This window comes from Castor canadensis, chromosome 2 (assembly GCF_047511655.1).
Source record: "Castor canadensis chromosome 2, mCasCan1.hap1v2, whole genome shotgun sequence".
In the NCBI taxonomy this organism is placed as follows: domain Eukaryota; kingdom Metazoa; phylum Chordata; class Mammalia; order Rodentia; family Castoridae; genus Castor; species Castor canadensis.
This window is the reverse complement of record NC_133387.1, coordinates 48,431,036-48,503,124: the sequence shown is the minus strand read 5'-3', so window position 1 is coordinate 48,503,124 and position 72,089 is coordinate 48,431,036. Positions and strand designations below refer to the sequence as shown.

The following is a 72,089-nucleotide window of genomic DNA, read 5'->3' as shown; positions in this document are numbered from 1 at the left end:
AGCAGCTTCAAACTATAGATTCAACTTGTAAAATGAAAAGGAAATAAGCTTCTCATTTCTGATTTCCTTTGACTTCATGAAGAGAAAAAAAAACCCAAGAACTATACTTTCTACTGAAGTGAGAAGAAAGATATGTCATGAGGAAAGAATTCTGTTCAACAATAGCAGCAGTGCCACATAGCTGACCAGCCTGGCTAAGGCTCCACAACCCTCCCTGCCAGAAAGAAGCCAGCGTGGCTCGACAGAGGCACCTCCCAAAGAGCTTGTCCTCAGCCTTCGTCCCAGAAGACATCCCTTGTACCTTGTGTACATTTATACAACTTTTATTCTCTCTCTCTCTCCTTTCTCTCCACTCTCTCTCTCCCCAACTCCTATTCCTATCCTTTAACACAGTTTTATGACTTGCACATGTGCAAGCCACCCAGGTTATCCTTGGACTTAAATGAAAAAAATGAGTCGCTTTTATTTCCTCGGGGACTTAATGTTTCTCAAATGATGAGGGTAACACACTGATACTTTGTCTTTGTGAGCGACTTGAGGAGGAAGGAGCATTCTGAGACCACCATTTCAACTTCTTCCTGATTTCTATTTAAAGCACTTACTCTCGCTCAGAGCAAATGTAATATATAGTTCCTTAATGTGTTTAGTTAAGGACCTCATGAATCATGTGGCTTTCTCCACAACCTAAGTGATTATTATGCTGACCCAAGGGTGTGCCCTTTGGTGGACACTTCGTCTTTGTGTCCCTGTTTATTTGTAGCAAGCAGGCTCAGTTCTGTAAGACACTGATTAGAGGGACAATGGAAGTTGTTATCTACTGTAAGTTGCATACAGCAAAAAGCTGCCAGGTGTTGTTCACATAATTGAAGATGCCGAGCTCTCAGACTTGATTGTGATTTTGGGTTTGGGGCTTCCAATTCTAGCCAAGCTTCTCAAGAAGGCTACGACTATCATCCTGAATTATTCCTTTTTGGAAATAACACTCTAACCATGAATCTTGCTGACTGCAAATAAGTTGTTGCATTCAAAGTCTTCTTTTTTAACTACAACAATCTTGTGCTTGAGTCTCCCAAAACTAAACCAAAGTTGCTTCCTTTGCTTACACTGATCTTCAACTTTGCAAAGATTTTACGAAGTGGAGAGAGGCAGTGGGGGATGGTACTGGTGGTGAGTTATTCAGTACAGCTCAGAGCTGAGAGTGAGGGAGAGGCTGGCTTTCTTTCCAGCTGTTATACATCAAGAAGACAGGGGATCCTGTAACCCTTTCCTGGCATGCGAGTTCGAATAAAAGCCAGGACACTCAGTTTTGATGAAGATTTTTTTGTGAAAACATACAGACGGCGTAATGCTGTGAATTAATTCATATTCAAACATGGTTAATAAAATGTGGTAATGTTTGTGTCTGTGACTTGGGTTATCACAAGAAAGTGTGAAAGCACAAAGGCATTAAACATTGATGTTACACTGACATCGAAATGGCACTGCTATTTGCTTCTCTGCAAGGAAAGCCACTCTACCACTGAGGTATAAGGCAAGAAAACACGAAGGTGAAAAATATAAAGAAAAGTCATAGGGTTGGACCTGCTTTTGATCAAAGCCCAGACCATATGTGAAAACTTTACCCTTAAGGGTTAAGTGCAGAGCGCCTCCCAGGAAATGCCAAATGGTCCCATAGCCAAAGTTCTGCCCACTCCCCTGCCCCCATCTCCAGACTTCCAGACATCGAAGAGTTAGAAACAGTGTTTGGTTTGAAATAATTCCTGAGGTTTTGCTAGCCTCACAAAACACATTCTTTTTACCTTCCTCCCCCAACCCAGTACAAATTTTAAAAAAGAAAGAAACTAGCTTGGAGTTCTAATGATAGATTTTCAAAAAAGTGTCCACGTTGCTTGCTGAGGTTAAAGAAAGAAAGAGAGAGAGAAATAAATTAAGAAAGAAAGAAAATATTTAAAGTTATGACTTCTGTAACTACTAAAATGCTGGGCTTCAATGAGAGATATTTGCCTTGCATTTTTGCTTCTTTCCATCTTGCATTTTTGCTGTAGTTTTCATTTTGCACTTCTCTAACAACTTGAGTCCTAACCCAATGAAGACAGCAGCTCCTCTGTGAAGCCCAAGAGCTTTGGATGTCCCAAGAATGTTAAGTCAGCCTATAAGCATTTTTAACCTGCATATGTTTGGGGGCTGGCCTTAAAATTCTCATCCCATAAAGAGCAAAATTGGTTCCTCTATTGGTGTTAATGCAGATCCGGGCTTGGAAAATACATACACAATAATATGGTGGGGAGGAAGTAGGGGTCACACCTCTCAGCTATTGAGGCTCAATGCTAATGTACCGGATCTGGCTAATTCCTATTGCTGGCCTTCACAACATCCAAAGAAATATCCATCCCTGCCAAGTCTTCTACCCAGACAGCTTCAATCCAGACTCCACCTTCCTAGTCCTATTGCCAGACTTAAATACTATTTATTTTAAAGGTGGGGAAGATTTTTTTTGAAGACTAGAGCATTCAGAGAAATATTTAGCTGTTCAATATGAAACTTGAACAATCCTTGAAAGAACAAGCATGATTTAGGTAAGCCCAGGAAGGTTGAAATGGAATCTGGTAGGAAAATCACAATGGGTAAAGATCCAGATGCAGGAATAAGCATGGCACATGCAAATACAATGAGAAATCATTTGTGGTAATTACCATCCAAAGGTTGCTACCTAATGAAGGTAATCATACCCTAATCACACTATCTTCTTGAACCTTTTAGTTGACATTGTACCTCATTTTTTATCATAAAATATGATGGAGGTAACACTTTATAACTTTCAAAGCTAAGACTGATGAAGCCTTGCAATTTCCTCTTTGTTTTCTTAGAACACTCTCTCTGGGAGCTAAGTAAGAAATATGATTGCTATGGTAAAGATGCCAGTTGTAGGCATTTCAGTCACAGTCCAGCTGAGCTCAGACTTCTAGTCATCTTTGTTAAACATCAGACATGTGAAGAAACCACCTTGAACTCTTCACACCAGACTAGATGCCAGATGAATACTACCTGACTGCAGTCTATACAAGGTAGAATATAATAATTGCCCAACTAAGCACTACTTGAATTCCAGATTAATAAATCAAGAGATATAATAAAATTGTTGTTCCAATTCACTTCATTTTGGGGTAGTTTGCTAGGCAGCAATAGATAACGAAAACACAAAAGCACATTTTGTTGTCTAGTAGAATATAAGATTAAATATGTGTAGTAGTTCCAAATTATGGACAATCTTGAAAATGTCAAGCACAGGGGCTGTTCCCACTGACACAGGACAGCAAGGAGCCAATGAAAGTTGTTGAGCAGCAGAATGATAACTGTAGCATTGTTAGTTCCATAGAAATAACACAAAAATTCATAGATAAATGGTCAGGATTGGCGATTTAAAAGATCTAGTATCTAAAACTGGCTGTTTGTTATTGACAAGGCTGTTAACTTGAGCATATATCTTAAAAAAGAGTTGTCATGAGTAAGTGGGTAATATATATGACAGTGCTTTGGAAACTCATTCTAAATATTGTGTAAAATAAATTCTTGTTGAGTAAATGAAGGAGAGACTAGCTGCATCAAAAGCAGCTAGAGTATTGGGACCCAAATGGGTGAGGTGTGGTGCATTCCTTGATTAGGAAATTGATTTTGTCCCTCTGTAGCCTTATTTTCTGAAACTTTCTACTACACAAATTATACTCTAGCCATACTAACTATGGATGACGAGTTCAACATGCCATACCTTTCCTCAGCTTCCTCTTGCTCATGTCATGCTGTCTACCTCTACCTCTTTCTTTTTTTGTATCATGCTACTCCCATTCATCTTTTGAGACTCAGCTAGAGTTTTACTCCTCTAGGTGAGCTAAAGTTTTGCTCCTCTTGTAAACTTTTCCTTGATTTTCATAATTTGAATTAATTGCTCTCTCATTGGTACATCAACTGTACATTGTACTCTACAATGATGCTGTATAATATTAAGTGACATTTGTTGTTTTATTTATTTGTCAATTTATTAGCATGATATTATGATTGCTTTTTATTACCTAGTACCTAGTAGGGTCTTAATAAATGCTTTTCTCCTCTTTATTAACAATAGAGATAGAAAGTAAGAAGGATTAAAATATGAGACATCTAAAAAAAGAAAGAATAGGACTTTATGACTGACCAAATTTGAAGAATGAAGACAATGGAAGAATTAGAGATAACTCTGAAGTTTCACAGAAGGACATTAGTGCCCTATGAGACTCAGCAAAAATGACAGGGACTCTGGGCAATTGAAAGAATTTTAGAAAGCTGAGAAGTGAATATGTGCAATTAATAAAATGACAAAACATCCAAATAGAATTATCCAGAGGTAATTCTGTATATAAGGCTAACATTGAGTTCATAGAACAGAAATCACCTTTCAGTTGATAGTGTTTATGTTAAAAATGACCCCTTCAAACATCCACTTAGAAATTAATAATGAAAGACAGGACTATAAAATCGTTATGGTGGGGAGTACGTGTGGGAGGGTGAGGGTGAACGAAACAAATTAAGGTGGGGGAATATAGTTGATGGACTTCATATCCTTATACAAAATAGAACAATGAAACTTCATGCAATTGCTTTAAGTGGGATGGGGAGGGGGTCCAGGAGGAGAGATGGTGAGAGCAATCTAACCAATGTAAATATAAGCTTATTTGGAATTGTCACAATTAATATTCCCTGTACAATGAATATATCCTAATAAAGATTTAATGATGGAGTTGGTTCTGCTGAAAAAAAAATGATTATTCAATATTTCTGAGGGATAGTGCACAGAGAGAAGAGAAGAGATCTTTAGGGATCAATCAGAAGAGAAGTTATACAGAGAAGATGAAATAGGTCAACATTAAGAAGATGCCTAGGATGACCCCACAAACTATCAGCATTGCCTACTAGTCAGAAGCAGACATACGTCCTGGAAAACCAAAACAGTTTTCAAATTTAAGTTCAAATTCAGAAGTCTGCCTTTGCCCATCTTTGTTGATGACACCATCATCCACTTAACATTCTAAAGGAAATTTAGGAATCATTCTGAATTTTTCCCTACTACTTTTCTGATTCTTTCTCATGTTCCAGCCATGGGAAATCATAAGCAGGCATTTCATTACTGACTGTGATTTAAACTCAGGGTCTCCTGCTTGCTAGGCAGGCACTCTACCACTTAAGCCAATTTCAAACACAACATGCCTAAAAAAGTACTCATCATTTTTTTCAAGCATTCGTATCTTTCCTTCTGCCAATATTCTCCATCTCAGAAATCCTACCACAAGGCAGAAACCTGGAAATTCCTTCTTTGTCTTGATTTTCACATCCCAAACCCACCTAAGTCTCTTCATTCCAAATGTTACCACTCAGATCCTACCACAGTTCATCTCTCCTCTAGAAGAATCTCTTAAATTCCACTTTCCTACCTCCCACCCATTCTGTAGAGCACAGAAATCTGATCAGGGCTAGAGTGAGAGTGAGGGTTAATATTTGGGTTAGGATTTAACACACCTCAGTGGATTCTCAATGCTAACAGGATAAATTCCCTAACACACTTCCAAGGCCCTCCCTGATTATCCTCAGGAGAGGTTAAAACATGCATCTGTGAACTCAGTCCCTTCTTCATCTTTCTCTCTTCCCTTATCTAGTTTGTACCCATGCATTATGAAACAAATATTTGTGTTTCCCCAAAATTCAAGTTTAAGCCCAGAGCCCCAATGTGATAATATTTGGAGGTGGGGCCTTTCAGAGGTAATTTGGTCTAGATGAGGTCATGAAGATGGGGTCCCCACAATGGTATTAGTACCCTTATCAGAAGAGGAGGAGGCAGGCATGGTGGCACACACTATAATCTCAGGATGCAGAGATAGGAGGCTACTCAAGAGGCAAAAATAGGAAGATTGCAGACTGAAGCTGGTCTTGACAAAAGCTCAAGATACTATCTGAAAAACAAACTAAAAGCAAAAGAACTGGGACATGGCTCAAGTGGTAAAGTACTCCCCTAGAAAGCTGGAGGCTCTGAGTTCAATCCCCAATATTGGAGGAGAAGGAGAAGGAAGAAAAAAAGGAGACACTAAATCAATCTCTCTCTCTCCCTCTTTCTCTCTCTCTCTCTCTCTCTCTCGCTCTCCCCCCACACACCTCCCCTATCTCCCCCTATCTCTCTGTCTCCCCCATGTGAAGACACAGCAATGAGGTGCCAGTCTTCCAGACAGGAAGTTGGACCAAACTGAAAACCAATGAAGACCTCCTACCCTCTGTGACTGTGAGAAGTAAATACATGTTGCTTAAGTTACCCACTGTATTGTATGTTGTTCTAGCAGCCCAATCTGACTAAAACACCTCTATAGTTCTGAGTTTGTCATTTCCTTAGAGTTCTTCCTTATCCAATGGCTAGGTGAGGACCCCTGCCATGTGCTCCTATAGCACCCTACAAACTTCCTGAAAGACAGTTCATCAGTGTTTATTATAATGCCTGTCTTTTCTGCTAGAGTATGAGATCATGAGGGCAGGAATCTTCTTGCCTTAGATTCCAAAGCTCACAAATGAGTGAATAACTTGATTGCCCTATGCCGCCATGTTCTTGTATTTTCTTGTTTATTTCCTGGAGTGCCAGCCCATCAAATCCTCACCCACCAAGACTTATCGTTCCCCACTTAGAGAACCACCTTAATATTCTCAGACAAATTTAGATACCTTATTTCTATTTTCCCGTAGAAAGACCTCTATTCCTAATGCTTTTGCGTTGTTTATCTCTCACACATCCCCACTAAATGTGAGCAACTTAAAGCCAATTATCATTGTAAACAACCTTCTATCTTCACTGTGTACGATTTAATAAATGTTTGCTAAAGGAATGAATAAATGATTCACTCAATGAGAATTAGGTAGGTTAAGTAAAATTTCTCCCATTTTTGAAGGATGGGCTATTCTACTTAAAATTTCTAGCTTTTCATTACCATATTTGAAAGGAAATATAAACACACAAGAAACATCATGTTATTTTTAAAAAGAGATATAGAAAATTAGCGTGTAAATATAATCCTTTTACATTAGGAATATACCCTCATGTAATTGTGAAACTATTCTGCCAGTTCTTTATTTTTCCCTACCATACATTTATATCCCATTCTTTACTTTTATATTTTTTCTTGGTAGTACTGGGGCTTGAACTCAGGACCTTACACTTGCTAGGCTGGTACTCTGCCACTTGGGACATGCCTCTAGCACTCTATTCTTTATTTTTAAAAACATTTTTAAAGCATTAAAAACTTTTTAAAGCATTAAAGACTATCTTAAGTTGTGTCCTGAGTTTGCTATTCCTTTTTAAACAATTTTTTTCAATTTGTATTTTTTCTAATTATCACTGCCACTTTCTGGCTATAATTTTTGCCAATAACTTGGAGATGAAAGTTATAGAAAGAAAAGATTCAAGTTCCAAGAGCTGGTGAACTCTTCTATTTCAGACCTCTGCCATTGACTGGTCACAAAGCATTGATGGAACCACTTATGTCTCAGGAGTAACTCCATTATGCTTCACATGAAGTGTGGCAATCAGAACAGTAAAAAATAGAGCAAATGGTTTCTTAAGTCCCTTCTCGCTCCCTTTTCCTGCCATGAGTCTTCTTTGTTGCCCAGGCTTTATCCAGACAATTTCTTCAGCTTGAAGAACATTGTGTATTAGTAGAGACAATTATAGATTGCTCACATTGATTTGCTACATTTTTACTAGTCTTTCTCACAAGACTGTGTGCTTTATATATATATATATAGAGAGAGAGAGAGAGAGAGAGAGAGAGAGAGAGAAATTTTCAGGTGAAATTTGTATCACAAAGCCCAAAAAATGGTTTATGTTGTATGAATCAACTGTCTTAAGATGTAGTTAGTCATATCAATGTGTAAAACTTAGTGGCATTTAGTGCACTCACAGAGTACAACCACAAGCACTATTTGGTGCTATTTACATTATCCTCAAAAGAAATCTTGTACCCATTATGAAGTCATTTCCCATTGTTTTGGCCCCTTTAACTCATGGCGGCCATTAGTATGTTTTCTATCTGTATGGATTTACCTATTCTGGATATTTCATATGTGTAGAATTATTCATCTTACCTTTGTGTCTAGCGTCCTTCACTTTGCATAATATTTTCAGAAGGTTAATCCATGTTGTAGCGTGTATTTACTTCATTCCTTCTGATGGTTGGACACAATTCCATTATATGAATATGCCACATTTTGTTTATCCCTTCACTTGCTGATGGACACTTGGGTTGTTTCCACCTTCTGTCTATTATAAATAGGCATTCTATAAATATGGCAGCTTCTTAAGAACTAGAAGTACCTTGAAATTCTCAGTGACAGAGTAAGAGATTAATCAAAAGTTTGTTGAGTATAATGTTCTAAATTCATGCTTTAATGAATGTTCAACGACAAGCTTATACACACTTGTGCACACACACAGTCTCACACACACACACACACACACTCTATTTCTCCTCCTTTCTTCCTCATCCCACATAATGATACCAACACCCAAGGCAACTTCATTCCATACTCCACATTTCATTGATAACCAAGTCCTATCAATCGTACTCCTCAGTGTGTCTTCCATATGTCCTTCTCTTTGTCTTCACCACTCAAGCCGTCAGCCAAGACCTTATCATCCCTGGCTTTCACTATTACAATACTGTACAAAGTGACTGTCCAGTGCCTGGACTCTTTTCACAGATGCTTGGCTGTCTTAATAAAACACAAAGCAGATAGCAGCATTCTCCTGCATAAATTCCTTCAGTGGTCCTCCAGGGAATATATATTAAGGGAAGATTCCTTAATATGGCACAAGATGCCCTTCATGACTTCTCTCTGTCATACAACCAGCCTTAGTTTCCAAGTGTTCCCTAATTAGACCCCACGTACTAACTCTGAATATTTATTGCCCTTTCTCAAATGTGTTCTCCTTCTTGTCTCCATTCCCTCAATAAATGTTACCTATGTACCAATTCTGACTCCAAACAGGCTACATCCTATAGACACAGGGGTGACTATGTGGGCAAGGTCCCAACCCTCATGAGACTTACTTTATAAAATAGTGGCAATACTGACATTTGAAATAAATAATTCTTTGTTGGGGGGATCCAATCTATGTATTATAGGATGATTAGAACATCCTTGGCCTCTATCCATTAAATACCAGTAGCACATATTACTTGTCCCAGTCATGACTGTCAAAAGTGTCTCCAGATAAGCCAAATGTCTACCAAGGGGGCCTGGGAAACACTGACCCAGAGGGAGATTATTATAACATTAATTATTTAAGTACAAATTATGATAAATGCCATCTCTCACTACACATGCTGTACTATTTTTCCGGAAAAAGAATTTCTTCTCCTTTCTACATGGGAAATTTCTCCAAGATTCAGTTCCAATATTGCCTCCTGCTAGGAGCCTCTTCAACTTCCCCAATCAGGCAGAACCGGTTACTTCTTCCTCTTTCAACCTCCTTAAGAACTCCTTTAGATTTCATTGATACCGTGTTCACTGTGTAAATATAAAATCTCTTTATTTTAAGAAGCCAACACACTATTTTCTCAGATTATGTAAAGTAATTTCTCCTCATTAGTGAATTGCCCTCACTTCAAATTTTAGTAAACAAGGGGGCTTCACTAAATGCAAACTTAGTTGTGTGTATTTTTCCCAATCACAAGAAATTTCAGATCCAGTATACAAGAATTATGAGTCACTCCTGTTGGGGATAATTAGAAAAAGAGGAAATTGGGTGTTGGGAATAAAAAAGTAAAGTAAAGCAGATGGCATGGCAGTAACAGAGGTTTTTGCCTTGAGGCTTTAGGAAATAAGGGAATCAGAGGAGATGTAAACCAGGACCTTAAAATGGCACTCCCACAGCTGCAAGGAAGGAGGGAAGTGATATTTGTGTAAGAGGGGCCTGATGGCGTGTGCTTTGGGACTGAGGATGCAGGAGCAAACAATTCCAAATCATGAAATCAGAAAGGCATTGCACATTTGGATGGAGAACAAGATACAGAGGGGAAGATCTTTTCATATGTGTGTTATCTTCAGGAAAGCAAAGCAAATTTATGGACATTTTATTGAAGTGGCATGAGAGAAAGACTGAGAAATTTATATTGAGCAAGTGATGGTTAATGGAAAACAATTGTGCCCTAACAATTATTAGCAATTTAAGACATGAAAAATGTCACTGATATTCTCTTTTCATTGGCATTTTCTTAAAGATTGTATTTTAGACATGATGCAAAGAAGGTTTACAAGGGTTTGCATTTAATCCTTTCCTAACTTTATTTTCCCTTAAAATCTTAAGTACCTCAAACTGCAAAAATCTCCTCACCTTCAAAACTAAGGAGCACCTACTAAACATGTAACATTGTCCTGAGATTGGAATCGCTATCTTATCTCTGTGTCTATCCCCACCTCAACACCTGGCACACAAGAAGAACTCCACCATTGTTGAACATTCAATTCAGACAAGACGTGGCAAAAGGAACTGGCAAAACTCATCCTCTCTTCTCAGATGGAGTTCCCGAAAGAAAAGTGGAGGCTGGGAGCAGGCATAGCAGAAGTGAACTCAGCTGCAGTCAACAGCTGGAAGTTAGAAGCAGGAAAAGCTTAGAGACAATAAGCCAGGACTGCCATCAGAGGGGTCCTACAAGGAGAAGCGCAGGTGTTGCAGCACGTGTGCTGGGCCTGGAGTCCTGGGGAAGTGCTATCGGCCATGCAGGAAGGCAGCTCTGCAACAGCAATGGGCATGAACACAGAGGCATGGCACGAAGCTTAGGGGAGTCCAGCTTCCCAAGTGAGAGGAAGGACCCGTGAAAGGCCAGCTGCCAGGAACGTGTCTCAGGCTCAGTTTTGAACACTGTGTCTTGCACAGGCAGTAGTAGGTTTGTTGACAGAATGAAAGATTAGAGTGATTGGTTTTAACCAATCATAAAAGAACCAGTCACATTACCAAAAGAGAAATTTGACTGTGAGGAGACAAAATAGAAGACAGTTTCTAAAGAATCGGTGGATAATTCAGTCTGTTTTGAAACTGAAGGTCAGAGAAAAGAACAGGGCCACAGAATTAAACACAGTGAGAAACGCTTAGAAAATGCTGGAACTAGAGCTTTTTAAATTCATCTTACACAGGGACAGGGCCTATTTGCAGAGTCTGGGCAGGACTCTGTCTGTAGGGGTACATAAATAGCCACCTTTGAAAAATGAGGGGCCTGTCAGAAAATCAGCAGGGGCTCATAAGCACAAACAATGACTTTTGTGCCTATTTTAATTCAGCACCTTGCACATCCAGAAGTTCTGAACAAGAAGATCTATTCTCTTACTCTCTTGGGTGCTTCAGAAGGAAAGTCCATTTTTTAAGCCTCTGAAACGCCATTTTTATTCAGGTATCAAAACGCGAAATGGGAACTATGGAGAATAAAGGCATATGTCTGTGATGTCAACATATTTCAAAATGTCACCTGGGCCTTTGAGGGCATTTTCTAGAATGAGCAATGAATTTGCAGTAAACCATGAATCTTCTGTGCTTCGCCTGATCTGTTTAATTCCAAGGGAACCAGAGATCCACAGAGTAGTGAATTGCAAGGTACCATACCAGGGAGAAGGTAATTGGTCCACAGAGGAACTGGAGGTGCCACCCAGACTTCATTAGTGCTAGGCTGTGGTCATCAGAACAATCACACTTGACTTTTTGAAGAACGAATGCAAGTCTTTCAGCACTTGTTTTGCCACTGCAAATGTTGCATTATCCAAACAGTTTTGATAGAATTTGAGATTAACAAAAAAAGTATTAAAATGGTCTTCCTTTTATGTTACAAATACTATAATGTACAGCCAGGCATCCCTGCAACTAAGGAGAATTGATAAAAGAAGGCCATGTGTGGTGGTGCATGCCTGTAATACCAGCTCCTTAGTGGTGGAGATTGAATTGCATTCCAAGGCCAGCTCTGACAAAAGTGCAAAAAGCAAAAAATAAACTAAAGCAAAAAGGGCAAGATTCAGGTGGTAGAGGGCTTGCCAAGCCAGTGAAAGGCCCCGAGTTCAAACCCTAGCACTGCCAGAAAAAAAAGGTAAAACGAAAGAAAGAGAGGAAGGAAGGTCCAAGGGAGGAATAGAAGGAGAGAGGGAGGAAGGGAAGCAGCAACAGGTAGAAGAAGAGTGGAGGGAAAGAGAAAATCTTGGTCAAAGAGTAGAGAGTTTCAGGTAGACACGAGGAATAAATTCTGTAACGTATTGCACAGCAAAGTCGCTGTAGTTAGTAATTACGTGTTATATATTTCAAATAACTAAAAGAGAAGACTAGTGTTCTCATCACAAAGAAATAATAAGTATTTGAGGTGATAGATATGTTAATTAGCCTGACTTGATCAATCCACAAAAAATTCAAGTATCAAAACATAGCATTGTATCACATAAATACGTACAATTTTAGGGGGGTGCTGGGAGTTCAGCCTAGGATCTCACTCATACTATGCACACGCTCTACCAGTGATAACCACAGCCCCATACAATTATTATTTTTTAAACCTTATTTAAAGTTTTAAGTGAGGTATGGTGGCATATGCCTGTAATCCCAGCTACTTGGGAGGAGTATGAGATCAAGGCCAGCCCAGGAAGAAAGTTAGCAAGACCCCAAAAAGCTGGTTGTGGAGGCATGAAATCCCAGGTATGCAGAAAGCCCTATAAGGGGAAAATTGTGGTCTGAGGCTGACCCCAGGCATAAGCAAGATCCCACATGAAAAAGAACAACAAGCAAAACAGAACTGGGAGCATGACTCAAGTGGTAGACTACTTACCTAGCAAGTGTGAAGCCCTGAGTTCAAACGCAGTACTACAAAAACAAAAAGCGTTTGGGAGACTTGCCCATTCTAGGATATCTAGGAAGTCTTTGACAAGTCACTTCACCTCTCTGAATCCCAATGTTCTTCCTGTAAAATTGTAAGTAGTGAAACATGTTATACCAAGATTTAGATAATGGCTGTTGGTGATTTGAGATAATTTATGTAAAATTCCTGCCACAGTAGTCAGCATGCTATAGAATAGGTAGTTGTGATGTCACATTAACTAAGTGGAACGTTACCCACATAAGTAGAAAGTTCCAAAGGTCAAAATCAAATTTTATACTTTAAAGTGTTCACTGGTGATATCATTAACTTAAATTGCTAGTTATTTTTAAGTGACATATAAATTGTATTAATTCTAAATGTGGTATCATGTAGATTTAAGTCTTTATAATTCTTTTTCTATATACTATATATGAATTAATGACTACATATCATGATTTGACTTCATAAGTGAATCAGTTACTAACACCCATACTTTTTCTTGCAACTGAAGTAAAAGTCTCCTCCTTTTTTCCAGCCACATGAAAAGAATTAAAAAGTATGAATCTGGAAACTAAGCCAACCAAGTTGTAACAAGGCAGAGTGGACTTTTGGAATGCCTCTGTGTTCTGAGGCTCTTCAGTTTAAGGATGGGTTGAGAACTAGCTGAAAAAATGCACTGAGCAGCTTATCAAAGAAAAAGGTGCACTTAACTGAAAGCTGAAATTTGTGTGCCCCTATACATCCTTCTGAGCGATGGGACTCGGAACAGTCACTAACAAGATACCACAAAACAACTATTTCTGTGCCATCTGTACACAAGGATATTCAGGCTTATACCTAAGTAAAGAAGTACTTGTCTATTTTATGCTTCTCAACTTGAAAAATGGAGCACTGAAGATTAAACTGGGATTCATAAAATATGAGGTAAATTGACTGTCTACACATTTTAAAGAGATTTCACAAAAAGAAATTGATCGCTCAGTACCAAGGTGAAAAAAAATCTACATACACTTAAATGTTCGTGGCTTTAATTCTAAAAAGCAAGTGACGTGGAGACTTGAAAAAAAAATGTTGGCATGGAAGGCTTTAAAATGGGGTTTAGTGTTAAAATTAAACTACTGCTTTGGATGGTCTTACTCTACACATGCGTGATTCTCTTGCATATTAATTATAACATTATCTAATTATAACCAAATTATAATATCTCTTTTCCAATTCCGATTATAACTTAAATGCTACACTAGCTATGTTACTACCTCTCCTCACTCTCTTCCACTTTCTATCTCCTAGACTCTTCTGCACTAAAACCATCTCACCAGGGTCACTAATTTATGATGGGCTAATTTATGTAATCTTTTTAGCTTTTACTTGATCTCTCAGAAAAACAGGAAACTTTCCTGTACCCCAAAAATTGTGCTCTCCGACCTCCAAAACACCTGCTCCCTTTCCTTCTGTGATGTGGACATTATGGTTTCCCTCCATTCCATGTACCTCTCCTCTTGATCTTCTGGATGGTTTTTCTCTTCTCTTACTCCTTATAAGCAGGAACTCATCAGGGTTTTGTTCTAGACTTTGTTATTTTCTTATTTCTATACGTACATACAACCTGGGGGATTTTGTCCACTCCTACAACATCAGAAATCATTAGACTCTGATCCATAAACCAAGACCAAGTATAAATTGTGTATTTCCAGCCTAAATATTATCAATGAGACCAATCCACATGGATGGCCCATAATCATCCAAGTGAACTGACCTCTTAACTCTTAATCCTCCCCTCCCTCACCACAGCAGTGCCTTCCTCAAATGTTCCCAACTCAGTGGAGGGTACCTCCAGACAGCCATGCTCCTAGAGTCCTCCCTAGCCCTCAGTTTCCACAATCAAACTTTAGAGTGCTTTTCTTCTACTTCTGAAGTGTTTCTAAAGCTCAACAGCTTCTCTGAACTCTACCACCACTCCCCTGGCCAGGCCACCACTGTTTTCCTGAGAATTATGGCCACAGCCCCCCAAGGTGGTTTCCCATCTCTGCTGTGCTCTCCTTCTGATCATTTCTCCAGACTGCAGACAAAGTCATCAATTTAAAAGCACGCTCTCTCCTGTGGCGTACTTTTTAAGCACATGGCGTGCTTAAAATCATCCCAACACTTCTACAGCACAGTCAGGAAAGCACAAACACCAGAATACAGCTTACAAGGTCCTTTTGATCTGGTTCCTATTGAATCCACCAATGTCCTCTCTTGCTCCTTCTTCCTCCCCACCCTTTGCCTCATGACAAAATGCTTTTCATGCAGACTGCCAAATTTTCTAATGCCTCTGTGCCTCTTCTCTTTCTTTCTTTCTTTCTTTCTTTCTTTCTTTTTTTAAAACAGGGTCTCATTTTGTAGTCCAGGCCAACCCTAAACACACAATTCTCCAGCCTCAGCCTCTAAAACCTGGGATTACAGGAATATACCACCATGCCGTCTTCCTACTATTTTTTAAGGAAATCTCTTCATAATCAAGTCTTAAACAAGGATGCTACAGTCTCCAACAAACCCACCTAAATCTAGATTAAGCGTCTATCTTAAATCCTCCCATAAACCTACCAATACTCACTGCATTAGTGTCTGTCCCCTAGCCGACTATAAAGTCCCTGAGGGCAATAACCATGTCATTCTGCTGCTTCGCATTTGGTTCCACAAACTAGTACAGTGCCTGGTAGAATGCTAGATATTACTTGAGTGAAAGGATATGTGGTTCTATTTAAATAATCAATGAGAATTGCACGTCCTAGTTGATACGATGTGGAGTGGGAACAGCCCGACTCTGTGAACTGACCTCTCCAAGCCTTCCAACAAACAGCAGAAAGAAGTCAGCCCTCAAACCTCAGCTACCACCTTAATTATCGCAAATGCCTTCTTAGTGATTGTTTGGCAAACACCTCAACTAGAACCAGAACAAGAGAATATCATTTTGGTGCTTTTCAGAGAGTGGATCCTCAGAGGGCATCCTGAAAAAAGTTTAAAAGGAGATGTCAGTCAGATGAGTGACTTGTATCAGAGAGGAATCTGAGTGCCAGACAGCATGGCCTTCTCAGGCTCTCCCGCAGCATTCCTTTGTCCCTCAGACTCTCAAGCATTCTCTTGTATTCCCTAAAGGTGTGGTCCACTTTGCAATCTGTAGGTTTGGAAAGCTGTGAGGCAGGCTTTTCTCTCATCAGAGAATGATACGGAAACAGGAAGCAATGTTAACTATCTAGTAGCAAAATTACACATGTCTTTGATAGCCTCTCCTCCTTCCCTTCTCCCACCTCTCCACACTCAACCCAGGCCCCACCCCATTCCCTACTCCTTTTTCCTCCTACTCAGTTTCTGCTCTCTCCTTCCCCTCTTCCCTTGTACCATCCAGGCCAAAACTAGCATGCTCACTTCAGGCTTTGGATCAGCAATTCCAGCTCTTCAGTCCCACCCCCATCCATGCAAAACACTTCTTGTTATTGGGAAACACAAAATATTTAATGGAGATCTAGATGTAAGCATTAAAGAATTCCTCCTTTAAAACAAACATCTCAAGGACTATCTTGCACAAGAAGTGATCACTAAGAGAAAGAAAGTCAAAATTATACTAAAAACAGCTGGAATTGGAACCTGTCTTCTACTTAAAGAAAAATTCTCCTTCCGGTTTCTCCATTTTCATTGTTGAGTCTAGATCCAGGGCCTCCCACCAAAGGCTGACAACTGACTGTCTGCTTCCAACTCTGCCACATCAGCAGGGAGGGAGCCCAGAAGCACTTGGTATGTGCATCAGTTTCCAGGAATGCTTTTCAAGTTATCAGTTCTCTCTTCTGCCCTTAGCAGAGATGTCTCCCTCCTCAGTGTGCTTAAACTATTTTTCTAATTCCCAAAAACTAGCTGAGGATTTTTCTTTTTTGCTAAAAGTGGAAGTATAATGCACTTTCAAATGATGCTCTATGTTTTAGATTATTTTGACAACAAAACCCACAAATAAACACTCCAGTCTTGGATACCTATTACAAATCCAATGATTTGGCTATCTTGACCCCAGAAAGCATTACCAGATAACCTCCCAGAAGGACACGTGGAAGGTTTCTTTCATAAATCTGTTTTCTTACCTACCTGAGCCATTTTATTCAGAAGTAATCTCTGACGTTCAGCAACATAAGACAAATGCACAAATAGTGATCTGCAAAGCAACTCAGCACAGTGGCACAGAATGATAACTCACTCTCCTGATTAATGGAGGAAATAAAACAGTTGGCTGTGCAGTTTTGATGTTTTTCTTTCCTGATAAAAGTAATTCCCACTATGAAAGTTTTTGATTAGTTCTATAATGACAATATTTTGGGGAAAGGAGAAAAATGTTCTTAGAATACACAATTCAAACTCAGCATTTTGCTGTTGTTAGAGCATATAAAACTTCTGTCACCTTTTCCTAGTTAGGAACAAATTTGACTATGGATTCCTCCCCATAGATACCCTCCTAGAACTGACCAGACACCCTTTAAAATTCTTTTACTCCAAGTTATTTCAACAGATCTTCTAAAGTTGTCTCTCAAGTCAGTGCCTTTAACAAGAATAAAATAAGTTTACTGTTGTTTTTAGTAATTCTCTTTTATATCTATTAGCTTTTTCCTTTCTTTTAAGTCTAGGAAGAACCTCTGGTTTAATAGCATCCAGTTTCTTTGGTTTATAAGAGCTGCTGATGGAGTTAACAAGCAGAAATTCTTCCCTACAGAAAGCTAAAAGGGAGGAGGTGGGGGAAAGAGAAAAGAAAATTCCTGACGAAAGATTGGTTTCAGTTTCACAGAAACAGAATTGACCTGAAGATGCTCCCTTTGTAATCACTTCCATTACTGCTTCATTAGGGATACCTGACAGGCTAAGGAGAAGCCTGGGACCCACAGCCTTCCCACCCAGGTCCTGGAATGACATCCCCAAAGGCTTTGGAAGAGAACATTCAGTGTTTCAAGACTCTCAGGAGCCCTGACCTCCCACTCCACTGCTTCAGGGTCAAGGTTCTGTCTCCTCCTTCCTCATGGAGAGTAGAGAGTTGTACGGAGGCAAAGAAAGGAGATTGGGTTTCTGGGAGATAATTAACTCCCTCCCACGTTGGACAGTATGCCGTGCCATGCATACCACAAATGCAGAAGATCATCTAGATCTAACTTATGGGTTTTCTCCTGGGTGGGGAAAGGGCAAGGATGAAGACAGGTGCTCCGGCTTTGGCTGTAAAGGAAGGGTCAGTGAATGGGTAGCAAGGTCAAGAGTGACTGGGGGCTCAGTGGACGGTTATCTGGGTGTAGGCTCAGAATAGAACTGGTAAATTCAGACAAGAAGTCTATGGAGAAGTCTTGGAAACAGGAAGGGGATAGATTCTCCTCAAAAGGAGAGAGTGAGGAAATGAGGTCGGGGTCTCCGGATTAATTGCAGTGATGTTGTAGGGCCAGACAGTCCCAAGATATTCCCAGAATGCAGTTTGGAATTCGCTTTAGCAGAAGCAAACCAGGAGGTGAGAAGACTTCCCAGATGGCGCGGTCTAGTCCTGTGAACAGGAAGCCTATCTTCTCTGGTGCCCCTCACTTGCTCCCCAGCACTAAGTCCTCGGGTTGGGGCCCCCACCTCACCATTTCACAGAGGAGAGGGGGGAAAGTAGAGGGAGAGAGAGACGAGAGAAGTAGGGAAGGAAGAAGAGGGAGAGAGCAAGAGAGAGCTGAAAAGGCGGGCACACACGCCCCAAAGTTGGAGAAAAGCTGGATGGGGGCGGGGATGAGGTGGGGTGCAGGGTGGAGGCGGCCCGGAGGGCGGCCCTCGGCTGCGCCACGCTGTCGGATTTCCCCTCCTTCCTCCCCATCCCCCTCTGCGCCTGCCGGGACCCCTCCGCTCCCGCCCAGCCCCCTCCACCCTGCAGGTGTCCCGCAGGGCACAAGGTGAAGCAGGGCTGGACAGCTCCTGCTTTGACCTCCAGGTGCCTCGAGAGCTGCTTGACAGCTCGGAGATCCTCAAAATTTGCCCACGTCGGTGTCTGCAAAGCGCTCCGACGTGTCCAAAAGTATTTCCAAACTTGGAACGGACCTGGGGGGGGGGCGGGGGATGGGGAGGGTGGAGGTATGCAGACAGCGAGTCAGAGTTTCCCCTTGAAAGCCTCAAAAGTGTCCACGTCCTCAAAAAGAATGGAACCAATTTAAGAAGCCAGCCCCGTGGCCACGTCCCTCCCCGCCCCCCCCAGTTGCTCCCTCCTCTGCGCCCCCGCAGTCTCCTCCCAGTGTGGCCGCCCGGGCCCCCAACCCCAGCCCTCCCATTGGTGGAGGCGCTTTTGGAGGCACCCTCGGGCCAGGGAAACTTTTGCCGTATAAATAGGGCAGATCCGGGCTTTATTATTTTAGCACCACGGCAGCAGGAGGTTTCGGCTAAATTGGAGGCACAGGCCACGACTGCATGCCTGCTCCCGCCAGGTGATAACCTCAGCCGGTGACCCAAGGGCTCTGCGACACAAGGAGTCTGCATGTCGAAGTGGTAGACATGCTCAGCTTTGTGGACACGCGGACTCTGTTGCTGCTTGCAGTAACTTCGTGCCTAGCAACTTGCCAATGTAAGTGCCTTCGGCTTGTTTGGGGAGAGAGGTTAGATGGGTGGGGACCCAGGTCTAAAAAAAGGAAAATCTAAATCTGAATTCCAGCTACAGCTTGGAAGAAGACTCTCTGGCATGTGGAGAAATGCTGGAATTAATAAGAAACATGGGAAGTACTTTAAAAATAAAATCATCAAAGGCTTGACTCTCTCCAAAAGTTAGGGAACTTTTTCTCTTAAGGTTAGTGACGGACATAGGGAGCCAAAGTCCTTTGCCTAAGGAAGGAGTCTTAACAACTGACTTGGTGAGGAAACTCAGGGGCCTCCATCCATCAGGCCCCATAATCATTTTCATGACCCCTTTGTAAAAATTGAGGCCTGGCTTAGCAAGCGCTTTAATTCAGCTATATAAAACTCACACATCCACACACAACCCCCAAACTTTTATCTTCTGGGCGTCAGAGTTGGTGTGGATAATGACGATGACAATGGTGGTGGTGATGATGGTGGTGGTGGTGGTGGTAGTGATGGTGAGAAGGCTCCCTCTGGAGGGAGGAAAATGAAAGCACAGGGGACCAGGCCTTAGCTAATGCTAAGTTAAAAGTAACTTAAGTAAAAGACTCCACAGGTTTGCACATTGCTAGCTAGAGCCACTCGCAGTGGCTACTCAGTGTATTTTGGAAAGGGTGCTGCTTAAAATGCTACTTTTACCTTCTGAAAAGTCAAATTAGCTTCTCAATTAATTATCTGGTAATGGAAATGGTAACATTTAACTAAAATCTATTCTACCTTTTGTTGAGCTTGTAGTTACCCCTTCAACATGGTCCCAGAGATACTCAAACATGAACACAGCAAGTTATGAAGTATCAACCTTGCCATGAGACCCAGGAGACCAGAGTTCTTCCCATGAATTTGTCACTCATTTACCTCGTGACCTTGACCAAGTCAAACTGGGCCTTTTCTAAAACATGAGATGGAAGTCAAATGGACTCAAAGGCTACTTTCTAGTTCTGGGTTTTATGACCAGACTTCCATGTTAAGATGCAATGAAGAAAATCAGTCCATTTTCATCCTGAAAATGGTTGCCTAATTACTAAACAAAGCTGTTGACTATCATGATAGGAGATGAGGGGGTACCTGGCCACACAAGACTTCAAAAACTTGCCCCGCCCACATGCCGCGGAGTGTACCACTGCATAATTATGGATCTGTGTGTATTGTGTGTTCCCTTTGCCTGCTTATAGTGTACATGTTGAGGATATGAAGAAGTAATTGCAATGAACAAATTTGCATTACCAAGTTAGCTTTTTATGAGATCAGAGAGTAGAAGGGAAGAATTGACTCCTACAAGAAAAAATTGCACACAAACTTAGGGAAGTTTGAAGGCGTAAATGTCAACTCACCTTCTAATCAACAGCCAACCACCTTCTGGAGTAAACGTTACCAAACATACATTCTTCAAGTTGGCTCACATCTGAGTAACTAGAAAGCAAATCTCTAAAATCTTGAAGGTTTCTGTTAATCAAATCAGGCATAATTATTCTTCCTACTGATGGACACAATGAACTAAACATTTTATTTTTCTGATTTAACAGTAATTCTCATAAATTGCCCTTAACTATCAGTACTGGATGTGGTCCACCCTCATGAATTGTGACTATTGCAACAGATGTTCTCACTCTAAATGATACACTTCTTGGTCACCTAATTAAAGCAATTTTTAAGGGTGATTCATCCTATAGCAAGCTTAGCCATATTTGCAGCCCGCATTCCTGTAGAAAAAGGAATTTGGTCTTTAAGGACTTATAGCAATTATAGCAAAGGGGGTGGGCGTTACTTTATTTTCCCATTATTTTTCAAGATCTTTAATCCACAATTTTCCATTTGAACAAAGCAATCTTTCCTCCAGGACAAAAATGACCTTACCTAATTTAAGTGAACTAATTTAAAGCAAAAATTCAAATGTCTAGATTAATCCACTTTTATAGTTGCTAATGTGCAAATTAGACCTTTTGAAAAAGGACATTAAGAATGTTACAAACTTAGTGAAATACTAAGTAACTTCAATGTTTTATAAAAAATAAAGTCTGCTTTACATAACATACTTTCCTACATTTTTCCTTAGGATTATACTTATTAAAAATGAACTAAACCATAAATTATTTCCTCATCAATCTACTAGTCTTGCCTTATAGTAATTGATTCATACATGCAATTTCCAGCTTAATTGCTAAGCATTAGAAATATCCTTCAAACACATTAATATTTCACAGCATTTATAAAATAGTAAATAATTAACCATTTAATTCAAAATATATTTACATATTAATATTGCAAGCAAATCATCCTGCTGATCCCTGCCACATTTTTTGACCTGCATAATTTCCAAGTCATTAGAATATTCTTCATAAAAAACTAATTGCTCCTCTAATTAGGTAACTGAATTTTATAAACTTATGTATCTATTTGTTAATTAATGTTATTGATCAATGAAATGATACTAATAGTTACTTCCTACTTTCCCCTTTCTTCTACAGCTTTACAAGAGGTAAGTAAAATCATTTTTGGAAAATGAATTGATACTTTGATTTCCTTGATCACTCTGGTACCTTTTTTGGGGAAGGAATGTGACCAACCTGGCTTCCCAAGAATAGGGCTATGTCAGTCAGTCCCTTTCTGGCTGCCATAGAAAGCATCCACCCATTTTCCATAATGGGTGGTGCTACGGCTGGCCTCATAAAACACCCGTAGGAAGTAGGGAGTAAATAAGTCATGAGAGCTTTGGGTTTTAACATGAGCTATTATGAATCACAAGACTTCACTGAGCTACAGAATTTTGTTACTCTCTTAAAATCATTTGCAAAACTATTATCAACTTAGTTCATGATCTTAGTTCATGACCTGAATTTACAGCATAACTACAGATAAGTACATATATATATATATATATTTGGTTTTGCACATAACAATTCTTATGTAACTTATTGGTAAATTTTTATACTGTTTTGAAACATTAGAGTAACATAATAGTAAATAGGCAATATAATGTAATCTGTAGGTATATTTGTATATGATACCAAACTAAGAACTGTTTTTAATATATATTATATATATATAACAGATATATATATATACCATTCTTCTCATAATAATCTTTTACTTATTCTCTTCCAGGGAACTCCAAGAAAGGTAAGAGTCTAATATTTGTCCATATATATCTGAAACTATCATAGATAACTTATAGTCTAATGAAACTTAAAGTAAGCTATAGAAGGAAAATATTTTGTCAAGATTTTGCCCACATGAATATGTATTAGCTAAACCATAAAATAAAGTAGCTTTGATGTTTAAGGTAACAAAGTTTTATTGTCTTTCAGAATCATCCCTAATTATGTTTATGTTACACAAATTGATGATTTACATACTAAAAGAAAGAAAGGCTATTGTTCTGGAGGTAGAATGCATATTATTTTAATCATAGGTAGTAAATGAAAGTTTATTTTAAAGGGCTTTAACTTTATAAATACGCTGTGAAAGATGTAACAAAAAGGTCATTTTATCCACAGTAATCATCTTGGTAAAAATACTATGTATAAAATTGGCCTAATGAGTAAAGATTATAGCAGCCTCCAGTCCTCCAGTTTTAAAAATTACATATAATTATAATAAAAACAGTACACTTTTATCTATTGTATTGTGCCAGTTTTTTAGCTACTGTCTAATAACATTATAGTCAGATCAGTCTTACCAACTCATTATTATCAAGAATGGTTTGTTTGTTCAGTGCAAATTACTTAGACATTTATTATTGTGTGGTTTGTATCTTCCTTGTAGGGCCCCACTGGAGATAGAGGACCACGTGGAGAAAGGGTATGTAATTTTTGAACTATTGAAGGGCTTTGGCCTATATTTGAATAACTACATATTAGAAGCTACAAGAGGCTGATGATTTATAGAATATTATGTATCCAGGTAATTGTACCACCATTTAAATAGATAACATCCTACAGAAGAGATGAATAAGCATTATTATATATAATCAATATTCTTTTTAGATCAAGACTATTCTTTAAAAAAAGAAAAACTATGACAGACATCCATATTCTTTGGATGGCCTGTCTTTCTTTGTTTTTAATTGACTTGTCCAATGCATACATAATGAAATGTATCTGCCACCACACAGTGGTCTTTTTAGCATATTTTAATTCTTTTGAAATAAGATCCCTTATATAACTTGAGAATAATAGTGAGACAGTAGTCAGTAATATGTTTCTCTGTGTAAATTCATACATGCACAAGTCAGGCTTATATTTTATTTGTGGCATTCTTAAATCTTTCTTTACTTGACAACTATAACTGCTGATTTTTCACTATTTATATTATATAACATTTTTGCCAACATATAAATACCCACATCTTGTATCTATCATGAAGTGCAGACTTACATATATCCTATTCAATTTATCAGAGAGAGATTATATAAGTGAATTATCTTAACATAAATAGTGGTAATGGTAGGAAATCTGTAGGATTTTTTATCCTGTGATACAAAGACCTTATCAATTAATCTACTATTCACACATCAACACCAAAACTATTGAATGTGTTCATTAAGTTAGAAACAAATAATCAATGTACATAGTATGAATTAACATTCCATTATGAATTGACATTCAATGGCTAAGATAGTCCTCTAAGAAAACTGCTCTGTTATCTTTGTACTTCAGTTACTAAACGTCTTCTAAAATAGAACTATGACATAGTGAGTGCCAATCAATAACAAACTTGGTATATTAAATTTTCACCCTTTGTACACATTGAAAAGTCTGAGCAACAGACCATATCATATGTATCCTTAATCCCTTTTACATGTACAAAAGTTTCTATGTGAGCTGTCTAAGCCTACCCTAATTCACTTTGTACATAACAGGGTCCACCAGGCGCCCCAGGCAGAGATGGTGAAGATGGTCCCACTGGCCCTCCTGGTCCACCTGGTCCTCCTGGCCCCCCTGGTCTTGGCGGGGTAAGGTGTCTTAAGTATTTTTAACTTTTATCTAACTTTAGTTTCTGATACTCATGTTGAAAGAACGCTCATTGTGGGATTTATTTTTAGCAGTTAATGGGAAAATCTTCTGTTTTGGAAATTAGTATATTTTATTTCATTTCTTTAGTTTCTTCATTCAAGGTTCTGCTTTGCCCGTTTTCTTTGTGAGCCCTTGTCAATTACAGGACTGGTCTTTGTGTTTTCTGAAGGTAGCCTCAACCACCAGCACCATTATTTAATTTGGGGATTTAATATCTTTTATCAGTAAGGCACAAATAAGAGGTGTTGCATTATTAAAGAGTTTGATTAGATTGAATTACATAAGTGAAATCTCTGATCTTTAGCAATTTTACAAACATCCTACCCTTTTTATTCTCCTTGGCTTGAAGTCTGCTGAACCAACATTCAAAGCAGCTTTAGGTTTAATTTGCTTGGAACTAATTTGAGAAAAGTACATTTCCCTTTTTCATTAATATCTTCTTTTAGCTTTATGTCTTTAACAATGGTGTGCGTGCCAAATGGCCTCACTGCAGGAAGGAAAACATATTTGCTTAATTGGTTAGCATTATGAATCAGAAGCCTGATTCTAATACCCAACTGTATGCCAGTAAAGTAAGACCTTTCTCCCCCAAAGATCTTATTATGATTGCTTATCTACTGAGTGCATTAAAAAGCACCTTCTTTAATAGAGCTACCACTCTAAGAGAGATCTTTAACAGTAAAGTTATTACTGTGAACTAGTTTTTAAAAGTTTAATCTTCCAAGAGGCATTTTAATTTAATTTTCCTGTAAACTTGAAAACTCTATATCTTTTTTGAAACTTCAGCAAGAAAGAAGTGTCTTTCTCATTTTGTGCAGTTCTAATGGCCACAGGCAACAGGTGGGACACTCAACATTGCCCCCCTGATCTCTTCCTCATTTACCAGAGGCTCTCAGTGGCTTTGAAAGTTAGAGACGCTGCCTTGCCCCACTACAGAGGTAGCTGATAGGAGTGGAAGGACAGACTTAACAGTGTAATAAAAGAGTCTGAATAAGGAAGCTCTCCACTTCAGGTTGAGTGGAAGCTATATTTTAAACTTATATTTACCCAGACTTTTTATGAATTTAGCTACTCATATCAAAATTTCTCTTTTAAAGAGCAACAGAACAGTCTTTACAAGTAGGATGGGAAAAAGTAGTGCATGACCAGTAAATATATATAAATATATATGTACATATAATTTATTTTTTAATCCCTCTAGAACTTTGCTGCTCAGTTTGACGGAAAAGGAGTTTCACTTGGCCCTGGACCAATGGTATGTTTATCACTTTTTATCTTAGACAAAAAAATCTGCATAGGGAATTTATGTTAAGTTTTTTAATGCTATTTATTTAGCTACTTAGGTTATAACTTAATAGTTAGATTAAATGAAAACAAATCTTTCTGTATTTAAATATATCAAAACCTAAGCCTGGGTTAGAGACTTCAGTTCTCTCTATAAACATGCTTTATTAAGATAGGTCAGATATTTATATTCAAGAAGTAATCTATAAGTGTAGTAACTGTAACTTAGGCAAATCCATTTAATGCAAAATGTCAACACTCTGATCTTTTTTTTTGCCTTTTTTAACACTGCCTGGAATGTTAAGCAACACTTAGAACAATTTATTAAGTTCCCTGAACTTGTTGGAAAGAATAAACTTCTAGTCTAGTCCCTTATTCCTGCAGCCAGAGAGTTTAAGCCCTTTTCCCAAGGTCAAGCAGGCTGTTAATGATAGGACTAGGACTAACCACCAGACAAGATGTCGGATATTCAGCAGCAGCATGGCTCATGTATCCAGTCTTGAATAAAATATTCAGTCACAAGTATTTATAAGTGAACTCCAAACTACATTGTGCATTGGAGGAGCTATCAGTGACTGAAAAGATAGATTCTGAGTCTCCTTTCAAGAGGTTAACTATATAAATAATGTCTCTCTGTTTTGATGAAAATTCCTTTTGTAGTCTATTGACTATAAATCAATATAGAAGTGAATATGAGTAAAATTTAGCATTTCTGTCACTCAAATCAAATATTGAAGAACGTATCCTGTCATTTGTGTAGCAACTTGTAAAAATTCTGTGTGCTTCTGAGGAAACAATCTAGTGAACAAATGGAACTTCTACCAAACATTAGTGAAATGTGTTAAGAATAAACAAACTGAAATATTCATGCAAAAGGTAGCTAGTATGTATGAAAAACAGGGAAAGATTTACCGGAAGTAAAAAACATTAGTTTGATTAAGCACGGTAGAATTTAATGCACATCCACATACAAGTTGATGATTCTAATTACTTGTTTTCCAGAGGCATTTATCTGCCCAGAGTTAACATGGTCATTGAAATAGGAATTTTACCTGGGCCGCGCATTCAGTGCTCTATCTTCAAAAGATGTTCTTTTGGAGCTAATGGTCCGCAATAAGCTAATACACCATAAGGGCAAGATAATATTTTCTGTAAATTAAAACTCTCAGTTGTGAAGTAATGTGCCTTTAATTGATGGTTTCCAATTTCCTGATTTTTCCTAGTAATTTAAAGTGTTCATATCTGGAATGAAAAATTGCAGAGTTTCTTTTGGCTTTGTTTATATTGGATATTTTAAATTAGCTGTTCTGCTAATGCTGGACATTACTCAGTTGTAAAGCAGTACCTATTTCTCAAGAAGAGGCAAAGAGGGAAATGAAAGAAAGGACTAGTAAATGTCATTTCTTTAAAAGGCAGGCATAGGCTGAGAAAATTAATATGGATTTCAGATTCCCCTGTCTGTGGAGCCTCTCTCCGGGGGGCATGAAGTATTTTACTTTTAAATATCAGTGAAATATAATTTAAGCTTACGCATCCAAACTCATGCACAGACCTATGCAATCAACAGATACGTGTTTCACAAATTGAGAAGATAGACAGCAATATTAGAATAATTTTCCATATTGGAAAATCAATAACTACAAAACCCCACAGGGTCTTTTTCTGAATTAATGAGTCATCATAGTTCATCTCACAGCCTCCACAAAATAAACTACCTTTTATGTAAATGAAATTGTTTCAAATACGTGGAAAAATGAACAAACATAATTAAAAATGCATGTCAAAGAAAATTAGTTTTTACGTATGGCTAAAAATTATTTTTATTGAAAAGTGACAGCTTCTTTTAATGTTGAAGTAATTTCTAAACCCGAATAAATAATTCTTACAATTAAAATGATACGCATTTTAAATGAAATCCATAGTGTCTCACTATAGGCATTAATACAGTGGAGTAGTCATGGCTGCAGTCTTCACTCTTGATGTGTCATGAACAAATCGCTCAAGATGTGCATGTGAAATATTTTCAGCATTATGAGGAATAGGCTTGCCAGATAAGCTTATGAGGGTATTGATTATTGTGGAGGGGAGTCACAAGTGTGTATTTAGCTCACAAGCTGGTAACATTTTGTTTTGTCTTACTTTTGTGTTCCAGAACAAAGAACAAAGGGGGAAACAATCTGCTGTCATTTGGGCCATAGTTTCAATAATAATATCATACGATAGGCTCTTCCAGAAAGCTGTTTCAATAATATTTGATATTTCTTTCATCGCTCATTACATCTACTTTTGTTTGACATTTTTATCAGTCACCAACAGCCCTTAAAGGAACTCTAAGTTTATAACAAACCCTCCCTCTGATCATTTAAAAGGACTTTTGATCCTTTTCAATTTATGCCCCTTGTGGCAATAAAAATATCAATTTCTTAGCTAAACATGACATGGACAGATAACATATGGTCAAGAGAATCCAAATGAAATGCGTTGTCTGCTGCAAAGAAAGCAATTGTGTATTCTATACTTGCGCAAAGACCAATTCACTCCAGTGCATTAGAATAACCTCACTATGCCCAATGGTGTGCGATCTTGAGGAAATTAGGACCACCATATCCAAATCTCACTGAGTTTTGCTGATTTAGTTGAGAAAAAGGAAAAGCAAAGGGAGAGGCATAGTGGGGGGAACTTGGGTTCTTAAATGTTTATCTCAAAGGGACAAAAACTAGGTAATAAAACCAAGACAGTCCTGTTCCTCTGTTAGTCACAAAATGTGTATGGCACAGTAGTGTTTTATCTAACTCCAATTTACCCAACCCACCTTATCTAACCCCAACCAAGGCTTTAACAAACTTCTTAGTGCTAACCACATCTGTCCATTTTACAGGGTTTAATGGGACCCAGAGGCCCTCCTGGTGCTGCTGGAGCTCCTGTAAGTACCGAAAATTTATAATCTCCCTTATGTAAAAAGAGAGAGAATTAAAAAATAAAGGCTTGGGTTGGGAATGTAGCTCTGTGGTAGGGTATTTACATAGCATGTGCAAGGACTTAAGTTCAATTCCCAGCACTAACCAAAAAAAAATTGAAATACAACTGTAGGCTTAGAATGGAACTTTTTTTTTTCTTCATTCTCTTAGGGCCCTCAAGGTTTCCAAGGACCTGCTGGTGAGCCTGGTGAGCCTGGTCAAACCGTGAGTACTTTTCTTCCTTTGTGATAAATGTCTTTTTTCAAGAAGTTTACAAACATAATCTTAACCAAATGATGGGTCTCCCATTTTCTTAGGGCCCTGCAGGTGCTCGTGGTCCACCTGGTGCTCCTGGCAAGGCTGGTGAGGATGTAAGTGAGCTTTTCCAAAACATCACCTAAATACTCCTCCTCAAAAAGTTTCTAGATCCACATTAAGTATTGTGCCAAAAGTTGAAAATGCCTGACATAACTCTCCCCATATGGTAAAAATGATAGTTTTAATGAAATATTAACTTGCTTGTACTTAGGGAAATGAAGCTATTAATTAAATATGTGTTGGGGTCTATATTTTTATGTAAACCTTTATCTTATATTGTGAAAACCAAGATGCTTCCACTTTTGTCTGATAATTTATCAAATGGAGGTTGACCCTACAATGTTTTCATGTTTTAGGGTCACCCTGGAAAACCTGGACGACCTGGTGAGAGAGGAGTTGTTGGACCACAGGTGAGACTGTTTACAACAGTATGTAGTCCAAATATTAGAGGCCTCTCAGATATAAGAGAGTTGCTAAAGCAAGCATGTATCCAAATGGTGACATAGATGTGATGCTACTTGTAGATGTGGTACCAAGATGTACAAGATGTAAACTTATAATACTGATTGAAGGTATCTGACAAATTAAAAAACCTAGGAAAGAATGCATTTATTTTATTTATGCAAATAATGTAATATTGGTGACAGCAAACATACTATAAGCAGCTAAATTGTGTTTCTTATGAATACCATAGTCTTACTTATTCACATTAGACTTATTTGTGGCTGTGTGCTTAAAAATATACTAGTCTTTGATTCCAAGCTCAAACTGTGTTGAGAAGAGTTACTTTGAAATGAATAAATGGTTGTTGTTTTATTGATGGCAAAGCATTATTCATTTTTTTCTGCATTTCTTTCTAAGGGTGCCCGTGGTTTCCCTGGGACCCCAGGACTTCCTGGCTTCAAGGGCATTCGGGTGAGTACATTCTTTACTTACATGATTATTTTTTGTGTGGGAAAACAACTTCTGGTATTTAAACTCTTGGCTGACACATCCTGGCTCCCACATTCCTGTTGTTTGCCAAAGGGGACGATGAGTTCAGGTAAGATTACTTGAAAATAAAATGGGGCATCACTTTTTCAATCTGTTCATATCTCCCAAGAAGTAAGATTGCTACAGAGAAAATTGTATAGAATATGTGTTACTTCATGGGTTCTACAACCATGTGAAACTCATAAAATTATTAAATACAGCAAGGATGTGAAAGAGTATCTAGTCTGGCATCCTTCCCAAGCACAAGGATGTGAGGTTACTTACCTGGGATGATGAGCCAGCTCACCTGAAACTAGAACTGGACTCCACTCTAGTGCAGCAGTCACAGGAAACACTCAGGAGATAGTAATGGCAAAGATAGATTTCAGTTTGACCAAGCACTGTAGTGGAACAAGATTTTCATGACAACCTTTTCCTTTCAGGGACACAATGGTCCGGATGGACTGAAAGGACAACCTGGTGCTCCAGGTGTGAAGGTAAATGATGCGTTTCAAGCATTGTTTCTGAACAACTGATTAAAATTCCCCATCACCACCAAATACACATTTTTACTAAAGAGTGTCTTGTTTCTTCTTCAAATCCCTTTATGATGGGAACTATGAGATTCTATGACAAAAGGCTAATTACCAATATTTTAACAATATTAAACAATTGAGACAAAAATAACATCAATAGTGTCTTCCTCCATTTCCTTTTCTCCTCCTGTAATTTCAATCGATCTCTGCAGCCAAAATAAAAGTAAATAAACATATAATCAGATATTAAAACACTATGTGTTACTTAAAACTGTAAATTCTCCTTTGCCATGCACTAATTAGATAGGTACATTCATGTCACAATACACTTTTCAACCTCTTTCCTGTGATTTATCTGTGCACACTCAAAAAATTTTTAATTAGGTAATTAAAGTCTCAGAAGTGTGTTATCTCTTGGCTAGGCTCTTCTCTGACAGCATTTTCAACTATAAAATGTTCTCTTTCCTATTAAGGAGATAATGTGATATTAAAGTGAATACCAACGTAATTACAAATTAATGAGTAACGAATACTAGCGGGACCAGAAATGAACGTGAATGTGAAGAATCTGTTCTAACTTTCCAGCTGCCACACAAATGGATAAGGTCAAACTCATTCTCCCAAGAGCCCAATATCACCACTCAGACTACTAATCACAGTATCATAAAGTGTTAGGACCGAAAGGAGCTTTGGAGGTTCCCTCATTTCACAGATGGGGAAACTGAGGCTTAGGAAGAGCTGGTGACTTGCCCAAAGTCACACATTAGTGGTTGGAAGGGTGTAGGCTAGAAATCCCCTTGCCCCCTTCCAGTTCTTATTCCCAGAGAACATACTTCACAGAGAGTGCTAGAAATGAGGGTCCTTACATGGTCTCATAAGCCATGGTTCTTCTAGATCTAAATCAAATTATCATGAAGGAAAGTTCTTTTACGTGTGCTACAATATTAAATCACCTTACCACTACTACTGCCACCAGGGTTTTTACTCAGGATAAGAATATAGATTGGAAATAAGTATGACAGCTATAAAAATATTGTGAAGCCTCAATTTGTCATGAAAGCTTTATAAAAATGAGAATATTAAGTGTTCAAAATAACTTTGAAGAGGATAAATATGTTCATACTAAAATCAAATTTATTCTTTGCTGTCTCTTTTCATAGCATTCCTAATACATAAGCCTAATCTAAATTATGTCCAGAATATAATGAGGAAATTAGAAAGTGAGAGAGAGTACAGTCAAGTAACATCTCCTTAGACTCTTGACATTTGGTGTATTTAAATAAAACTCCTATTTTGGCAATTTTTTAAAATTTATGTATCTGAGGTAATTGAGAAACAGTTTGTAGGTATAAGAAATGCTACAAAATATATGAATGATTCTAACTGAAATAATAGGGTAAAAATTGTGCAATCATAAAATAAATGATATGTATAATGAAGAAAACTCAATTTTTCTTCTTCATGTAGGGTGAACCTGGAGCCCCTGGTGAAAATGGAACTCCAGGTCAATCAGTAAGTATTGGTTGCTTTATTGCAAATCTAAATGTATACACTCTTCGTAAGTTAGAGCTTCTTTTTCAGGGGAGGGAGGATTGAATCCAGAGTCTTGTGCATGCTAGGCAAATACTCAACCACTGAGCTACAACCCCACCCTAAGCTACAACTTCTTTAATGTTTTTGCTAATTACCATTTCCCTCAAATATCAATATCTTTGATATTTCTTAATAGTCTTCTGCATATTTCATTGGAATCCATAACCTTTGACTTGGTATTAGAACAAGACTTATTTATTTTTAGTGGATTCTTGCATATGTTGGAAATTGGACAAAGCAAATGCTGTCTATGACTTTTTTAAATTATTATTCTGGATTTTATTAAAAATATTTCTGCTTCTAGGGAGCCCGTGGGCTTCCTGGTGAAAGAGGACGTGTTGGTGCCCCTGGGCCAACTGTAAGTGTACTGGTTTTTGTTTCTTTTCATCCTGTCAAAGTGTCTTCTAATGACTGAGTTTAACTTTCCACTTGACAATTCCTCTTTATCTTCTTCATAGGGTGCCCGTGGCAGTGATGGCAGTGTTGGTCCCGTGGGTCCTGCTGTAAGTTTTGACCACTGGAGAGTTTTCAAGGGTTGGAAGAGTGGATGGGAGCTATCTTATTCATTAAATTCCTGTGAAATAACATCATTCCAGACACTTTACCAAATGTCCTATGAGATCTTTCAAAGATTCCATTTATAAGTAGTATAAGCTATTTATAAATACCTGGAGCTATTAATTAATCAATAAAGTAAAATCCATCCTTCACTGGATACCTTGACTGTCTGCCCTTGAGACCTCACCTCCATAGACTAGCTGTCAATTTCTTCTTTGCCAATATCAAATAAGGTCAAGACACCCTAAACTACTTCATTCTTTTTCAGTTCTTGTTGTTGTGTCATTGTTGCTTTCTTATTTTACTTACAGGAAATTTCTTACACCTTCTGCTTTGATTCTAGGGTCCCATTGGCTCTGCTGGCCCTCCAGGCTTCCCAGGTGCACCTGGTCCCAAGGTAAACAACATTAGTGGTTGTTGGCACTACCTTGATAAACTTTTTACTGTGATGCCAAAGAGCAAAACTACTGTGTCTGTAAGAAGAGAGATAATTGCAGAACAGTTACCTTAATTACTCCCTCCCTTCAAAATGGATATAGAATGACCAGCTTTCTCACCCAAGTTTGAAATAGATCATTTCTCTGCACTTGCCTACTGTAAGCATACATATAACTGGCAACATGAAACTGATTCTCTTTAGCCCTTATAAAATGGTCTCAAACTAGTCAGGACAGAGAGACAAAAGGAGAGTGAAAGGAGCCCAAATGATAAAGGTAGGCTAGGAAGCCATTTAATAATAAACCAGGCAAGGTAAATGATTGCAATTCTGAAGAAGTTTTCTAAAATTTGATGTCCTAATGACAGAGATTTGCTGTTTCCTAACTCCTCAGTGTCATTTCCTCTTTTAGGGTGAACTTGGACCTGTTGGTAACCCTGGTGCTTCTGGTCCTGCGGGTCCCCGTGGTGAAGTGGGTCTTCCAGGTCTTTCTGGGCCTGTTGGCCCCCCCGTAAGTAGCCGTAGTCATTATCTTTATTGAATAGAAGAATGAAGATGGGGTCAAAGACCAGAAAAGTCAAATTAGGTGATATCTTTCTTCTTTTCTTTTCCTCAAAGGGCAACCCTGGAGCAAATGGCCTGGCTGGTTCTAAGGGTGCTGCTGTAAGTGTGTCTGGGTAGCCAAAATGTGCTGCTACATATTTAAACACGCTTAGTGAGTGCTGCCTTTACACCCCACCACTTCATGATGGACCTTGCTTTGTTCTCCCATAGGGCCTTCCTGGTGTTGCTGGAGCTCCTGGCCTCCCTGGTCCCCGTGGTATCCCTGGTCCTGTTGGTGCTGCTGGTGCCACGGGTGCCAGAGGACTTGTTGTAAGTAGTCATAGCTGTGACTTTCATCTTGCTAAAATACTGGCTTTACCATCATTTCAACACTATCTGGACTTTTTTCTTATAATTGTGTTTTTCCTCTTCTCCCCTTCTTAGTACTTTTTAGGTACTATGACTTATATAACTGCATGTACATGCACATACATTCTATCCTCCTCACATGTACACAGACATGCACCTTCTGGTATCTTACAAGCTTATGCAAAGATAGCTGAGGCAAACTTCTGCAATAAGTTTTATCCATTCACCATCATCCCCCTGACGGCCATTTAGATATGAACTGAGAGCATTTCTTAGAGAACTTGATCTTCTCTTTACCTCAACCCATACATATTCCAAAAGATTTGTCTGCAAGAGTTTTAACAAGTGTTTCTCATTTGACAACTGTTTTGTGTTGGATCTTAGGGTGAACCTGGTCCAGCTGGCTCTAAAGGAGAGACTGGTAGCAAGGGTGAACCTGTAAGTAGCTCTATAATCACAATTTTGTAGACTTATTATCCTTTCAATCTAGTTTCAATTGGTGGGTGTCATATAAAAATTATTTTTCTACTCCCCTCTTTTTTTCTTCTCATTAAATAGGGCTCTTCTGGGCCTCAAGGTCCTCCTGGTCCCAGTGGTGAAGAAGGAAAGAGAGGTTCCACGGGTGAACCTGGATCTGCTGGCCCTGCAGGACCTCCTGGGCTGAGAGTAGGTTCCAAGTGCTCCAACACCCAGACACGCCAGAGGCAGATGATAATACCCCTTCATTGGGAACTGGTCAAAATTACTGAGAGCATTTTCCAGATGAAAGAAGCATCTGCTTTCCATCTGTTTTATTTAATCAGTGGCTCTCAATTTGGTATGTTATAAAATTAGTCTGAAAACAATATTGACCTACTTTTGCAAGATACTCATCCTTTGGGATTTGGGTGAAGTGTTTTGGCTTGGTTTGTGTCTGTATCTCCTCCTAAGGGTGTTGTGCCATGTTTTAATAAACTCTGCCTTATCAGATTCAGGTTTTTTTTCTAATTCCCTTCTGTTTCATGTGCTTTCTTGTAGGGTAGTCCTGGTTCTCGTGGTCTTCCTGGAGCTGATGGTAGAGCTGGTGTCATGGTAAGCTGTCCATCATTCATTTCCTGGGAAGGAGTTTGACACTTCTGGTGCTGGTTGGATCATAAGCATTAGTGTCCTCCTCATCCATCCCTTTCTTTGTATTAGGGTCCTCCTGGTAATCGTGGTTCAACTGGCCCTGCTGGAGTCCGAGGCCCCAGTGGAGATTCTGGTCGCCCTGGGGAACCTGGTCTCATGGGACCCCGGGTAAGTTTCAGATCAATTCTGAGCAAATCATGTCTGGCACTGTTTCTTTCTTGAAAGGGTTAGTTAATATTGAAGAAAACAATTTAAAAAATCTAAAGCAATTTGTTAGTGAACTTTCTGACAATGCCTTTTTAATTTAATTTTATCAAAGCTTGGCAGATATTTTTATGCATTTGATTAGTTCATAAATGTCTTATTTATTATTTGATACAATGGCTATGAGATTTTTGGAAGAATATATCTATTTTAATATATCCAAATTATGTTGTTTCTCCTATTGGCATGAATGTTTTATCCCTATTTGTGAATTTTATATAAGGGGTTCCTGAAATGTATTAGAGCTATACATTATTAGTTTATTAGATTCATAAGTAAAATCATTTTTCTAGCAATCTGAAAGTGCTATAATGTATTCAGTATCATACTAGCTATGGAAAAATGACCTTTAGATCCGTAGACACTCTAATCCATAGCAATAGAGTAATTTTTTTGCTCTATTATCTCTTATGGGTGAATATCAACTGTAATTGTACCATAAACAAGTAATGGGAACACCAAATATAGCAATAAAAAAATCCACTTTGGAAATTGCTTACTAAAAGTATTAGTTTTTCTATTACAAGGTGAATAGCAGGATACATTTTGCCAGTATAGCATGTTGTTTAACAGTTTCTTGTGATATTTGTAAATGGATCAGTTGCACTAAAATTCAGTAAAGGAAAAAGAGACAAAAAACAGAAGAAAATTTTCAGAGCTCTTTTGACACCTCCCAGCTAGTGGCTAGTATCCCTAATGATTTACCCTAGGCAACAAACATAAAAGTGCTTTTGTGAGATTTCAATTAATTTGTGCCTGTAGTATGTGAGTCAAAGTACCAATATGAAAGCATCCTCATTTGCTTTATAGGGTCTTCCTGGATCCCCTGGAAATGTTGGCCCAGCTGGTAAAGAAGGTCCTGTGGTAAGTATTGCTCATTTTCCATTATATTTTCAAGGACACTCATTGCACCCTTATTAAGTCTATTCTGTGGCTTATTTGTACATGAATACGTTGAAAATAAATATCAGCCACCTACATCATCTGGGAATGCAAAGTAATAGATTGTAATTATGGAGTCCAAATGAACACAGGACTGAAAGCAGAGAAGGGAAAAAGAAAACCATGGCAGGGAAAATTGAAACAGGTGACAAGGGTATGGAAAGAGAGGGGGACAGGGAAATTGCCTACATATGAGATTGAATTGGCTGTGTGTGTACTGACATCCTATTTAGAAAAGGAAAATGGATTCATAATTTATTGACACTTTATGTGGGAAGCTCTGTGCATTCAGAAAACTATTCTCATTCATCCTGTAGCAGCATCAGAAGCTCGAGGTTGGAGACCATGTGGATCCTGAGTAAACTTTAAACTCTGGTTTCAGGGTCTTCCTGGTATCGACGGAAGGCCTGGTCCAATCGGCCCAGCTGGAACAAGAGGCGAGGCTGGCAACATTGGATTCCCTGGACCCAAAGGCCCCACTGTAAGAATCACCACAACTTCTCCCTCAGTACTTGTTTCCTACATTTCATCAAAACTCCAGTATTTCTCTCCTGTCTCTCAGCCAATCTGCCTCAAAGTGGATAGGGGACGGAAGAGGTCCTAGGGAAACTACAGGCCTTTACCACATTGAAGATTTACCTTTAGCGTATGAAAACCCACCTCCTGGATCTGTGCCTGTGCAGGAACAGGGGCCTCTTCTACAGTATGGAGCTGCTTGATGATGGATCAAGCCTCAGATAATCAAACTCAAAGACTAGAAAGCTCAGAAAAACACAAGCAAGCAAGAAGTCAACAATTCAAAATTGCCCCGGCTAATTAGACATTAAATGTCTAATATTCTTTTTGTTTTGTTTTGTTTTTAATTTTTATTACAGGGTGATCCTGGCAAAAATGGTGATAAAGGTCATCCCGGTCTTGCTGGTGCTCGGGTAGGTGCAAACTTCTGTAGAAATCTATTTGCATAGTAGTCCCCCAAAACGTACACATCCTTTGGGCTATGAAATATCATTCTATCGTTTTCTTTCCAAGATGGCTTCCCAAGGGTTCTTTTACCATGGTAAAACCTCTTTTCCTATTGTTGTTGGTTTTGTTATTCACACAGGTAAGGCAATGAGCTATAACAAATCAGAATATATGTTAAGACAAAGATACTGCCACAGCATTGCCTTTAATTTATTCATCATATGATTTGAAAAGGTATGAATGTATAATAGTATTCTCTGGCCTTTAGAAATTGCTTCCACCTGTGGACTTTCCTGAACCCATATCCTAAGTTAGTAGGCAGTTTCAGGCCTTACCAAAACCCAAAATGAGTTTAATTCATCCTACAATGACACACTTGTGCTGAGGAATTAATGTTAAAAGATGCTTTGAAGCGGGGCTTGCATGTAACCGCCAGCCTTTCTGTTGAATGTTTTTAGGGTGCTCCAGGCCCTGATGGCAATAATGGTGCTCAGGGGCCTCCTGGACCCCAGGTGAGTATTTCTGCCACTCCTGTGCCTTTCCACCTGTAAGGTACCATGTCCTTCAGAACAGCCACCTCCATTCTTCAGCCCAAATGTTGTATAGGTACCTACACAGCAATTGTGGCAGATTCATACTTATGCTCTCTGTCCTGTCACTTTCAGGGTGTCCAAGGTGGCAAAGGTGAACAGGGTCCTGCTGGTCCTCCAGGCTTCCAGGTGAGTCAAAAAAAAATAATAATAATACAAGATATTGTCCTTTGCCAGACTATTCACCTCCAACTCACTGTATCCTCCTCCATGCCACATAGAACATGGCTTCAGAAATGAACAAAGGGCACTGCTGTTTGGAGTTTTGCTTTGTTTTTTTTTTTTTTTTTTTTGATGTTTAGCAAGGAGTTATTTTAGTAAAACAGGATAAAGTAGGGAGAAATAAGAAATGGACATCAAACATCTCTTGCTTCACATGGAGGAGATGCGAGTAAAGAAGATTCAAAATGATTGTTCTTGCTTTGTGGTACATGTCTGAGGACTTCATCTTGAGTTCCTATCTAAAGACCTGGTTACAACCACCTAGAAACCTCCAATCATTTTGCTAAGTTCCAAGCATAGAGACAATGGACTTCAGGTGGGTCCGTTAGCCAAAACATTACCAAGATGGGTCTTGTTATTATTCAAAAGCATGGAAATAAGCATTTGGCCTATCCCAAAACATAGGAAGGATAGGTATAACTTTGGACATTCATTTGCCAGGCATGGAAGGGCATGTTTTTTTCAAAGCAAACTTTTGTGGAATGCTTTAATAACATGTAATAGTGCTCATATTGATGTTAGGTCACCCCCCCCTTAACCCAGCAAATCCCCTGAACATAACCATAACTTTGAGATTTGTGTGCATCTTCATTTAGGGTCTGCCTGGTCCCTCAGGTACAGCAGGAGAAGCTGGCAAACCAGGAGAAAGGGTAAGTAAACCGAATGACAATAAATTCACCTGAACTTTAGAATTTCCTTCTGTTTAATGGCCTATTGCAGTACAATTACAACATGTAAAAGGAAATTTCGTGTTTCATATGTTAATGATAGTGTTCTACCTTGTTTGTGCTGTGGGAGGGAATGAAACAAGTGACTTATTTTAGTTCAAATTACTTTGTTTTATGGATTGAATGAAACATTACATCATGAAAGTAAAAACCCATCGATGAATATTTCATGCAACAGCCTTACTTTTTGTTTTGTTCTCGGTAATGTTAAAATACAAATTATTTCCTCCTCTATAGTGAAAACATAAATGCACTGATTTTCTATCAAACCAGACCCTGAAAATTGCTTTTAATGTTTTTCTTGGCATTCAGACATGACACTGCTATCCACAATCAGAGCATGAGTTCTGAGTCATTTTCCCTATAATTGTGATGAATGCGCCTCAATTTAGTTACATTCTGTGGCCTGGTCTCCTTTGTCAACAGTGGGGCACATTAAGGAGACAGCTGGTCAGTAATAAAAGAGATACACTTGGGTATACAATTAACTAGGTAATGTACAGAATATGATAATTTCTATTAAGAAGGCAGTCTGTTATATAGCTAAAAATAGGCAATGTCTGATAGTGTTCATTACTATTTATCATATTATCAAAGGAGATAGCTTGCTTTGTCACTTTTTTAAAGACAATAAATGAAATAATGGGAAACTTAAATTTTATACCAAGTTCTAGGACAGATACATCTTTGATATCAATTGAATTCCCTTTTTGTATCTTTCCATAGACAATTGAAAGTTTTGCTGTATTTATTAGCTGGTATTCTTAGCATTTGTATAGGTAGAGCCCACAAAACTTTATTTCACTCTGAAAGAACCTTTTAAATATCATAATCACAAGTGGATTTGGGGATCACACTTACATTCCACACTTTATTTACTCTTATGTTTTGCCTAGGGGCTTCCTGGTGAATTTGGCCTCCCTGGTCCTGCTGGTGCAAGAGTAAGTGTTACTTAATTTTCAGAAACTTCCAGCAATGTGTTTTTAAAAGAAGTAGTGCTTTCTCCTAAAGTCACTGATGACTGTCCTTGTAGCAAGTTCCTAACCCTCTTCTGTAGTCAAATGGGACTTGTGAGACAGCCTTAGATTTCTAAGTCAATAGTAAACTTCTTTTAGTTGCTCATATTTCCTATTCACTAACCACCTGGTTACAAGAAACATAAATTTATGAACTAATATGTTTATTATAGTCAAATATATTTATTACAGTGGCCCAATCTGAACCACAGAAAAGTAATACCTTCCTAAGATCTAAAGTCGATTCTTTGCAATGCTTGTTGATGTGCAAAGTCTAAGCTGAACTCATGGGTCTATTTTAATAAAGAAAAATAATTCATTTTTCTATAGCTATTAGCATAACTGGAATGATGTTTGTCACTAACGTATTCCATTATATTGCTTAGTTACCATATACCTAGGAAACTCAAAGTTAGTGTCAAAAAGCCATAGTACCATAGAACAAAGTTACAACAAAGTACTTTGATATTGCTTGCCATAATGTGTGGACTATGGTGTGTCAAACAGTGTCGCTGAAAGTGACTTCTTCTAATTGCTGTTTTACAGGGGGAACGTGGTCCCCCAGGTGAGAGTGGTGCTGCTGGTCCTTCTGGTCCTATTGGAAACCGAGGTCCTTCTGGACCCCCAGGGCCTGATGGAAACAAGGTAAAACTTTGTGTTTTATAGATTGATGGAATGACCCAGTGTATCCTAGAATAAATATTCCCTTTACAATAGGAGAATAATTTCTTCTTCAGATGTTTTTATTTATTTCCAGTTCTGTGATGACTTCTTCCTCAATAGCAACTCACTTCTGATTCCATTGGATCCAAATTATTCCAAACAATAAATTACAAACAATAAAGAATTAGTAATTAGTCTGGGTTTCACCCCTTTTTTCATCACATTGTTTATGATTTTGCTTGAATCTATAACCATCCTGTATATTTGGACATTATTTTTAGAGAATGAACTTTTATCCTGTCAACATCATAGCCTATAGAATAAAATCTCCAAAAGTAGTCTAAATTTTAATAAGAGAATTTATAATAATGAAAACTAACTGGTCACTACATTTGTCCCAAAAACACAAATCTGAAAATGTGTGTTCCAATGTAGAATCTGTGATTTAGACTTTCAAATAGATGGAATTATACATGTCCAAAAAACGGATTACTTGAACCACAATAAAAAGAAAACACTTCATATTGTTTCTGATTCTTAGCATCAAGGAAAAAAAATGTGAAGAGTAATTGCAAGAAAGTATTTCAGTATATAGAAAGATATTATGGGGAAAAATAAAAACAGCATAAGAGGAAGAGAAGAAATAGAAAGGAAATATGGTGGTATTACATGCTTTCAAAGGCATCCATTCATCTCAGAAGCTAGCCAACAGGTTTTAAGTGCATGGAATTGTAAGGTTTTATATTAAAATGGAAGCTGTAGTCTCAACTCTTAAGAAGACTAAAACACAAACATCTCCCCAGTGGATGAGGTCTCTTTCCATCTTTCTTGCCTGGGCTAAGAGACTTATCCTTGAAAAGGCTTGTGGGCAAACATTTTTCACTTTCTGCTTCCCATTGTCATATCCTCTCCTTTTCCATGCCCATCTTCTCTAAGAGGATTTGGAGTAGGTTACTGAAGAATCACAGCCACCCGCTCCCACTACTCTCTTCTCTTTAGTCATAGTGTCATTAATAGCATCTGCTTGTTGTATTCTCCCTCCTGTCAATGCCCTCCTTTGTATCTCTAAGCAAGCAAGAATGCTATCCATTAAATGTTTAAATTGGAATTCCTCAAGAGTGTGAGACTTCATTTTCTTCTTTTGTCACTGAAATAATTGATTTCACATGTGTTTGATTCAAGGGTGAACCTGGTGTAGTTGGTGCTCCAGGCACTGCTGGTGCATCTGGTCCTGGTGGACTCCCAGGAGAGAGGGGTGCTGCTGGCATACCTGGAGGCAAAGGAGAAAAGGTACCCACACAGTGTTGGCCCTTAATAATACTGTTGATGAACTCAAGCAAAGAAGGGTGCACAAAGGTGCCCAGCTTTTTACAAATCTTGGCAGGTGGTCTGGTAGCATTTTGACATCTATGTATATACATTTCCCTGTGCCACCTAGCACCTATGTGTTATTTCTAAACTCACTAATCTGGCAAAATTTCTTGCTACCATGGAATTTCATGCAAACAGATGGTGTTGAGTAATACATGAGGCTCATTTTAATGCCACTAACAATAATGCCTCATCCTGCCCTAATTAATGGAAAGAAGCTATATTGAACAGCTGTCAACCGTGCTGCTGCATTAGTTATGCCACAAGAGTGATCAAGCGCCACAGCCCGTTGTGATGTTGCTTTACAATTCTGTCCACATGAATTTGTACCTTCCTTGATTATGTGTCAGAGGAGTGTGTGGAAATTAGAAAAAAAAATTGAACAATAATCTGGAAGGGGCCTTGAATTATTTTTTTTTCATATTTTTCCTTATTCAACATCCTATAGAATGGTAGGGAACTGAGAAAGTCCTCAAAGTCTTAAAAGACTAAAGGCATTATAGCATCTTCTGTAAAAACAGTTTTTTTTAATTCAAAAATTTGGTTGGAAAACAAAAGTTGCTCTTGCTTTATACTTTCAGGGTGAAACTGGCCTCAGAGGTGAAATTGGTAACCCTGGCAGAGATGGTGCTCGTGTGAGTAGATTTTGCTTCTATGTTCATACTTAGGTTTTTACTTTTTACATTTTACCCAATTTGAATTGAAAGTTTTCAGAATAGAACTATAAAAAAAAAGAATTCAAGTTTACTAAAATAGCATTCCATCCCTTTCTGGATCACTAACAATACCATTTTACATGTTCCAAAGGAAAAATTCAACAGGATATGCCCTTTTGAGAATCATACCCTGAGTTTACTGCCTTCATGGGTGTTAAATAAGTCAACTACAAACTACAGACACAAAGCCCTCATTTTAATAGAAAGTAAAATGATTGTTTTAAGTGACAATAGGGATTAAAAAGCACTATTTCTCTTTTAAGAGCCAGACCCCCTAGCAAAGTCCTTTAGCTATTTATATTTATGCCCTAGGACTTAATCCAAGCCACCCTCAAAGATTAGCTGTTAATGCCATAGAAATGCCAAAGATAATCCTATAAAAGTATAATTACCTTGCCTAAAGTGCCAGCATCCTGGTGCTTTCAGGCCACAGTCTGGCTGGGTTCTTTCTTTTCACCTCTCTCTCCTAGCTGATAACTCACTATAGCACATTCCTAAGTCTTTTCCTTGAATCACAGTCTTAGTGACCCTAAATAGGGCTATGCATTTGCTGCCTCCCAGAGAATTGTATAAGAGCTCAAATCTCCCAAATTCTAATCCTGTCTTGACTTATACATTTCCAAATCCTTTAGCACTGGAGTTCTCTCCTCCAGAAAAGTGGCCTGTGGTAGCTTCGATGACTAGCACTGAAATGTATTAGAAGCCTTACTGATGTCTAACCAACTTGTGCCATACAAGTATTCAGCCAGCATTGAAACCCAGCAGTGAAGAATGACAAGTTCACTTTTGATGGTGTGGAGTGTTATTAATAAAACCTTTTCCTTTTTGACACTAGGGTGCTCCTGGTGCTGTAGGTTCCCCTGGTCCTGCTGGAGCCACAGGTGACCGGGTAAGCACACATTTTCTCTGAATTATATCTCTCTGAGCTGATAGCATTATCTAAAATTTTTTACCTGCCCTAGTCCCAAAGAGTCCCAGCAATTCATTTTTATGGCTTGGTATAAAACCCACTTATTTAAAAACCTAGCTGTTGTGATAGGGCAGCAGGAAACAAATGCTGTGTGTTTAAAGTTCCTTTTCTTTTCTTATAGATGGGCCAGCTATCTGATCTATACCTTAATCCCTATCATTTGTTTTAAAGACTTTCCCCGCTGCCCATTAACAACCTCCTAATGCACTAAGCCTTCTCAAAGCCTTCAATTGTAAAAAATCAATAAAATACATAGTGTGCCCATTTCACATTGAACAGTCCATTTAAAATAGACCTTATTTATCGTGTTGCAAAGACTGCAGCAAATAGATCAGCCCTGTGTCCATCTAAAAATTAAAATGTCCTCTTCCTGCTATTGTGGGTACCTGATTTATAGTGTTCTTGCAAGTATACAACCAATACCACTTCAACCCTTAAAATGAATACAGCAATAGGTAGAGTAAGAATCCACTTCATTTTGCTCTGTGAGATGTACATTAGTTATTGCTTCCAAGGCAACTGCAAACTCTGACAATAGCCCACTATTATCTACTGCTGTTCTCTCTCCCTCCCACCTCTTGGAGCATCTATGTGATGTACATTAACAGACTCATCTTTGGTTCTATTACAGGGTGAAGCTGGTGCTGCTGGTCCTGCTGGCCCAGCTGGTCCTCGGGGTAGCCCTGTAAGTAGAAATCTGGGTACTTTGGACACCCACATCTCATGATTTGCAGACATTCATGAACCTAGGATTACTAAGACACTTCTAAATTCCTCCTCCCATCTAGGGTGAACGTGGTGAGGTTGGTGCTGCTGGCCCCAATGGATTTGCTGGTCCCGCTGTGAGTATCACATAATGAAGGCTAATCTGAAGACATCCTAAATTGGAGAAGAGAGTGAGTCAGAATACCACAGCTATAATTGTTCCTTTCCAACAGGGTGCTGCTGGTCAACCTGGTGCTAAAGGAGAGCGAGGAACCAAAGGGCCCAAGGGTGAAAACGGTGTTGTTGGCCCCTCCGGTCCTGTTGGAGCTGCTGGCCCATCTGTAAGCTGAATTAACTGGTAGTCAACACAGACTGTGCAGTTACCCATGAGATGTTATAATTCACTACACATCCATTGTGTGCCTACTATCTACCAGGCAGCCCAGATAGAAGATGATTTTTTTAAAGAACTAATGTTTATATACCACTTTACAAAAACATACAAAGTTTTTTTATATGTCTTATTTTTATTTATTTTTGTTTTTAAAATATTTTTATTGTTATGCTGGGGGTACATTGTGGCATTTACAAAAGTTCTTACAATATATTAAATATACTTGAATTCACCTATCTATCATTCTCCTTTATCCCTTCCTCCTTCCATTCCTGGAATAGTTTCAGCATGTCTTATTTTTATTCTTCAATAACTCTTTAGGATGGCAATATTAAAGTAAAGACATTTATTTCATATGATACACATAATCATTTTTGATTTCCAAATTTTCTTGCAATATATGTGAGAATGATATTTCAGGGGGAAAGTAACGTTTATAAAAGTGATTTATTTTGTGATTTGACCCCATCTTTTTGTTTCATTTAGGGTCCAAATGGTCCCCCTGGTCCTGCTGGAGGTCGTGGTGATGGAGGGCCCCCTGTGAGTATTTACAGTGAACTTTGATCACTTTTCTTTCTTCAGAATTTATTAGGGTCAATTTGAAAGTTTTGGAATTTTTGGTAAATTTTATGATGAAAAGAATCTTGAGATTCAAGTTCACTCTAACCAGAGCAATTCTGATTTTGAAGTTAAAGTTAGTTTCATGGGATATTAACTTAATCCCAACAGCAACTCAGCATGATATATATTGCTACCACCTGACTTGAGGTAATAACCGAAGTCAATCCCAGGCAGTTGAATTGTAAAATGGATACAAATATTTCTTTGATGCTTTTTTTATCCTGTGGTTTATGTCCCACTTTTGCCTGGCCAAAACCTTCCCATTTGCATCCAGTGGTATCACCCTGACTCTCTAGAGACCCAGATCTCCCCAGGAATGAACTCCACAGAACTTTTCCCCTCACTAGGCAGTGCTTAATGCTCTGAGCCATTGTTGCATCTTCCTCTGTAACCAACTTTACTTATTCAGTGTCCTTTCCCTTAGCATCTAGTCAAATGGTTAAGGTGGTTGCTAATTAATGTGTAATAATGACAGTATCTTACATTCTTGCTCTTACAATCATCAGATAGCATCTTGGTATTTCAAAAGTACCACCAAAATCTTAATGCAAAATCATGGGCCTTGCAACTAGTAGCCTGCTGATAAGGAAGACATGGAGGAGGACCTGCTGGTATCCTGGTTAAATAATACCTATGTGAAGCTTCATACCATCTGTTCTTTGGTCCATCCCTAAGTCATATGAAGATTTTCCAAAGGAGAAGTTTCTAGCTAGTGCAGACCTTCAGAGTTGGTTTGACTGCAGAATTTTAATGTGCTTGGTTCTTAGGGTATGACTGGCTTCCCTGGTGCTGCTGGACGGACAGGTCCCCCTGGACCCAGTGTAAGTAAATCACTCCAAACATATGTCTTCATTTACTCTAACCAAAAGACCAGGCCAGACTAGAAAACTAGTTAAAAAAAAAAAAACTCTCTGAAAACACATCTGTAGTATTCGCTATTATGTCACTGGTCTAAAATCAGTTTTTCTGAACCATTAAGACAAAATCATCACAACTTATATTTTATAGTATCAGTTTAAGAGGCTCCTATTCATGCAAACATCAGTTCCCTTCAGGGGCATGATCTCTGTGTAAAAATTAAAAAAAAAAAAAACAGAGCAGTTTTAGTCTCATATCAGATATTTCTATATCTAATTACCCTTTATGGCTAACATTCTGCCTCCATTGTTAAGGTATAATTGTTCCTGAATTTAAAGGTGGTTTGGCCTCTAATTTAATTCTGACTCAGACTCTCCTGTCAGGACTCAAGAGAATTTAATTAATTATCAAGGATTAAGTCTTCTGGTTAAGGTTTCAGGGAAAAAAATAGCAAAGATGTTGATTTCTTGGAATCCTTTTAGAGGTTCATAACAGAAAAATCTCCACTCCCTGTAGGCATTTAATTAAACCTAGTTGAGAGCATATGTGATTCCACAATTATGAGCAAAATGCCAGTATTGACTTTCCTCAAAAAGAAATCAGAAGAGTCCTCCAAACCCTAAAATTTCATTTGTTTCCAACTCTTGAAACAACTCCCAGTTCAGACTCCATTATGCCAGGGTACCAGTGGCACAACATTGATCTCCTCACCAGAATTTACCAAAGACCCTACCTCAACTATCTGCTTCGTTACAGCCTCAGGAGAAGGCAGAAGCTGCTTCTTCCCATGAGAATGTTTTTTAAAAAATCTAAACCTTCCCCAAAAAATGTCCAGGATGTTACTTTGTTGCATCACCCTGTTTGCAACTTAATATCTCCAACCTCTGCTGCTCTCTTCCAGGACCATGACAATTAACAGAAAGTGAATGAATGACCTTTACATTTGTCCTCAGGGTATTACTGGCCCTCCTGGCCCCCCTGGTGCTGCTGGTAAAGAAGGGCTTCGTGGTCCTCGTGGTGACCAAGGTCCAGTGGGTCGAACTGGAGAAACAGGTGCATCTGGCCCCCCTGGCTTTACTGGTGAGAAGGGTCCCTCTGGAGAGCCTGGTACTGCTGTAAGTGATTTAAAACTCCTTTTTCTTAATACCTTACATAGGGTTAAAATAAAGCCCCTCCACAATTCAAGTGGCATATATTTATTTCAGGCTCTCAAGTAGAGCTCGGTTGAGCAAGGAAATCTGTCCAGCACACATTGAGGTGCCGTGGCATTAACAGATGCTCAGAAAGCACATAATAGGAGTGGCAGTAAATGAAGGAACTCAGTTTTATCACTAAAACCCTTTAAGCTGTTGAGGGCACCTAAGGTAGCAGGATTCAAGCAGAATCTCATTGCTGGGGCCATCCTACTGTAAATTAATCAATCTGAGTAAGCTACTGATCCCTTAGCCATGCATTAGCCAGCGTAATTGCTGCTCTGAAAAGTGCCTTTATTAGATATTAGAAGCCAAGGTCAAAATTTGCTTTCCTGCATAAAGTCTATAAAAACTTTATTCCACTGACCCCCAAAAGGCTTCATTAATCTCAACCACATATTTTAAAATGTTGTACCATTGGCCAGGAGCAGGTGATTCATGCCTGTAATCCCAGCTATTTGGGAAGCTGAGATCAGGAGAATCTCACAGGGTTTGAGGACAGCCCCAGGCAGATAATTCACACTACCCCATCTCCAAAATAACAGAGTAAAATGGGCTGGAGGTTTGGCTCAAATGGTAGAGTGCCTGCTTTGCATGTGCAGAGCCCTGAGATCAAACCCCAGTCCCTTCAAAAAAAGTTGTCCCATTGATCTCAAGGCAGAACCAAATACAAAAAAAAGTATACTTGCCAAGACGTGAACTCATTGTCATCATGAGATAAAAGATATCCAAGGAACTGTCCCACTAGTGGAGGTTGCTAGCTTTTTTCTAAACTGAGGACAGCTCATTTGGAGAATTCTCAAGTCAACCTGCATTATCAGCTAGGGGCTTAGCAGTGATCCTCAGTCTTCTTCCTCTTGTTTAGGGCCCTCCTGGCACCCCAGGTCCTCAGGGTCTTCTTGGTGCTCCTGGTATTCTTGGTCTCCCTGGCTCTAGAGGTGAACGTGGTCTGCCAGGTGTTGCTGGTGCTTTGGTGAGTGTTTGACAGGGCATTCTGATCTCATTAACATAACAAAAGATTTTAAAAGCTGCCACTTCAAATGTGACAGATTGATCACTGAATAACTCCACTTAAGATTTTTATTCATGGCATTTTCTTTATACAGATCACATGTCACTTATCTAAGAAGCCTTAATACCACCTTACATAGACACAGTATAAAGACACAGCTTAACATTATGCAGAATGATTTTTGTTCTTTCTACACGCTTAAGAATGGTATACAGTCTAATTGCATTTACTCCTCTGCAATATGAAATGCTAGCATCATTTATCCTGCAGAAAGAATGAAATTCTGAAAGTTCTGAATCATTCCATTTAACCTTACACGTGACAGCAACTCGGAACCATCTCATCTCCATAAACTCTATCAACTTTATGAATTCATTTCATTTGGCATGTTGGATAAAACTAGGTTCCCCTTGTACAGAGCTATGTTTTATAACTACACCCTGCCCCTCTGAACATAGAAGGAAGGCAGGGATGACACTAACAATGCTTCCTGCCCTGTTGCAGCCCATTCACATTCAATGTACCTTTTCTCTTTAAAGTAGAATTTCCTAAGGATTGTTTTGAGAGGGGGATGTTAGTGTTCCAGCCAATGAGAACAATGTTGTTTCATCTTCTCTGCCTCTTCAGGGCGAACCTGGTCCTCTGGGCATCGCAGGCCCTCCTGGAGCCCGTGGTCCCCCTGGTGCTGTGGGGAGTCCTGGAGTCAATGGTGCTCCTGGTGAAGCTGGTCGTGATGTGAGTCTCACACTTGGTTTGTAATAGAAAACCAACAGGACTTCATAGTGTGCAACTGCGTGTGTTGATCTGAAGTTTCTGAACTAGACAGACTGTTTCTTCACAATAGCTACATGGAATGATCTCTCTTAGTATTCAAAATATGAAAAGTTACTTGGGCTGGAGTAAGAATCTTTAACCACACACTCTATATTTGGGTCCAAATATTAAAAAAAAAAAAAAAACCTCTAAAAGACTCTAACTTGGCAGGTTCTTGCTCCTATTTTTAACAGTGTGAAAGGGTTTCACCCTTGAGAAGTGGGGGTGGTGAAGACAGAGTAGCTACAGCATAGGGACTGGTAGACCAAAGAACCTCACCAAGAGCCTTACTTTGCACGGTGTCTTCACAGGGCAACCCTGGCAACGATGGTCCCCCAGGTCGCGATGGCCAACCTGGACACAAGGTCAGTACACTTTTTCACCTTTCTCTAATTTAAAAGTAATTAAAAATGCAAACAGATTGATGCTAAGCTTCATTTACCTTTGGTAGGGAGAACGTGGTTACCCTGGCAACATTGGTCCCGCTGGGGCTGCAGGTGCACCTGGTCCTCATGGCCCCGTGGGTCCCGCTGGCAAACATGGAAACCGTGGTGAACCTGTAAGTCTTTGATTCTGTCATCTCATGGGTTTCAATTTTGACTCCACACTTGGGGATAAGGGGGGCATCAGGAGAAGGATGCTGGATTTAACTGATGAGTTCTGTTTTTCTTTTTTCAATTCACAGGGTCCTGCTGGTTCTGTTGGTCCAGTTGGTGCTGTGGGTCCAAGAGGTCCTAGTGTATGTACATGGTGAAGATTTCTTTACAAATATTAAAGAAGAATTAGTCCAAGTCATCTATTAAGAAAATATAAAACACACAGGCTAGACTCCATATTTAAAAAAATACTAGTCTGTGCTGAGAATTAATACAGATAACTTTAAGTCTGTTCTGCTTGTTTGCGTTAAATAATCGCAAGGATGGAAACTTTTCGTAGCTAAACTAAAGCAGATTATCAGAAAAGACCCATCTAGACCTTTGCATCTTTCAAGTTACTTTTGTAACTGATTGAACAGCATTTGTAGAAAAGTGTCATGTTTTTTAAAAGATAAAAATCCTCTCTGTCCTTCTCTCTCCTTACAGGGCCCTCAAGGCATTCGAGGTGACAAGGGAGAGCCTGGTGATAAAGGGCAGAGAGGCAGTCCAGGCCTCAAGGGACACAACGGATTTCAAGGTCTTCCTGGTCTCGCTGTAAGCAAAACATGGCCATCCTGACTATCCCCTGAACATCCAAGGCCTTCATCTCAGAATGATCTTCTACACATTTTCACTGCTGTTGTTCTAAAACATCCTGCCATCATATCCAATTTCCATTCACTGGCTAACTCGTTCTTTCTCAGAGATGACGCTATTTCATCCCAACACAAAAAGGCGAGGGTTAAGGGAGAGAGAAATACACATATATTAAAATCTCCTGGCAACAATGTCTTTCAACCCCACTTAAAATAAATATAATTAGAAGGATGACTAATATTGCACTGTTGAAATAGCTTGTGGAAAAAATAATTGAATATAATAGACATAATTGGAGAAAAGAGCCCCACTTTATACTTTCAATTTTTTCAATCCAGAGTCCAGTGAAACTAAAGTTTTCCATTCAATTTGAAAAAAGAAAAAAAAAGCTTATCTATTGACACATGTTCTGAAAGTGTTTTCATGTTCTTTCTTTGAAGGGTCTACATGGAGATCAAGGCTCTCCTGGCCCAGTGGGTCCTGCTGGTCCCAGGGTAGGTGAATCCAAGAGACAGTTCATCTCTGGAATAAAGGATAACACAGGCAGCGCCCCAGGGCGCCACTACATCTTGGGGTTTTGTTCACTCACATGTCCTTCTTCCTTAGGGCCCTGCTGGTCCTACTGGCCCTGCTGGCAAAGATGGTCGCTCTGGACATCCAGGTTCAGTCGGACCTGCTGGTGTTCGAGGCTCTCAGGGTAGCCAAGGTCCTGCTGTAAGTATGACTCACAGAAATAATAGAGAACATCACTAACCCAAGAAATACTCTCTTCAGATGAAACCAAGAGAATTTTAACAACACATTCAAGTAGCCCCACTTCAGTAAACTTCCAAGATATCTGAAAATTGTCTGCATACAATGTGTGTTTAAGCCCTTCCCGGCAAGTGTACCTGGGAGCAAGTTATTTCTTTACATGAACTTGATCCTTTGTTGCTTACCAGAACATGTGAAATTCAACTGAAAATCTGCTACCAATGATGTCTCTCTTACTGCAACCAAGTTCAAAGCATCTCCTTTCTCATTCACACCTCTGCAGGGCCCTCCTGGTCCCCCTGGCCCTCCTGGACCTCCTGGTGCAAGTGGTGGTGGCTATGACTTTGGTTTTGATGGAGACTTCTACCGGGCTGACCAGCCTCGCTCCCAGCCTTCTCTCAGACCCAAGGATTATGAAGTTGATGCTACTCTGAAATCTCTCAACAACCAAATTGAGACCCTTCTCACTCCTGAAGGCTCCAGGAAGAACCCAGCCCGCACCTGCCGGGACTTGAGACTCAGCCACCCAGAGTGGAGCAGTGGTAGGTCACAGCATCCAAGCCAGGCTGGCCCTTTTCACAAGCTGAGCTTTCCAAAATCAGTTCCTACTGCCATTTAGAATGAAAATGTGTTGGGGCAGAAATCACACTGCATGATGTCATACCCAAGTAATGAAGCATTATGTTCTTCCAATCTGTACCCATCTTTGCCTCGTCTTAGCATATAATTTTGCCCTTCTTGTGAGTACTAAAATACCCTAATTTGATTTTGCATAAAAGAGAGAAGAGAAGAAACTGTGTTATCTTAAAAGTAGCCACCCTCTTCCCATTAAATGTGGAGCAGACAATATAATGGTATGATAGAAATGTTAGTTACGGGAACATCTTTGGCTGGTTATTATTAGACTCTACATTCTGCTCAATAAGAAGTTTGTGACTGAGGTCTTGTTTTCTGAAAAGGTTACTACTGGATTGACCCTAATCAAGGATGCACTATGGATGCTATCAAAGTCTACTGTGATTTTTCTACTGGTGAGACCTGCATCCAGGCCCAACCTGAAAACATCCAAGCCAAGACCTTGTACAGGAGCTCCAAGGCCAAGAAGCATGTCTGGTTAGGAGAAACTATCAATGGTGGTAGCCAGGTGAGGGATCCTGCAGACATTCTTCCTTATGCTAAGTATTATTAAGACTCTTTGGATTTTAATTCTCTGAGTTTCAATCCCTTATCAAATTGGGCTTATTAAAAGAGCCTGCTCTCTTCATGGGTTCTAACTCTGTCCTACATTGCACATTAAAAGATGGATTGATTGGACACTTCCATATGATTCAAACTGTTATTCAAATTTGATTTAATTGATAATTACTGTGGAAACAGGCTAATGTCACGTAGTGTAAAGGTGCACCAGCCAGCATAGAGCCCCACAACCATACATATGCATTTTCAGAATGTGAGCAGGTTTGCTGAATTTTTAATCAAACCTTTCACCAACATTATTGAATGTCTATTAGAATTCAATAAATTACAGAATTACAGGGGAAAAAAGGAGATCTAAATCTCTGTCACATCCCTGTCTTATTCTAATGGAGCTAAATACACATTAACACCTACGTGAAACAGTTGTCATTTTCAGAGGACCTTGCTTCATCCTGGTGCAGCTTATGTCCAGCTAGATAACTGATACTTCAAAGACAAGTGAATTGAGTTTCCTAAAAAAGTACCTTTTCCCTAAAGCTTGAAATATGAGTTCATTAATCTAACTTATGCCAGACTTTTTAAATTTTGACTTTTAGTGTCTTAGTTCTTCTCCATTTAACTGAAATTTCCATCTTATTCCCTGCAGTTTGAATACAATGTAGAAGGAGTGACCTCCAAGGAAATGGCTACTCAACTTGCCTTTATGCGCCTCCTTGCCAACCATGCCTCTCAAAACATCACCTACCACTGTAAGAACAGCATTGCATACCTGGACGAGGAGACTGGAAGCCTGGATAAGGCCATCATTCTGCAGGGCTCCAATGATGTTGAACTTGTTCCTGAAGGCAACAGCAGGTTCACCTACACTGTTCTTGTAGATGGCTGCTCTGTAAGTAATAGTAAAACATGGGAAGAATGTTTATTTTGGGAAGAGGGGTGGAGAAACTTCTAGCTTAAAACATTAAATGAACAATGAAAAATCTAATTTATTTGATCTCTTTTCATAAATATGTTTATTTAAATTCATCTAAATATTCTCTGATAAATCCAGATAATTATAAGACATTGCCTTCAGAAGCACTCAGAAATATTGAAATGACTACTATATCCATGTATTAGTTGTTTTTCCTTTAACATGAATTTTTTTATTGCTGGGTGGGGGTACATTGTGGCATTTACAAAAGTTCATACAATATCTCAAACATATTGTACTTGAATGTACCCCCTCCACTATTCTACTTCATGCTCCCCTCCCGCCCCACCCCCATTCCTGGGATAGTTTCAACAGAGTGGTAGCAAATGTCCAGAATTTAAAATTTCTTGAGGCTTAAAGACCTCAAGCTTTAATTTATTGCTTTATGTATTTTATGTTACTTATCAGTATGGTTTACATTTAGTTTTTTCTTTGTAAAGGAAAGAAAGGAAGCATATTCTCTATAATACACTATAAATAAAAGAAGATTTAAAATTCACTTATAGCAGTACTATATAACCACCCAACTCCCTCTTTCCAAACTCTCTGTTCTCTCTCTCTCTCTCTCTTTCATACACACATACACACCAGTCCTGAAAACCATGCTATAAAAATAAGTCACTGGGAATGTGTATTGAAATGCATTTAAAACAGACTGGCTAAGAACCCCTTCCCCAAAAGAGACCCTTGATGCTGTAATGTCAAAGATGAACTTTGACAAGTGCTGGGACACCTATCTTCAGAATGACAAGGACAAGCCAAAAAGTGGTTCCTGTAAAATCTAAGGTTCAGATATTGATGACATTCAGAAGTAGCACTGCTTTATGTATATTTTTTCCTTTTGCTTTCTAAACAGAAAAAGACAAATGAATGGGGGAAGACAATCATTGAATACAAAACAAATAAGCCATCTCGCCTGCCCTTCCTTGACATTGCACCTTTGGACATCGGTGGCGCTGACCAGGAATTCAAAGTGAACGTTGGCCCAGTCTGTTTCAAATAAATGAACTCAACCTAAATTAAAAACCATAAAATGAATCTGAAAACTTTCTCCTTGCCATTTCTTCTTCGTCTTCTTTTTAACTGAAAGCTGAATCCTTCCATTTCTTCTGCACATCTTCTTGCTTAAATTGTGGGCACAAGAGAAGGATTGATCAGAGCATTGTGCAATATGATTTAATTAATTCCCTCTCCCTTCCTCCCTCCCCAAAGGATTTGGAGTCTTTTTTCAACATTCTTACACCTGTTGTGGAAAATGTCAACCTTTGTAAGAAAACCAAAATAAAAATTGAAAAATAAAATAAAAACCATGAACATTTGCACCACTTGTGGCTTCTGAGTATCTTCCGCAGAGGGAAGTTTAAAACCCGAACTTCCAAAGGTTTAAGCTACCTCAAAACACTTTTCCGTGAGTGTGATCCACTTCATTGGGTGCTGACCTAGACAGACGTGAACTGAGGTAATTGTTTGTTTCGTTCATAATACAAAGGTGCTAATTAATAGTATTTCAGATACTTGAATGTCGATGGTGCTAGGAGAATTTAAGAAGAAATACTCCTCTGTATTGAGTTGTATTGTGTGGTGTTTTTTAAAATTTAATTTAGAATCCTTATTTCCCATCTCATCCCCAGCTAAAGGTATGCAGATTGGTTGCCCAAAGTTATCCTCCTCTTCAGATTCAGCATTTGTTCTTTGCCAGTCTCCTTTTCATTCTCTTCCATGGTTCCAAAGAAGCCTTGTTTCTTGGACAAGCAGAAAATTAAATTGTACCTATTTTGTATATGTGTGAGATGTTTAAATAAATTGTGAAAAATGAAATAAAGCATGTTTGGTTTCCAAAAGAAAATATTGAGTAAAATTCCTTGCTTCAGTGCTCTTTGCAATATAAACATGCATCTCTACCAGCCATTTAACCAAATGCTTCTTATTATATAGAAGTTATGCTAACAGGGAGGTTTGGCAAGGTGGAAAGAGCAGAGAACAAGGACCCAGGAGATCCGAGCTCCAATTTTGGCACTGCTCCTCATGGCTAAGTGACCTTGAGCCTCTGACCTCTGTATTTCAGCTTCTATAACATATAATATGGGAAAGAGTCCTTCTCTGCATTATTAAACATTTTCCCTGCTCAGAATGCATATTACTTAACCAACATGGCATTGTTGGCCTAAATTTACTATAAGAAAATGTCCATAGAAACTGCTTTATTATCCATTTAGCACTTTGTAACCGTGGCTCAAAGTTAGTCTATATACAAGTAATATTATTAACTAAAACAGTTTCAAATATTCAGTAAAAATTCCATACACTTAAATCTGATGTAACCGAGTACAATGCCTGTTAAGTGGGAATGTGTGCGCTGTCAATCAGCATAGACAGTTATGGATAATAGTACTAGGAACACCTACCTGCCAAATCATGTTCATCTCCCTCCCCTGCACCTTTCGATGACATCTTAATACACTTAAACATAGTAATGTGTCAAGTAAAATGTTAAGATTCATTTAGAACTTATTTCCTGTTGCAGAACATAATTGTTATTGTAATATTTGCCTCCTGTTATAAGTCATCTCAAGATCCAATTAGTTTTAAAAGCAAAAGATTGAACAGGATGAAAATGTAACACTAAAAAGTTACCACAGTCTACTAGCCAAATGGCAACCTCAATTTATGGTCCTTCTACCACAAAAATCAGAATACTAGGATGCTCGTTAAAATTCAGGTATACAAACCTCATCCACCAAACTCAGATTTTATAAGGAGTCAGTGTTTGTAAGCACCATGTGAAAATCTGACATGCACCAATTGGGGAAGAAACCACTGGATAAAGTTACCTACATAGTCCTTTCCAGCTGTAACATTCTATGCCTGTCAAGCATGAATCAATATATCTGACCAAAAAATATAAAGAAAAGTAAACCCCTGGGAGCAGAATGTTAGTACCCTCTAAAGATTAAGAATCAAAACAAGGCAAGCTTACATGATAAAACAATTAGAAATCTCAGAGTTAAATATAAATACACCCCCAGGTTCATAATACAAGGAAGAAAACCAGCATTTGTTGGGTACTAACAATGGGCTAAACACTACCCTGGAATAACAACGACCTCTGTTGCACAGAAGCTGGATCAGCAGATTTCCCAAGACAGCAGTGTCTTACTCATCACTTAATCATCAGTGTGACACAACAGAAAAATAGTTATATAAATAATGGCATATATGATAGATAACAATGAGGAAATATATTATGGTATTTAATGGATAATTGAATAAATAGTGAAATATACATTTGACCCCCAATAACATTTATGAGGATGACAAAATAAAAGAAAAACTGCTTAGAATAAAATGTTTAGTCTTTAAAATGGAATATTCAAGTACACTGCCATTAGAAATATATTAAACAAGCGTGTAAAACGTGCTGACGGTAGGTGCTCTAGTATAGTAAGATTAGGAATGACTCTTAGGCCTCAATTTTCCAAATTTGCTATAAGACAGTTTTATTGCTTGTATCATTTACAAAAAAACTCAAAATATTATGAGAAGAAATTAGTAGTCAACAAGTGGAAACAATCTTGGAGAAGTGGCTATCTCCAGGGAAAAGCTGGCCAACTTCCCACGCACCTGTTTCTTGAATGAGAGGGAAAAGTCTAGCCTAAGAATCATCATCCACCATGTACCAGCCACCCTGGAAGACACTGGGGAGGATGCACAAACCTATACGAGGCAGCAGCATCCTCAGAGTCTCCCAGCTCAGCTGCAGAAACAGAATAAACCCATGTGTAAATAGAATTTTAAAGAAAGTGTCCTCTGAGGATAGCAAGACACTAAATTAATTAGAGCAATTCTCAGGAAATTAACCTTAGTTTCCTGCAGTACCGTGATACTTGGATTGAACTGGACTCTCTCGCTAGATAGAAATCTCATTTCACCTGAAAGCCTTCTGTCTGGCTGATGCTTCTGCACTGGAAGTCGTATGTTAGAACAGTCTGGTACTTACCAAGCCAACAAGTGCGTAGTGATACTCTCAAGGCCTGAGTTGAAAAATTGGACATAGAGCAATGTCCTAAAGGCTTTACCCTTCCAGGATCAGTCCCCTCTTCAATGCTAATCACCAGGCCCAAGGAATGCTTCTCATGACATTCCGTGACCCTTGGCTGAGTGAAGGTCGGCCACCTTGAACTCGTGTGAGTGTGAGAAGGAAAAGGATTGTTCGTGAGAGAGGGACAGAGCAGGTAGCCAAGATCCAAGGAGGGGCCATTAATCAAGTCTGGTAAAAAGGGTCATTTAAAATTCTAAAATCAATATAGCTAATGCACTGGCAAAGAGCAAAGACACCTGAGAAGGCTGAACACATTTATTATCTTTAATGCCAAAAGACCTTTTTATGCTGTTCCACTTAATATCACTGAAAAGGAAGTTCCAAAATTGGATTATAGATAAGAAAAGTTGGAAATGTCATTCTGGGTCAGAACAACAATCTATCTAGATGAGCACTTTGCCTTTGACAGTGGCACCAGGGGAAATTTGGGAGAAAGAGCAGTTGGCACTTCTCATGAAGCCAGACTCAGAAGTCCCATTTAATAACCCATTGTAAATCTTCTTTGTACACAGATGTAGCTAAACCTGTCCACAGCCCTCTATCTGTTTTGAAATATGTGGGTATTACAGTACCAACAGGGAGAGCGAATGCTTAATTGTTAGCTCAGCTCCTGGCCCTCTGATAATGTAGTTAGAATGTGTTTTCTAGCCCTGTGCCTAGGTCAACCAGGGACTCAGCAACTCCATATTCTCAGAGAGCACCAGTAACTGCAACAACAGAGCCATAGACAGCCCATAATGACCGTTTCTCCCTGCAGGCCAGTAAAATGAGCACATAATTTATGGTCAGCAGCACTGGCTCCACCACTGACTAGCCGAGGGCCCTTGGGAAAGTCTCTTAAGTTACATAAGGATTAGGTTAAGGTACCTGATTTTGGAGATTTCCATGGGCATACCTACTTTACCTATGTCACAGAACTGCTGGGTGGACCAAATTGGGCATGTGTAAAAGCACTGAGTAAAGTATAGTCAATTTTATTTGTCATCATTAGTTCCAAAATGTCCAGTCTCTTGCAGTAGCCTCTTGACATAATTTCTTATCCCTGGCCCTCCAATTTAGGGAGAAGAGAGTCTATAATTTAAATTTAATTAACAGTACTATAAGTCTACCAATTTGGAGTTGGGCCTCCGTGTCAATAAACTTTTGAACTTTTACAGCTAATCTTGTTTATCTGTTTTCAAATGTTATAACTGTACAGTGGTCTAGTTGATAATGTGCAATATAAAACCTCTACAGGAAAAAAATGTACAAAGACAGAAAATAAATACAAGTAGAACATTCCATACTTCAGGGGTTCATTTTGCACATGCACTGATCCCATTCCTCCAGTGTAGAGACTGCTGCTCTGAACAAGGGTCTGTAATGGACTTAAGGGAGATCCATCAATGAAATCCTGAAATAGCACATAAAATTATATGCATCTGCAAACTTTCCCTGGAAGAAAGTCAATGACTTTCTTTAGATACTCCCAGGGGGTCAATGACTTTGGACTCTTCTAAACTATAACTTTCATGTCTTGGGTATCTTACTCAAGAACATTGTGCTTCTTATAAGACCTGAGAAACCCAACCAGCACCAGCCCAAATTAAAATAGATATTTGTCTTTAATTTTTCCACTTCCCTGTTATGAGCCCTCTGTCTTCTGCCTTAACAGGCTTAATAAGTACCTTATGACCCGGTCTTATAATTTGCAACATCAAGATGCACCTGTCAGTAGAATGTCTAAAAAAGAGCAAACTAAATATTGGAAATCAATTAATGAGTTAACCCTTCTAGGTAAATTATGAATGTTTTAGTTATTTGATTCTTTAAAGAAAAATTATATGGTTTAACCTAAAAAATATTACAGTTCCTGGCATAAAAGTTTGTAAAGACAATAATTGCTTCCCAGGAACCCTCAAATCCCCTCATAGACCAAGTCTCATTTGGCTGCTCCTAAGAAAACTATTATTCTGAGCTCAAGGTTTAAGAGTAATTTTGACCAGAATTAACAATCCTATTGGAATCTAGAAAGACAAACTTAAAACTGCAATTCACCGTGTATTAAAAGAAATTCACAAACACAAAAGAAATCCCTAAAATATAAAAATGCTGTTTTTACCAGTGAGCATTGTTTTCTAGAGCAGTATTGCTATTGGTGTCCCACCACCTAATCAACCATAAACAGGCTGCAAAGAACAGAAATAATTTTTTAAATGGAATCTATGAATGCAAAGCAAAGTGAGAACTCCTACTCATTCACTGCTCCATGGAGTGCATGGACTTTCTCTCCTCACAGGATGTCACTTCGAGTTCACTGCTCCCCCTACTGACTGACTAATAGAACGCCCAAGGGCTTTCTGGGACAGAGAGGCACAACATCAGAGGAGAGAAAACAGAACAGCTTCCTGTGCGTATTTCCTATGTGTTCTAGACACACAGGCTTCTGTCCAGCTGCAATATAGTGATCTACCTTGTATATTCATTACCCCCTCTTTTATTTGCTTTCTCCCCTCTATCTTTAATGTCTCTTCCAGAGCACTGATAAATGCAAACATAATGCTGACAAAGGTAAACATAATAAGTTCCACAGAACATTTGGGTAAGTAGAGCTGTTCAACTCTACAAATGTTGCCCTAAGATGCAATGAGCAACTCTTGAAGACTTAAGCAAAGAGTGAATGGGTACAGTTAAGAGATTGTTTGAAACAGAGACAAGAGGATGTCAGAAAGAATAAGGGCTTAGGATACAGAGCTATCTAAATTTTAATCCTGTCCATGATTTCCTTATCTGTAAAATGGGGATAATGGCTACTAATGATGAGACCCTGATGATGAGAGAGTGAAATGCATAGCAGCTGGTAGGGCTAGTGAGAGTAGGCACTCAACTCCATTAGTACATTACTGTCATTATCCCCACAAGGCTGGATCCTCCCTAAAAGCCTTTAACTCCATCACCAACAAGAGTAATCACCTTTCCACAGGTACTATCTTCTCAGGCAACAGTGACCTAAAATGATAGCATATCTGGAATTCAATTACACTTCAATTTCTCCTACCACAGAGAGATTGCAGCAAACTTCCAAACCCTTACAACTTTGGTGAGCCCAATTCAACAAACCAATTTTAAAGAGTACCTGGCTTTTGCTAAAAGTATGAAAATCTTTTCAATTTTTTACAAAAGTAAACTAACAACCCCACCTTCATAGCTTAAAAAAAAGTAAAATTGCTGACATAAAGACTGTCATTTAACTCATCACCGCCTATGCCATTAGGTGCATCCAATTTTAGAAAAAAAGTTTCTTGTGCTTAGCAATGGCTTCGTTGCTTTCTTGGAACCAGTTTTTCTACATAAATGTTCTATAACTCATACGTGTTGAATCTGCCAAACTTCTTAATTTTTACAATTTGATTTTCTAAAACTTTGGCAGTGGAAATCCTAACTCAAGAGTTATCAGCACAATAAATGATCATCACTATTAAATTCAGGTCCTCAGAGAAATTTCTTGGCCCATGTAAATTTACTCAAGGGCTTTAGACATCATTAAATCACCTATTATTGCCAGTGCTCTGAACGTCTGTATGGGTAATATTATAAGTGGATCCACTTCAAAGAAACATCGAAGCAGCTTTGATTGTAGTTATTTCCAACACGGTTTTTCTATTGCTTATTATAGATCTACTTTCCTTTGTAATACTGAGGTCTGAAATCATTCCTAAAACTTTTATCAATTTAACTAAATCAAAGTTTCCATCTACTACTTGGCTCATCACCATAAGATTTGTTCCTAATGAAGAGAATCGAGGGAAAAAGATTTCCTCAGATAACACTGAGAAAATTTCTCATTTTGCAAATTTCTCTGGACTTTCATAATGAATAACTTTTAGTTACTGCTCACATTGCTACTAAAATCTGGTAAACTTATGGTCAGTTTTAAGATCCACGTGTTTCCTTATATTTTCTTCACCTAAAATATCACAACAGTCACCTGAACACTATAAATTATAAAAAGAGCCTTGCTTTTCTTCTCTCAAACAAAGGAGGGCTATCTATCAAACACAGCACAAGGTCCACTAAATCCTTTGAACCTTTGAAGAGAAAAAGACAAATTAATGCCAAAAATGATGTGCTTTCTTTCCAATACACAAATTAAACTGTATATTTTCTAAGATATATATTGTTACCAGACTTCTTAGTCTCAGTTTTGTGAGGTATCTGCCACATGAGTCTAATTCAGTAAATAGATTGATTTATTATGGGGGGAAAAAAAATCTCTAGTCTCCATTCCAGATTGGGAAAAACAATGAAGGGAGTTTAGCCACTGTCTACCACCATTGCACTCATATTACCATTTAATTGATCTGAAATATTGCCTAATCAGCATGCCTTTTCAAAGCCATCCCCATACTAGACTAGCCACACAATTCTGAAGCCTACCTTGAACTCACTGGCAGAGTTGGAAGCATGTACATTTGTGCCTTTTTTCCAGGAAGATAGTGTACATTGTTTTGCAAATGTCTTCCAGACCCCACATAATATCTACCAAACTAAAATTACTGGGGGTGGAACCAAAATACCTGCATTTTAATAAGTACAACAAGGTGATTCTCAGGTACTCTCAAAGTCTGGGAACTCTTCAGTTGCCTTTGCTGTCATATTCTTGAATGATTCTGTGTCACTCTGCTCAAGATGTTTAGGACCATAGCTCTCAAACGGTGGGCTCTCTAAGCAGCTTTTAAAAAGAACATGTAATGACTCATTGAACACGTGAGCAATTAATTTGGAAACAGTTGCATTATTACAAATGTGATTACTTACTGCAAACCCAATTAATCCAGTCAGGAGGAATGTTAATTACAAAGGAGTATGGTAATTAGCATGAGTGCATGACTAAATGCCTAAATTCTGGTCTATTATATTGTCTGTCTGGTAATATACTTTAAAACTGCTTCTTCAGGAGGTCTCATGTACACATGTGCGTGTGGGCAGTCAGGTGACATTAGTCCACATTCCAGGACTGATCAAGTAGCCTTGGAAATAGCCTAGCTTCAGAGGTGGCTACTCCAGCACTTCCAAGAGCATTATTGAAATCTACACCAGAGAATGTGTTAATTAGCACTAAAATGTCAGAAGTAATTTTTCCTTGTTGAAGTAATGGTCTTGAAGACATATGGCTACCTAATAAATATTTAACATTAACAAAATTTGGGCTAAGTCTTGCTCTATTTGTAGCATCCCACTCAGTAACAAGATTGACAAGAAAACACTTAAAGTCCTTATCTGTCTTCCACCTCCAGAAACTACTTTTATTTACCAAAAACTCTTGAATCACGAAATTGACTATGACTTGTTCATAAAATGAATTTTTTTTCCAAAAAATTAGGAAATGGCAAAAGATGGCCAAGAAAATGACATACAAGGCAAAACCAGTGCTTAATTGATTTTAAAATGAAATGAAATAATGCTCAACACAATAACTGTATTTCTCTTATGAGCAATGGAATATTAATCAAAATGAATCCAGATATAATAGAAAGCAATTGGGAAGGTCTCCAGGCTCCCAAGAAACGACCCCCTTCTTCTATAGGAGCAGCCAAAATTTAGTAGGACGGTACACTTTATGACCCTTCCCTCGGGCATAACTGAGAAGCTAAAAGAAGAGCTTTAGCCAAGTGGGGCTGCTCAGCACCTCTCTTCTGGGAGTTTAAAAGTTGGAGTGGGGAGTGGCAGAGAACGATAGAGCCACTGCCGCGCTAAAGCATGCTAGTGACAGCACTCTAGAGATGGCTATGAACTTGTGCAGGTTCCAGAACAGTACTGGGTTTCCTGTTGTTCCACTAACTCTCCTTTTTGCTTATGCTAGAACACGTTAATTTATATCAAATAAAATAAAAATGGTTTTAACTAATAGGCCTAGTAAACAGCATATGGCAAAAATAGACAATTTTAGAGTAAGCAGATACTTCAAGTAAGTAGAAATCAGAGGCAAATGTTTGAAAAATGTTTGAATGGTTTTTAAAAGTACCCAGAGAAGGAACGTTGTTGGGACATGGGTGTTTGGTATTTCTTCATTTCCTGCAAGCAGAGAGAGGCGCTGACGGTATCTGTTCTGGACTATCTGTTCTGGACAGATGTTTGTATAATGACAGTGAACAACCTTGGAAGACAGAGAGAGTGTCACCCTCCAGAGCAGAGGGCAAGTTACAGCCTGGTGTAATAAAGATAACGTCTTCCTGCAGGGCAAATGTCAGGAAGGTTTGCTCTCTGCACATTGTAAAAGACTTGGTTTCCTGATGCTTGGTGTTACTCAACTGTGGCACGTGCACTTGGGTCGCTCTACATTGCCCTGTGGGACTTGGGGGCGAGGGAGCCTAAAGCAAACCAAACTTACGCATGTTGCCCTGCTGGACTAAAGCCCTTTGTCTCTGTGACCCAGAAGCCACGTGTCTTGTGCCAGCATTTTTCAAACCGCAGCAGGCTAACATCTTAGCTTTAAAGAAGAGAACATTTCAGATCCTTCACAGTTCTTGACAAACATTTCAAAGAATTCACATCAGAATGAAGCTGCATCCGTTCTGTATTCCTGGCTTTCAAGTTGCCTAGCAACTAGCCGGTCACCATTGATCTGGCAATCTGCAGTAATGAAGACCATGTAGAAAAGTGTGATTGAAACATACGCTTCTTAAAACCATCTAATTCATCTCTGTAGCCTAATAACTTACATGGACATTAATATATTTGCTGACTTTATATTGAACAAAGAACCAACAATAAAAATATGTATAGAGTTATATTAACTAAAGTGGTTTTAAATGCATATCCAACCTTTCCTTAGAATCATCCTGTTTCTTTGGGTTCATTTGACCATAAATAACAGAGATCCATTCAAGGACACTCAAGCAAGAGGGACACATGCACAGAAATAAGAACAGAAAAGACAATGACCTGCTGAAACTGGAGCTGTTAGCATGGCTGGCTCTCTAATTAAAGTGGCCTCAGAGATCTGTCTCCTCGTCAGGAATTCGTGACAACACTTTCCTTTATAAACTCCACCACTAACGTGGTTTGTTCACCTTCTACATGTTCATTCTTTCAGATCTGCTATTAATTGACAATCTTTTTTTTTCTTCTAATTCCTATGAGAGAGATTCTGGCACGGCTCATAATCCATAGGCCACGTATTACCTGGTGACCTTTGAGTGGAAATCCTGCATAGAATGTGGTCACCTAGGCCCTGTAAGTCATGGGTGGGGCAAATTTTAAAGGGGGTGGTAGTATGAAGACCATTTGTTACATTGCCATCACAGGCTATTTCACAAAAGTCACATTGTTCTGGATAAAACAGAAACTTTACTTAACTCAAATACTTTGTCTTTAAATGACTGCTGCCTTTGTAACTCTTCCTATCACTTCTTTCTCCTGAAAAAATATGCATTTTTCTTCACAAGGTTTGAGCATTTTATTTTCAGAGAAAGACAAACAGTACTAAAAGGTCTTAGATAACAATATTTTAAAGATTGGGGGGATACAACAAAGATGAATAACAAAAGACAAAAGATTGTTAAAATGAAAAAAAATCCAACTGCTTTAGTAAAGACACTCAGAATAAGCTGAGTGTGGTGGTGCACACTTATAATCCTAGTACTCTGCTCGGGAGGCTGAAGTAGGAAGATCATGAGCTTAAGGCCAGCCTGGGATACGGAGGGAGACCCTATCTCAAAAAAAAAAAAAAAGGGAAAAAAAGAACACAGACAATAATAAAAGCTCACTTCATTTATAGCTATGTTTCTTTTAAAAATAATTCTGATAAGGCTTTAACCAAAAGATCAGTGTCATATACGGTTATTATGAGTATAAACTGACTTTTTAAATATCTGGAGATGGAATTTTTGTCCTGTAGCAAAGCCTTAAAAAGGTTTCTACTTTTAATCAGTTGTTATTCTAAACCTAGGAAGTATCCTAAGAAATGAATCCTTGAGTTTTCTAAAGCCTTTTGAACAAGAAGAGTCCATATGTAGAGTTTCTCAGAAGGCAGTGAGATTCTGATTTTTTTTCCTCCATTGCTTGAATCAAAAAAGCACATGGCTGCCCTCCAAGACAGCTGTCAGAACAACCTGCACTCACAGGGAGAGCAATGTAGGTCTGAAGAACACGCTTGTGAAACATGGAATTCTTCTAACTCTGGTAAATGCTGTGGCTATTTGCAACACAAAGCCATTAGAAAGAACTAGAACACACAGCTCTCAAAAAGTCCCAGCAAATACACTCTTTGAACTGGCTCGCAGGATGAAGTTCAGTCTAACCCTCTGAACAGGTGCTATGCCATGGTAAAGAGTCTGCAAGAAAAATACTCTAAAAATTGGATTTAAAAAATGCATGTTTTGTTGCACCCACTTCCATAGAAGGCAACCCAAAACTGATTGTCATGAAGCCTGGCCCTCCTTCTTCCTATATCTTATCAGCATGAGAGTAGTAAAGAGCCTCAAAGAAAGACAATGAAGCAGTCTCAAGTCCATGTGCAAAAATAAAGACTGAGCCTCCCATCAAATCTCAGTCACAACAATTGTCATGGCCTTCTTTATAACAAAACATTGAAAATTCACCAAATATCTAATAATAGTGGATTGGTTAAAGTAGATATAGGACACCCATATGATAGATTGCAAAACAGTTATTTAAATGTTCTTAAAGTATAGTTAATTATGTAGAAAAAATTAATAACTGTGTTCTAAAATAAGCAAGTAGAATACAGTTGTGTTGCCTATCATGCAGAAGTTAGGCTTTCAAATCAGCAGAAGATGAGGGAAGAAAACCTTGTATAGTCAACAATATACCCTTGAAAATCTCAGAATGAATACCAAAACCATAAACTTCAATACAAGTTTTCTTTTTGTATTGATAGATAGCTATTTCTGTGAATGAGCATCGAAAAGCAGTCACCTTGAGTTTAGACCATGTTGTAAGAAAAATATTTTTTATCAGAATCATAGGCACTGCAGCAAGCTGCACACACTGTGAGAGATGCACAGAAGTTAGAACTAAATGAGGAAACAGCAAGTTCCTATCCCCCACCTCCTGCTTATGCTACAGCATGCAGTAATGAGCAAAATAAAGGGGAAGCTTTTTAAAGTCTATTCAAATTGTCTCACGTACACACAGTAAAACTTACCTACGTTAAAGGTGTGTAGTGATTACCTCTATAAACTCATTATACATCACAAAACTCCAGGTTTGTTTAAAATATTTCATTTTATGCAGCTATGTGAAAGTATTTACAGTTATCACCATGAATGGCATGATAGGTATTACCAGTTTTTTTTTACCTTTCTGCATTTCTCAAAAAAAAAGGTTTCAATGAATATATATATATATTACTTTCATTGTCACTCACAAGATAATATCATTAAAATTAAGCCTTATGTTATTACAAATGCTTGGCAATATGTAGTTTTGATGTACAATTTCTGTATCAAAAAAAAAAAAAAGCACTTGGTTAAAAAATGACTGCTAAACAAAGACGACAAAAACCGAGAACACATCTAGACGCAGGGTGTTTCAGTCAGCAGGATTCTATTAGTCTATCCTGGTGAGGCAGAGCTGTTAGGTAGTATTGAACAGCACATGAAAACCCTCTAATATCGAACTGGACATTAAAATGTACTTGTCAAGGAAAAAAGATTCTATCTAGATGTGGATTTTATAAATATGCATACAAAGTCTCTAAAAAATACCTGAGGAGTTGTTTCTGAGCTTCCACAAATTTCTGTCCTTTAGGTGTTTCCTTGAAATATTGTTAACATATGTATTACAGCAATACTTTCTCTCCTTCATTCATAAAAGATGCATAGATGCATTCAGATAAGGAAGAAAATTTCTTACTGAAACACATCTATCAGTCTAGTAAGTCTGTTTTAATGGCTCAAAAAAATAAATGTCTCACATGAGAAGGATTTAAAAGACAGGTCAGTTAAAATACTTCTTTGATGATGTAAAATCACTAGTGGTTGAGCCATTGTGCCAGATGTAAAATGAGATTAAATTGTAAGAGTGAGATTTAAATTCTCAGCATTAAACTGAATTAATAAATTGAGCAAAGACATGGTTCAAGTAGGATTGAAAGGTTCTGCTAAACCAGACTGTTTAGATCCATTAGCAACATGGTTATAAAGAAAGAATATCTTATCAGAAAGCAGTGTAGGCTGTGGAAAATTAACAGAGAGCACTAGACCCAATCTTGGTGTAGAATTACATGGAAAGGATTAGGAAGTGAGGGGAAGGTAATTAAGTAGAAAGAACAGCCGGAAAGAACTGAAAAGCAAAAAGATCAGATGGTTCTGAAGTCGAGCCCCTTACCATCTGTTGGCAATCATCAAAATTTATTTGATCTTATGGCATATTTACTTTGTAAAAGAAAAAAATAAATAAACCTCATTCTCATGAATGAGTAGGTGAGATACAAGAAGAATGCCCATTATAACAAAGCTCATTAGTGAAGCAAGTAAAATCATTCCCATTGCAACATAACAAATACAGTTAATACAACCTAATTGTTTCACTCTCTGTCCCTGACATAGCTTCATAAAAAAAACACCTTCTTATGTTTTCCTGGCTTTTTGTGATTTTTGTTGGAGGACTTGGTAATTGTACTATCATTGTTGATTTGTGTTTGTCCATACAATTTGCTCTTACAAAATTTCCATTAGGAAACTAGGTCAATAAACTGCTTAGGTTCCCCCTTCTTACCTGCATGGGCCCTTGTGATTTCATTGTTATTTAAGGGTGTAGCCATCTACCCAGTTTTATAAAGTAGGAAATTCAATTCTCTCCTCTCCTTTCCCTCTGGCCTTCATAGTCCATTGATTATCAAGTTCCCTGCTTTTTCTGCATGCTTTTCTTTGTAAATATTAGGGACTTCATCCTTTCTTTCTCAGCTGTACTATAGCTTTTCATTCCAAGCATTCATGGTCTTAATTACTACCTGCCTCTCTTCTCTCTTCTAGTCTCCTACAAGTTCATCTTCCATTACACAGAGAAAACATAAATCTGACCTTTCAATCCCCTGTTAAAAGATTTCTGTTTCCACAGCACTCCAAGGATAAAGGCACAAGACATCTGCGTGGTATAGAAACCCCTTAGCCACAGGGTCCCCTGCCTATGTCACCTCTCAGCTCTTCTCCCCCATTTCCCAGTATATGCCCTCCAGCAGAACCAGAGTGAGTAATTTAGAAAGCAACTCCTAATAAATAATTAAGCAATTTTTATTATAATCAACTCAGGACGTGCCTCAGGGGTAAGTATTTCCATTCATTCTTGAGCTCTGTGCTATGCATTAGTATTTAAAAATTAGCTGCTGGGGTGATCTGCCTTGCAGGAAAGACAGAACAGACCAGTCAGCCAGCTGTCACCCAGGAGCATCTGTGCAAGAGGTCTCTGCACAGCTCAGCAAGACAGGCAGCCACATGCCATATCACTAAACACATATTACTACTGCCCACCAGTCAAGCAGTGTGCAGCTGCACAGGAGAGCAGGATATTTTCCTTTATTAAAAAATGATTGAGACAGTGTCATTCTTTGTCTAGCATCATCTTTCACATCCCTAGCAACACTTTTAAATGCCGGATATTTGAAAGCTTTATCAGAAAAGGCTGACTGCCTCAAATCAAAGGCTTTATTTAATTTAGTTCTGAAGTCACTTGAGGAAAATAAATTTATGATTTTTTAAAATTTTACAGCTGTATTTGCATTGCAGATGGACTATTTAACAGTTCACATAATCAATAAAATTACTGCTGAAGCACAGGATATGTTAATGAGAGGTGCTAACATCTGAGTAAGATATGTCCTTCTGAAAATTCACAACATGCTTGTTTGCTTGTTTAAGTTTGTGAATCATAAGAAATTACCAACTTGTGATGAAAGAACAAATAATTGACTATTTGCATGAAGTAGATGGCTCTCTAGACATGATATTCATTTCTTTTTAGGAACTTACATATCTTAATAAGTAGAAATAGCTTACACTACTCCCCTACCTCTCGCCCTTGCAAAGAATGAACTAGCTTTAAATGTATATCCATCACTGTGTTAAGTGCCAGCAAAGATACTTTTAAATGTCCTGAGTATTCCTCAAATGAGATAAAATCAATCTTGAGCTAGTAAGAAGTAAACACTGCATTTTTTCACTATTCATTTTTCTTTTTAGAAAAATCCAGTAAGTTCCATATATTTATTTCATGTACATAATTTGGTATGTATGTGTGGAGTTCATTGTTTCTAGATTAAAAGCTAGAAATGAATAAAGAAAACTATTCATTATGTTCATATTACTGTAGAAAACCATAATTAAAGCAGTAGAATATTCCCTTCCAAAAAAAACTTTTTTGGTGGAACTGTAGTCTGAACACCGGGCTTTGTGCTTGTTAGGCAGGCATTGGCCATTTGAGCCCCAGCCCAGCCCTTGTTTGCTTTTTAGTTATTTTTCAGATAGGGTCTCCTGATTGTTGCCCAAGGGCCAGCCTTGGACTGTGCTCACTTATACCTCCCACAGAGTTGGGATCACAAACTACCACACTTGGCTTGTTTGTTGAGAAGGGAGGTTTCAAGAACTTTTGCTGAGGTTGGATGTTGAACCTTAGTCTTCCAGATCTGTATCTCCTGAATAGCTGGGATCACAGACATGGGCCTCCATGCCTATGCCCTCTTAACATAATTTTTAATATATTCATATGTCACACACATTTTTTAAGTAGGAGTAAAATAATTACAAAAAAGAATGATGAAGAAAATAATCACCTGTAGTCACCTATAACCTTTAACCATCACTGATAAACACAAATAATGACCATAGAAATAACCATACAAAAATCACTGTTAAAAGTCCAAAATATCATTTAATCTACATATATGATTCTTAAAATAAATAGGTCCACATATGCACATGCTCATATTTTTGTTAAAAAAATAAACTATATTAATTTGTACCCTAATCTTAAAGAAATTTTAATAAGCATTTTGTGTATTTATAATTTTTATTTGAAAAAAGTCTAAAAATAGGTAGATGATGAAGCAAGTTATCACCAATAGCTAGTAATACAGCAAACAGTCTTTAAACTTTGAAATAAAACCATTTGGACAGATAGATATGGACAAAATTGCATTATTATTTAAACCCTATTTTAATTAAAATTCAATATGAGCCTTTTCCATGTCATATTTATTTAAAGCAATCATTTTAATTAGCAGACTATTTCTATAATATGGAGTATTTTTGACATCATTGGCTATATAAAGTATTTAAAGTCTTGGCCAACTTTATAGCTAAACTTTTCATATTGAAAAAATGTGTTTGCTGATTAATCATGAAGTTACATGTGTTTTTTAAATGCCCATTGACATTTTTAAAAGATGTCTTATTTACTTTGTCAGTTTCATATGAAATAAATATTTCTTCCATTTTATCATGTATTTATTAATCATTTTCAAAGAAATTTTCCTTTATGTTTTTTTCTTAGCACTTTTTGCTTATCCTAGATATCCATTTATATACTTTAAATTTGTTTAAGTTTTGATTTTTCACATCTGGAATTTATTTGAGATGCAATGTGAAGTACCCAAGCATCCTCGCACATGCGTTTGAAATGGCATCTTCATCACATCATAAATTCTTCTGCACGCATTTGAATTTCAATTTGTGCTAGTGGAGTGATGAAAGCTGCAGCTCAGTGTCTGGGCTTTTGTTCCTTTTGTGTCTGTTCCCCTAAACGTGACATTGATTTAAGGCAGTACTTTTTTTCTTACACTCCATAAAGCACCACTATTAAATACTTACATTTCAGTTTGCATTCACACATATAGCTAGTTTTCTTCTTAGATTTATATTTTGTTTTAAAGTAATGCAAGCTCTCTGTAGCACACACATGCACACACACACACAAGTAAGTAAATAAATAGGTAAATAAGCAACAAAAATTAGTTTAATCTCCTTAAATCTTAGTACTGAACAGCAACCACTGATAACCTTTGGGCCCATCTAATTCTGTGATTGTTTTTCACTTTCCCCCTCTGTAAAGACTATGAGAGCTGTAAACAAAGGCCTTTAAATGGTTTCATAAAGGTAACTGTTTTATTCTTGCAAAAAAGCTTTCTTTAAATGGGATTCTAAAAATGAAAATATCCTTTCCATGATGTTTGAAACTTATTTTTTAAAGAACCTCAACATACAAATTCATACTCTGAAAACAAAACAACAATAATAACAAAAATGTTTTTGTCAAGTACTCATTAAAATCGAAATTCTCTGTGTTCACCAGCGGGTGGCAACCTCAGCATGTACACAGCCTGTTGTTTTCAACAGAGCTGTCATGGAAAGGGGAGACCTGCCTAAAATGTCTGACAACTGCAACTCTAGCAGCTGTGGTTACTCCTTAGTTTCTGTGATTAAAAAAGAAAGAAAAAGGGAAGCCTGCAGAAATAATCACAAGTGAAAATATTACCCAACATGAAACAACATGACCTGAGTTTAACATGGGCTCAGTGAAAAGAAAAGCTATAAATTAAGAAACCATTTCTCATGTGCTCCTGAACAACCAAGTGTTTTA

General features: G+C 38.3%; 1 protein-coding gene across 1 annotated transcript; it reads left to right on the top strand.

Moving 5' to 3' along the window:
* Positions 1-19,263: 19,263 nt before the first annotated feature.
* Col1a2 (collagen type I alpha 2 chain) lies at positions 19,264-54,738 on the top strand. Its single transcript, XM_020163454.2, has 52 exons — positions 19,264-19,482; positions 21,998-22,008; positions 22,635-22,649; positions 23,295-23,330; positions 24,391-24,483; positions 25,746-25,799; positions 28,707-28,751; positions 28,957-29,010; positions 29,103-29,156; positions 29,460-29,513; positions 29,965-30,018; positions 30,519-30,572; positions 32,079-32,123; positions 32,509-32,562; positions 32,663-32,707; positions 33,106-33,159; positions 33,611-33,709; positions 33,817-33,861; positions 33,973-34,071; positions 34,495-34,548; positions 34,669-34,776; positions 35,128-35,181; positions 35,287-35,385; positions 36,292-36,345; positions 36,806-36,904; positions 37,299-37,352; positions 37,845-37,898; positions 38,052-38,105; positions 38,795-38,848; positions 39,823-39,867; positions 40,489-40,587; positions 41,788-41,895; positions 42,558-42,611; positions 43,528-43,581; positions 44,294-44,347; positions 44,451-44,504; positions 44,601-44,708; positions 45,248-45,301; positions 46,150-46,203; positions 47,194-47,355; positions 48,299-48,406; positions 49,073-49,180; positions 49,570-49,623; positions 49,710-49,817; positions 49,944-49,997; positions 50,341-50,448; positions 50,931-50,984; positions 51,097-51,204; positions 51,527-51,785; positions 52,203-52,387; positions 53,087-53,329; positions 54,270-54,738. The coding sequence occupies exons 1-52, from the start codon at positions 19,413-19,415 to the stop codon at positions 54,414-54,416; spliced, it is 4,101 nt and encodes a 1,366-aa protein (XP_020019043.1). The 5' UTR covers positions 19,264-19,412; the 3' UTR covers positions 54,417-54,738.
* The last annotated feature ends 17,351 nt before the right edge of the window (positions 54,739-72,089 follow it).

Coding starts and splice junctions, on each gene's coding strand:
- Col1a2 (XM_020163454.2), top strand. CDS start 19,413: ATGCTCAGCTTTGTGGACACGCGGACTCTGTTGCTGCTTGCAGTAACT. Junction 29,011..29,102: donor CTGGTGAGCCTGGTCAAACC/GTGAGTACTTTT, acceptor CCATTTTCTTAG/GGCCCTGCAGGTGCTCGTGG. Junction 47,356..48,298: donor CTGGAGAGCCTGGTACTGCT/GTAAGTGATTTA, acceptor CCTCTTGTTTAG/GGCCCTCCTGGCACCCCAGG.